This window comes from Lissotriton vulgaris, chromosome 7 (genome assembly GCF_964263255.1).
Source record: "Lissotriton vulgaris chromosome 7, aLisVul1.2, whole genome shotgun sequence".
Classification (NCBI taxonomy): domain Eukaryota; kingdom Metazoa; phylum Chordata; class Amphibia; order Caudata; family Salamandridae; genus Lissotriton; species Lissotriton vulgaris.
Genome location: NC_141695.1, coordinates 1,720,960,842 through 1,721,032,930, shown reverse-complemented (window position 1 = coordinate 1,721,032,930; position 72,089 = coordinate 1,720,960,842). Strand labels below are relative to the sequence as shown.

Sequence of the window (72,089 nt, the reverse complement as noted above, 5' to 3'; positions counted from 1 at the left end):
TTTGAAAGTTGTTAGAAAAACAGAACCGATGCCAAAGCAGTACAATCAGGTCATCTTCAATTTAATGTGACTAAAGAGCACACAATGGCTGCCACAGTGCCACCATAGTTTTGTGGGCCCCGCTGCTTCCATCTTTCCCGTAGCCTGTAAGACTACACTGCTTCAGAGTTGGCCTTGCTACAATATTTATGGTTTTGCGGTTTTGCTGGTGGGATGTGCTAACTTTTGGGGTACATCTAAGATGGAAACAAAGACGGACTGTAAAAACTGGCTGCAAGTACTTAGGCCTCAAACAGCCTGACAGCAAACTCCCTGCAGGAACACAATCTGCATGAGTGTGTGTGTCTGTGTGTGTGTGAGTGTGTGTGTCTGTGTGTGTATGCTAGATCCTTTATTTGCCTTTTCGAAAGAATAGGCATGTGTGGTAGCGTGCTGGTACCTCATGTAGTGACTGTAGAGAGTGGAATCTATTTAGATATGTGTGTGTGAGTGTGTGTGTCTGTGTGAGTGTGTGTGTGGATTGATGTGTGGGTGTGTGTGAGTCTGTATGTGAAAGCGTGTCTCTGTGTGGGCGTGTGTTTGTAATGTAAAAACTGCACTTTCACAATTGCTTTATTAACCTTCCTGCTTTCTCAAATTTGCTTGAAAATGCACGATTTTGCTTCTCTTTTTTCAAAATTTTCCGAACCCCCCTTATGGACAGAAAGGCACAAAAAACGAGTGGGACAGAGGGCAGAAAGGCACAAAAACGAGTGGGACAGAGGGCAGAAGGGCACAAAAACGAGTGGAACAGGGGGCAGAAAGGTACAAAAAACGAGTGGGACAGAGGGCTTTGTAAAGGCTGTCTCCCAACTGCTGTGCAACTTCTTCTACTCTTAACGCTGAGATTTTTCTTCTTTTTTTTCAAAATTTTTTTGGGGGGGGGGTTATCCGCCCAAACCCCCCTTGAGGGGTTCGGGCTCGCTCGCTGCGCTCGCTCGCTACGGTGCTATATGCAAATCACTTTGCGCCCCAACACTTTCAAATGTCACCCACCGCCCCTGTCCATCAGGACTGCTTGGTGTCAGACAATTCTTTCTTGGGCCTGATATAATACCCAATAGTATCAGGGATCGGGTCAGTTCTGGAACCCTTATCCACTTTTTGTGACCATTACTTGAAACCACTAGTACAGAACTCCAGAACCTACTTAAAAGATACGAAGAGCTTACTCAAATTACTGAACGATACCACTCTACCAGAAGACTCAGTAATATTAGTAACAATGGACATAGAGAGTCTGTACACTAGTATCCCGCAGGAAGACACACTACGGGTACTAGGGGAAGCATTGGACAAAGAAAATTGGGAATACACCACCCCCAAAGAATTCATCCTGAAATGTGCACGAATGGCACTCAAAGAAAATTATTTTGAGTATAAGGGCCAATTGTATCTACAATGCACAGGGACCTCTATGGGGAGTACCTTCGCTCCTAGCGTAGCGGGGTTGTATGTTTATGATTTCGAAACAAAACATATCCTACCATCGACCAACCCCTTTGCCTCCTCCATAGGACTATGGAGGAGGTATATTGATGATATTCTTTTACTATGGACAGGTACTGAAGCCAGTCTTTTGCAGTTCCTAGAGTGGGTCAACACTCTGGATCCCTTCTTGAGGTTTACTAATAACTTCAGTAGGGAATCGGTCATTTTCCTGGATGTGGTAATTAAAATAGAGGGCACCTCTCTCACTACTGTGACTCACCACAAACCAACGGCGAAAAACAACCTCCTCGACTTCAGAAGTTTCCATCCAAGACCTTTAAGGGAAAACTTGCCCTACGGCCAATTCCTACGGCTGAGAAGGAATTGTAGTAATATCAACCACTACAAGGAACAGGCCAAGGAGCTAACAGACAAACTTACACAAAGAGGTTACCCCAAAGGGGTACTGAATAAAGGCCAAACCAGAGCACGAAATCAACCCCGAGAGGCATTACTAGAGGACAATGTAAGGCCAACCACGGAAACACCACTTACGTGTGTAACCACTTACAGCACCCTTTCTGACACTGTGAAAAAATCCATTAACAAAAATTGGAGAACTATCAGCAGCAATTTCAGTAACTGGGAAAAACCCCTTTTTTCGTTTAAGAAAGGGAGGAGTATTAAAGATGCTTTGGTGCATACCAGACCACTCACAGCCCCCAGTGCAAACACAGCAATCAGGTCAATCACTGATGCTTGGCACCTACCCCCAGTTACAGGCCATTTTCCATGCACAGACTGCAGCGTCTGTCATCTGACCAGTCATTCGAAAGAACTCAACTTGGAACCAGGAAAAGTGTGGACACACAAAATCCCACACAAACTGCAACTCAACAAACGTGATCTACTTGATTACCTGCCCCTGCGCGAAACGTTACGTGGGGATGACCACCAGGAAAGTTAAAACACGCATCGGGGAACACCGCAGCAACATACGATGCAAAAAAATCACTACTAAACTGAGCGAGCACTTCCTGCAAGCAAATCATACTCCGAATGACATGACCTGGACAGTGATCGAACAGGTCAACTGTGTAAAAAACAAAGAAAACATATTGTTTGAAAAAGAACAGCGCTGGGTCTATCGACTCAGCACACATATTAACGGACTAAATGACCAAATTCCGTGGACCAGCGTCCTCAAATACTAAAAGTATCCTTAGTCCTCTTATGCCTTTGCACATTATATGAAAATTCCACAATCATGCGTGTTGAGTGAAACCAACGCAACTACCAAGATTCATTCATTAACAGGTTCCCATGTTAACATCCTGTATCAGTTTTCCTGATCAGGGTTCCCATACTTATGCTGTGCATTTATGTACCCCAACCTTGCTGAGCAATATATGCTGGATATAGCGCTTTCCTGCATAATGCCACCCACTCCACTATCTAGGCTTGCGTGTCATTACAGCTTGTGTTTCAAGCCTCGTTATCATCACAGGCTATTTCTCACGCTATCACGTGAGCACCTAGTCAACTTCCCGGGGAGGAATATACAAGGGCGGACCCCGCCCATCCCAAGAGCTAGGCTTGCGTCTCAATGCAAGCCTCGCTCTCACGCCCTCTCGCGAGACCACGCGAGCATTTCTCTCCGCCTCTCATAGGCTTAACAGCCTTGAGTTCCAAGCCTCGCTTTCATCCAAGGCGCCCAATTGGCCCGCGCGCAGCCACCGCCCCATAAACACCTCTTCCGCCCGTCGCAATGGATCCACGAGATCCAGCGAGGGTACAGCTAGGTGCCGAGCGGGTGCTGAGCGTTGCGGGCGTAAGAGACTTTACCTTGGAGACTTCATTCTAACCAGATAAGTTGTATGAATGGGATTCTGCCTCTTCTAAAAACCTCCTTTGTGTGTCTCTCTCCCCCTTATTTACAGGGTGTGCCATTGTCGCTCCCACCCCCCTCCTGTGTTCTATGGGGCGTGGATCTATTTTCTTACAAGTGAGGACATTTTTCCTATATCTTGTATTTAGTGTTGTGTGCTTGGGTAATTTACATACCACGGCCAGCAGTGTCACGGCGCGTCGCACCGGAACACTGCTCCAACGTAGTTTTCCATCGGGGTTCATTCCCTGACACCCCACCATAGGTAGTAGGTTATTTCTTGTACTTCCTCATAAATAGACTCAGACGTGACAAGTCTGCCTGTTTAGCCACTGTTGCTATACTGCACATATGCAACAGTCCGCGCTGAATAGATTTAATCAGCGTTAGTTGAGGCCCCTCCACTCCGGGTTTCGGCATGACCTCAACGACGCAACCCAGGCATACCGGCCACGGCCCTTGATAGGTATGCAAGCACGTGTCATGCCACAAAGTCACTCTTTATGGCCACTGTACATATGCACAAATCATTGATCTAATATCTATGTGTCTATGTTTGTTTTTGTCTGTTTGTCATTTTCCTTCCTACAGACTCCTAGGTTCCTCGCAAAAGAGGTAAAACCCCACTACTTATGAGTTTGTTTCTCTTTCTTTTGCACCATTTTTACACATAGTGCTATTTTTAACTTTTACGACCATTGGCAGGGCGGGCCTTAGCGCGCCCCTCCTGTCATTGGCACACTCGCTTACCGGTCCTGATGAAAGCCCAGTAAAGTAACACATAAAACGGGCAGAAACATGTTGACCTTCTCCACAGGGTAAACACCAGTATAAAGTAATTGGCTAGTTTCCCTTCACATATCTTGTTTTAACATGTCAGGTTGACCAGCGAATAAAGTTTTTTTTTTGGTACAACCTCTGACATTTTTAAACCTCAGTATTTTTTTCACACTTCATCTTCACACAAAAACCTGCTCCGCAGTCTCCTGGCGTCGCAGCACACCGGGGAGGTATTCGATCTCTCCCGGTGGACCCGATGATGAAGCATGTCACCACTAGGGTGAGTGAGGGTTTCCTGAAAAAACAGTGTATTTTTTCTTGAATATTGGTCCTACCACCGGACCACTTACAACTGGCCTCAGACTTCACGTGCGACACCCACTTCCTTTATATACTTTACTTTTATGGTCACTCTTCCTTTGATTACCTGTATATTATTTGGGGACTAAGAGTGTCCTAGATCCCTCTCTCTCCTTTTGTTGATATACTGATATAATACCCACCACCTAAATTGGAGACAAGCCCACTTCAGTCACTGCGATGATCCATCACAGGTAAAGAAAAACCACTGATGTGGAATGCAGTCCCATTGCAGGGCCCATCTTTTCTATGCATTTTGGGTTTCTTTGAGTGTGGCTGCCAACATTACATCAAGATTCTTTGGGATGACACGCAGTCGCCGGCATCAAACCTTTATGAAAGGGGAAAGAGACCTTGAAGATGCCAACTCTATGCGTGCCAAGCTGTTGCAGGTGCTTCAGCTTTAGGGCATGCTGCAAAGTCCATGGAGTCCCCAGACATCATCACGTCTCCAGGCAGTATCGATCCTTACCCATGTTGTAGCAGCACACCTCCTGCTTCAGCTCCTAGAAGTTCTTTACATGGCAGCTTCTTCTTCATGCAAGGGAACCTCCAGCACTGGTCATCACCAGTCAATAAGCTCCTTCCCCAGGCAGCTCTTCATCTGGAACGTAGAAAACCTTGGCAGGATTCTGGTGATCCACCTTGCAAAGGAGAAATGGAAGTCAGCAATCACAAACCTGGCACATAAAACATGTTCTCAGTCTTCACTGGACCTCCGATTTTGATAAAGAAAGATTGCCACAATGGCTTAAAATCTCTGTGCCTTATTTATACTAAGGTTGTAAACAGTTTATATATTACAGGGGTACAGGTCTGGGACCGGGTTCAGTCAGTCCTTTCCCTTATTCCTCCCGGACATGTCTGTCATAATCTTTATGTTCAGGTGTTTACAGGAAGGTGAGGTGAAATTTGGAATTGCAAAGACACCAAACATTAACTGTTTGCCCACTCCCATTTGGAAACTGCAGCTAAATAAATGTAAGAAGATAATTCCAATGTTATCCTATGGAAGATGTAGGTCTTGCAATAGTGAAAAAAAGTAAAAGTTTTTCCCTATCAGGACATGAAAAAAATAAGATCACGTGTCCTACTTTTCAAATGCACTGTACCCTGCCCTCAGGACTGTTCAGGCTGACTTATATGTATTAAAAAGGAAGGGTTGGGCCTGGCAAAAGGTTTCTGTAGCATCCCTTGTGCCATTCACTACAGAGGCCTCTCCTTGACGATGACGCAAGACCTTGCATCGCAAGCCCAGCAGTCTCTTTGGAATCAACCAGTGCACAATGCATTCTCGATGCAGGACTTCACATCACAAGCTTCCTTCAGCAACGGCCTCCTCAACTATGACACAGGACCTCGCATTGTAGCCTCAGAGCTCACTGGAACAAACGCTGCATGACGGATTTGTGACGGGACCTTGCAACTCCTCAGCTGCATGACTCATCTTCGATGAGGGACCATGCAATGGTCCGCAACTAGGATTTAAGGTACTCTTGTTAGGTGGACCCAACCAGGTCCCTGTAGCCGGCCCCATCTCCATCGCATTCAGCCTGAACCTGTGACTTTGTCCTGGTCTGGCAAGACCAGATAACCACATTTGGCACTTTTGTACCTTTGGGAGCTATTTTCATTGAAATCTTCAAACTTGCATATCCCCATTTCCACAGATGTAATTTTTATCATTTTGGTCTTGTTTCGTTTATTAAAATCTACTCTGTATTTCTAATTTGATCCTTTTTGTGTAGTGTTTTCGTTTTATTAATGCTTGAAGTATTACACAAATACTTTACACATTGCCTCTAAGTAAAGCATGACTCCTCTGTGCCGAGCTACCCGAGGGTAGAGCACAGGTTAATTTTGAGGTTGCTTGTGACTTCACCCTGACAACAAATGTGGTTCCTGCTTTAGTAGGGCTTCACAACCCTCAATGAGTACTCCAATTTCTTATACTATGCAATTCATATTGCTGTCTAAGCCCTCTACAAACTCCATCTTATTTACCACCTTGGTTCAGGAAATCAAAATGGGTCCTGTATAGCCACAGCCACATGCAACAGAGAAACATCACAGACAGCCTTCACACACTGAATTTACACATGCACATGCTGCATGTATGTCCCACATGCATGGAGTGAAGGACCTGGTTGCAGGGTTCTAGAAGATCAATTAAAAAAGATTAAAATGTATGAACTGCAAGCAATAAAATGATATTTGTGCAAATATCAGTAACCCACTTAGCTATCTTTATAAAATAAAAGTCTGTCATCTTCATGTCACATGATGTGCTAAGCAGGAGACACATTAACCCTATATGCTTATTGTAGTTAAAACTGGGACTAGACAAATCACAGATCTCTCCAGCAAATGCATTATCCTCCAGATTTATTTTACCATTATTATTAATCCCTGAGATTTACAGGGAAGATAAAGATCACAGAGCAGGTGCCTTAACACCAAAACATATTTTAAAACGCAGACTTTACAACCAATTGAGCAGAACAGATTTACAGCCACATTTCTTCTTTTTGCCATTTTATTTCTGGCAGAGTTTAAAATAAATAAATGCAGTTGACGCCTAGATTATGCGCAGATTGTGTCACTTTTTTGGACACACTCCCATGCAAAATCTCATTGAGTAAATCCCGTAGTGTGCTTAAATGTACTCATGATCGACCTGCTAAACATGTGTGTGAGGTCTTAAGATCTGATGTCATTTCTTGTAATGTCATTTCCTATGAAGTCATGGGTTGTGATACAACTTCATGTGGTGCCACTTGCGATATCACGTGCCGTGATGTCATGTGCCATGATGTCATGCACTGTGATGTCACATGCATGCTGCCTAACTTGCTAAGTCCCCCCACTTCTTTTTAGGTCTCACATAGACAGCGCATGAGCTGTCTCTTCGAGACATGCTGTATGCAGAATATGGACGTTAAGCTCCGCCCATCTTCCGCCCATGTATGTGTCTTGCCTAGGCAGAGTTTGCGCTGTCTCTTCGAGACATGCTGTTTTCAGGTATGAACTTGAAGCTCCGCCCATTTTTCACCCATCTTTTCAATTGGCTCCTAATACTGTCCTTTGTAAATGGAGGTTTTGGATTCATGAATTGGCTTAGTATTCCCTCCTTACAGTGGCGGCTCCTCTATGGGGGCGTTTGGGCGCCGCCCCCTGCTTTCTCGCCGTGCGAGAAGGCAGAAACAAATGGTAGTTATTGCCGTAATAACTACCATTTGTTTCTGCCTTCTCGCACGGCGAGAAAGGAGCAGAAGTTCCTGGTTGGGGGTGGGCGGAGTTGCTCGAGGGCAGGGGGAAGTGGCTTGCCCACTGTTCTTCATACTGACTGCTTGGGCAGCCTGAGGCCGCCCAAATAGACAGTATTAACAACAGTGGGAAAGCCGCTCTCCCCTGCCCTCGAGCAACTCCCCCCACTCTCCCTGTTCTCTCTGTATGCTGCAGCATACAGAGAGAAAATGACGCAGGTGGGGCAGCGGCCGCACCAATCAACAATGCAGCAGCGGACGGAGGCTGCCTGCGCCTTCCTGATGACGTGCACAGTGCTGCAGGAATTCGAAACTAGGACGGGAGTCGGGAGTCTCGGCAGGGACGGTAAGTAAAGTTTACTTTATTTTATATATATTTCCATTTCCATTAAACCCCTCCCGCATCCCCACCATCCCTTCCGCAGCACATAATACCCAACCCGCCCGTAATGCCAGCCGCGACTGCTCTGCTCCATAAATATACACATGAACGCAGCTTTGGGGCCAGGAGACCTGAGCTCTGAATTCAGTCTCCCCTACCACTGTTCAACACATTCTGTGTAACACAGATATTACTCCCAGCCCTACCCGCCTTTCAGACGGACAAGTGTGTTTTATGTATGACTGACTCTGCCTAGCCCGATCAGCCTTTCAACTTACACTGGCCTGACGTCAATTTACAAAGCGCACAGATGTCCCTGAAGAGTCCTAGCGCTTGGCCAGCACCAGTCCTATGCTGATGCCACATTCTCGCGAGCTGGTAAACTTCCAGATTTCTCTGGCCAGTCCGCCAATGCCTTCTGGTAATATCAGTTTTTTCGGAGTGTGGGCAAGGCAGCATACTTTTTCAAATGTGGGCATTATAGTGGAAAACTGCTGGGTGTTGCAGGAAACCCGAGCTTCTCTGCTGCCTTTGGCCAAAGTAAACACTGCCAGGAAAACCCAAAATGGCCGAAAGGAGATTATTGTGTAAATATGCCCCGCGTGATTGATATCTGCCGCGCCCAGCCAGCCTCGGCGTGGGAGGTGGACATTTCACACCACCTAAACGGGAAAGAAGGGATCTGTGGGAGATTAGGGTGCTCTCCACGTGCTTGTAATGAAGCATCGTGGCTTCACAAGCCTGGTGCAGAGGCCTGTTTTGAATGCACCCTGAGGACTGGGTGTTAAACCCCGTAAAATAGCTCAGTGGGTTAATGCATCTATTGTGTAGATCCGTGTACAACCACCTAGTCACAGGGCAACACCCTGGCTAAATACCTCAGGGGAGTAAATGCAGGTCAGAGTGCTGGTAACACAAAACACAGGTCAGAGAGGTAACGCACTTGCTGCAGAGATGAGGATGCAGGGATCTGTGTGGGTCCCGGGCTCAATAGTGATAATATAGCTCAGGGGTAAAGCGCCGGCTGCAGAATGATCCTAAGGGCAATGACTCATTGGTTCATCATTCATAGAGCGATAAACTAACTGAATATACGCAAACACCTCCCAAAAAAACCTTCTGATTAACTGCAACTAACAACGCACCCTCCCAAAACTCCCCCAGCGTGGGACTTTAGGTGGAGAGCAGTGGCAGGATACAGCACATGCATGATATATCTGTGATTCCGGGCAGTACCATCTCTCTGTGCTCAGTTCTTATTTTTTTGCAAAGCCGAGGAGTTAGGTCCATGTAAGGGGTGGGGTAGGCTGGACACTTATCATATAATAACAAACACAAATTGCCTGCCCCACCTTTTCTTCAACTATTTCTTTTGAGCAAAAGGGCAAACACAAAATTTCAAGTTTGACCTGGTATTTTATTTATACCTTTTTACTTCAATATTTTTCAATTACTTTCATATGATTTATACAGAAAAGGAAAAAATACATTCAATATATTTCAATTTTACCTATACAACACTATTTACAAAACAACAATATATACATTTCTTATATACAATTATCATTCATTCTACAAATAATACACAACACAAAACAAGAAATGATTGAAATGTTTGAATAGAGCTAATCTGTATCCATAAACAAAAAGAAAAGCGCAAATGGTGCGAATCGCAAAAATCGGCCGTTTGCGCCCGCAAAAATGGCATTTGGAATTTATCAATGGGTCATAAACTCGCAATTTGAAAAATCGCAAATAGTTGCGATATCTCAAATTGCGATCGCATTTAAGGAATCTCATTTAAAGGTTCCTTAAATGCTATTCATGAACCTCTAAAAAATTGCGAATTCGCTATTTTTTACCGCTATTTACCGCGAAGTCTGACTTCGTGGTAAATAGCGACATGTGTGTGCGCAACATCAGTCTACATTGACATTTCAGGGGTGCTACAGGGTGTCCTTTGGACACCCCTGGCACCCTTGAAATCGCAAAATCAAAATGCGAATCGCTAATAGCGATTCGCACATTGATATGTCTTCCCATTCATTCCTATGGGCCTTTAGGCCCATAGGAATGAATGGGGAGTTATTCCTTCTTTGCGATTAGCAATTAGCTAATCGCAAATAAGGAAGCTGTAGGAATCGCAATAAATATTGCGATTTCTACATGAATCTCGTTTTGCGAGTCTGTAATAGCAATTCCTTAATAATCGCAATTACAGACTCGCAAAACATGCCGATGATGAATCTACCTGAAAGTCAAAAAAGAAAGAGCAACACTGATAAGTTGTGAAACAACTTAACAACTGGCCGCAGCCAGTTGAAACGCCTGATGTTATTAATAGCTCCTTCAGATGTGCCGACGCGTTTCTAGTCCAAGGAAACCAGTTCCTGGACTTTCATCAGGGCTTTGTCACTTGTCTGTATCAACTGCAGAAAAACAATAAAGTTTTCATTATTTAACTGCATTCCTCATTCTTTCCTTTTATTCACGTTGCACTACCAAAGCTTTTTTATTAAAAAGTACCTGTTAGTATCTGAGACCTGGCCCTTTGCGGTGTCTTCAGGCCTAGGTACACACTATTCCGTATCCAGTTGTATTATTCTATTCGGGACGTTGCAACCTACAAAGGGAAATGAAGGCTACATTGTAGCATTGTTTGCTATGCGTGTTGGAAACTTATTAGAGTGAGGAAAGCAATTGTATCCTTCCTCATGTGTCGGAGTTTCAAACAGTCTCAGTCACGGTTGTTACTCCACTTGTAATCAATTTAAGAAGTGGAATCTAGTGAGGTAAAACGGCCATATTAGGGTCTTTATTTTCAAGAGTATGCTCAACTACGTAACCCAGAGCTTTCAAGGAGCACGTACCTTGTATTCATGAAAACGGGATGAATATCGTTAATCAATCCTCGCTACGTCCCCTATCCAAGCGCTTTCAGCGTGGATATTGCTGAAATGTGTAAGTCCTCTCGTTACTCCTTTTAGCAAAAAAAGCGCATTTCATCACTCTTTCATCTAGAGATACAAATACAAGGATCTTTAGTGAAGCGGACACGCATTATCCGCACATGCAGCGCGATTATTGCTTACGCACAACTACGGACCAAGTACCTGTTAAAAGGACCTCCACTGCGTCTAGTCTGGTGTAGCAGGGTCCATCTTAGACCGCCCATATTGACTCCCTCGTGAATCTCATCGGGGATTGTGGGACTCGTAGTTTCTACTAGTTAAAGAGGCTATCTTAAATCTTTATTGTACCTCCCATCTCCCACTGTTCTTATTTTTGGCAAATCTGTATTATGCACTTAGATTCAGAAGTAGGCTGAATATCAGCATTAACTAACACATCTGACATCCACAGCCCAGAGAATAAGGTACGGCGACATACAAGTGAACAGGGCTAGAACACGTACAGATCTCCACCGGCGACGTCAGACTCGGCTGCGACCGTCAGACAGGTGGAAAGTCACTGGCAGAACTGCGCAACACAAATGCCTATAACATTATTAATATGCGCGCTGAACATGTCCTTTTATATGCATGCCAAATCCCCGATGCATGTGCCCTCTGTGTCAGCATGCAGGGCCTAGTGCTTGAAACAGAGGCCAATACAGATCTATAGGTTGTGGCTTGCCCTATATTCTTTTCCTCTCACGTCAAACTCTCTCTCGAAAAAAAAAGTAGTGCTGGTAGGGCAGGCCCTGTCCCGTGGCTGATCTGTGATAGCTTTGCCCTTCCATTTATTCTCCATTTCCAATTTCTGGCCGGCTGATAGGTTTATCTGAGATGCGTTATGGGAGGTGGGTGGGCGTGGAGAGTGAGGCTGAAAGACGCAGTGAAACATGGTGCAGCGAATGCCTCTGCGCTAGGGTCGAGCTCGCTAAATTGCGTTGCCGTGACTTTTACGCCCCACCTCTTTCAAATGTCATCAGCCGCCACGCCTCCTTAGTGCCTCCTTTATGCCCTTTGTAACCTCCAATGAGGACTGCCCCTGTAACTTGTGTTGTTACTCAGTATGTCTTATTTACAGTCTGGGAGAACTATTTTATTACTTATTTTCTCCTAGCTGCTGTTGCAGGCACAACAAGCTCTCCCACTTCCACTGCACTGGGGTCTAACTGCACCATGACATGGCACACAAAATAATTTTAAGCAGCGAGGCATGCCACCATGATCTTTAACAATGGCGGCTGTGCCTTTCTTTTCTTCGGTGCGGCTCGCCATGCTCTATTTTTTTAATACTGTATGTTTTTGGTAAGCAGAGTGGCACGCTGCTGTTGTGTTCCCCGTCAGCTGCCTTCATCTCTAACAATGGCGGCCGCACCTTTTTTTTCTTTGACGTGGCTTGCCAAACACTTTTTTCAATATTGTATGTTTTTGGTAAGCAGTGCAGCACACCGCTGTCGTATCCCCTATAAGCCGCCTTCATCTTTAATAATGGCGACTGTGCCTTTCTTTTCCGTAGTGCGGGTTGTCAAACTCTATATTTTTCAACTTTGTATGTTTTTGGAAGGCAGCGCAGCATGCTGCCTTCATCTTTAACAATGGTGGCTGCGCCTTTCTTTCCTTCGGCGTGGCTCAAACAAATTCCTTCTCTCCCTTCTCGCGCTGAGCAGCGAGGGTGAAAATGTACTTCTGGGTCTCATAAATGTTGGCAGACCTCACCCAATCCTTTGTGGTCCAGATCATCTCCTCTCTGGGTAAGTTCTTTCGAATGGCTCCACCCCTACCCCCAGGGTCGCATTGGGATCACAATTTGGCCCGAGCACTGACGAAAAAAGTGGCCCACATTCAAGGGGCGTGGCTCACAATTAAGGGGCGTGGCCCACATTCAAGGGGCGTGCCCTTTCATGAAACGCCATTTGGTTACACACGTCAATGTCCTTGAATATTAGATGTAAATACATTAGGAATTTGGACAAGTATGGTAGTGCACTGTCCAGTGACCAGCTGAAAGAGGGCATCAAAGATCAGACATTGGATTATAAATTCAAATCTGTTCCGAACAGGGGCCCAAATATATGTTAGGCCCAGGGCCCCCAAAATCCTTAAGATGTTTGGCACAGAAATGAATTAAAGTGAGGGGATACTGTTCTTGCACAGGACACAGGGCAAAGGTGACAATGGCGCCATGCTGAGCAACTAAAAAAACAGCAAGGCCCCTTTCTGTCACAAAATTATTCGAGCCCTCCATGGAAGGAGCACCTAATAAGCAGCGAAGCCCCTGCTATTACTAACCTACTCAGCCCTCCCAGACCTTCAGCTCAGGAGCACATGAATAGCAGTAAGGCCCCTGCAATTAGTAAATTAATCAGCTCTCCCCAGCCCTCCAGGGCTCAGAACAATGTCCTGGCAGGGGAGCACAAAACACAGCTGCTGGGTCATCCATGGTAGCCAGGGGGAGGCTGAGATGAAGATGGTGCAAGTTGCAAAGATCACCTGGCCCCCACAGCGAGACCCATGCTTCCTCGCCCACTATGCCCTAGGTCGTTTTTCTCTGGACCCCGACCCACCATCTTGTCCATTCCCTCGTCTTGTACCCTTCTCCCTCGTTTCCCCCTTGACGATTCTCAAATGTTTCTTCCCTTTTCTGTTTTGCCTTTTCTCCATACCCTTGTATCTCTCCCACCCTCCCTTGGTGCTGTGACTGCATCCCCCCTCCGACCCCACTTAATGGAACTCTGCCTGAGAAAATCTACTATGTGTGTATATATATGTATATAGAGATAACTCTAATCACTAGTATATGAAGTAGACCTTTGTACTATCTACCATTCCTATGTGACTCCTAGAGTATATCCATTCGTATCCCTTCCTTATGTATATAGAGATAACTCTAATCACTAGTATATGAAGTAGACCTTTGTACTATCTACCATTCCTATGTGACTCCTAGAGTATATCCATTCGTATCCCTTCCTTATGTATATAGAGATAACTCTAATCACTAGTATATGAAGTAGACCTTTGTACTATCTACCATTCCTATGTGACTCCTAGAGTATATCCATTCGTATCCCTTCCTTATGTATATAGAGATAACTCTAATCACTAGTATATGAAGTAGACCTTTGTACTCTCTACCATTCCTGTGACTCTTAGAGTATATCCATTTGTTTCTCTTCCTTGAGTGACTTTACTACATGTACATTTGCAATTTTTCTTTCTGTTTGTATCTCTTCCTGTGAGACTTTACATCTTGTACATTTGCAATTTTTTCTGCTTGTATCTTTTATGTAACGCATGTAATCCTAAATCCTTATGTTTCGCAACTGACTCTTATGTAAAGCACTCTGACACATTCTGGTAAAGTTTGTGCTATATAAAATCGCATTAAATTAAAAACAAACAAACAAAAAAAAAACTAACACTGTTTATGTGCTGCGTGGGCCCCAGGGGGGTCGAGGTGAAAATGGCTCAAAGGCCTGAGCAACACCTGGCCCCCAGGGAGGCCGATTTTTGCAAACAATCACCCCCTCCCCAGCCACCCTCAGCGTGATTGCTTTGCAGGGCAGAGGGTGAAGGCGAGGCGACAGCGGTTAATCACTTTACAGTGAAGCTGCATTCATTTCTCTGTCTCTGTCTCCATGCCCTCTGTGGGCCGTTTTTTTTCTCCCCTTTCCTAGTCCACAGAGAGCATGGAGACAGAGACAGAGAAATAAAAGCAGCTTCACTGTGCGGCTGGGAAAGGGGAGGAAAAAAAACGGCCCACAGAGGGCACGGAGATGCCGGCCCTTCGGCCGATGCCAGAATGCCCGCATTGCCAATCCGCCCCTGCCTACCCCTAACTGGCTGTCTACCTGCCTCCTCTTCCTATCTTTGTTCCCTCCACCTCCCAACTCTTTAATGCCCCAACTAATTCACACTTTCAATTCTAATGTACCTTATTGGTCGTGTTGTCGGCGCTTTGCTTGCAGCAGTTTTCCTAACTACAGGCAGCAGAGGCTGGGTTGCTAACGGGCAGCCTGGATGTGCTTGGTTATTTGTAGAGGTCATAGTTCTTGATTCCGGGTTGCTGCACATCTACATTGGCAAATTAAAATACCAGGTCCGGGAGAAGGTTATCCAACGATTCTTCAGTAGCTATGGCAGGCATCTAGAGGTAAACATGAAGAACGGGTATGTTACGGGTAATAAAATGAGATGCATTTATTTGCATACTCTGTGGTTAAAAAGTGATTAAAAAGTGAAGTGTATATGCTGACTTGTAAGCAATATACATTGCGCACGGATGCTGTGAGCTATTTCTGTTAACTCTTGAACTGTAGGTGACTCTTGGAAAAGCTATTTATTTATATCGCTTGCAGGTTTTGGTATTGTACAAATGTGTGTCTGGTATCTTAGTCGGTGTGTGCCCATAGTAGAAAGTGGTTTATTTTAACAGGTTTTGCTCTTGTTGTTGGGTGCTAATTCAAAAAGCTAAAAGTAAAGCATCTTCATTTTATCATGTTTTATCCCTGTGTAGTAATTGTATAGCTATTCAATCCCTGGCAGCACAGCACCTTGGATAATGTACTACATGGCTAAATAAGCATGGGCGAATTTTGCGGATCTCGCGTTCGCGAATTTTGCGGATTTGCAATCCGCAAAATCCGCGAATTCCCGCGAATTTTTTTTTTTTTGTGTTCGCCCGTGTTTCTGCCAGTTCGCGAGGGTTTTTACAATTTCGCAATTTGCGAACTTACCTGTCGGGTCGCAAGTTTTGCGAACTTGTTGTTTCTACGTGTCCAGCCTGTTTGGGACACTCTTCTTCATCACTGCCACTCTCTATCACCACTGCCACTCTCTGACTACTCATGCCACCCTCTGGCCCACCCATGCCACCCTCTGTTTCATCACCACACCCTCTGGTTGTCCAGTGTACATTATTTTCGGCAAAGCAAAGCACACCTTCCCTGCCTCAAGTGACCTGAATTAATTTGGGGCTGATTAATGTGTCACAGAATATTTTTTTAGCTGGCACCTGCTTCCTTAGTGCGCCCTGATTAGTGATCTTTTGCACTTGCTAAGTGCTTTCATTGTTGCAAAATTAGTTACAACACCTGCCCTGCCCCAACTGACAATAATGAATTATGGGCTGCTTAATGGATTTTAACTTCCAGCCTGGCTCCTGCTTGTCTCCCTTAGCTGTAATTCAGGACCTTTGTGGCATATGTGTAACTATTCTGAGGTTCAGAGCAGGGTCACATAATAGTTGCAACTGGCAACTGAACTCTGGAGGGGCCCCTCAGGAAGCACTACAGGAAATGGCTACTAATGATGATCCTGAACTTTTGAACCTGGCAAGTAGTTTCAGTTTTGCTAAGATCGTATTTCTGCAATTTAGCACTTATTCGCGGGGCGCGAAGTTGTACTGGGAAGCCGCGAACTCACGCAAACAGTGCGAGCAGTGCGAGCAAAATCCGCTGCTCGCGGATTTGCGGATTTTGCGGGAGATTCGCGAATCTCGCGGATTGCGGATTTCCCGAAAATCCGCAAAATCCGCGAGCGAAACGGATTTTCCGCCCATACCTATGGCTAAACACTTATAAGGTCCCAAAGGTGAGACCTATTGGCTATGTCACCTCTGCTGAGACTCCGTGTAAAGGATGCGGACTGCAGCTCCAAGGTAAGGCGCCTACATCTGCAACTATAGGGCTGTGCTGGGAACCTCAGGGGACTGGACCAGTTTAGATGTGAGCACTGTCCAGCGGATCTGCTCGCCTCGGAGCAAGGTAGCACGCACATTTTTCCTTGCATATGCTGCATGCACCGTGCCATGTAGGTTTGCATTGGCATGCATATTATTCCTTGTATGTGCTGTGCCTACTAATTTTGCATTGCCATACACACGTTATCTAATAAACAGAGCAGTTACTATGCCTTAATGGTTTTCATGTGTATGTTTTCTAGTCAACGTTGTATTTATTCTGTCCATATTGTTTTAAAATTAAAAACACATCTTTTCTAGTCCACAACATGTGTACTTTGCCCAGTTAGTTTATGTTAATATAGCCACAGCTTTACTGTATAGATGCTGTGAAAACTTGTCATATGGTATAGCATACACTTTTTTAATTTAAATAATCACTCCACTGCAAACAAAAAACCAAAGTAAAAAACATTGTCAATTTGTTTAGTAGTCTATCCTTTTATTTTGTTGTAACCTCCCATGAGGATTGACCCTGCTTCATGTGACCTTATTCAGTAAGTTTTATTTGCAGTTTCTGAGCACTCTTTTGTTAATTACTTATTCATTATAGCCGGCGTTGCAGGCACGACAGCTACACGCTTCCCTGACCACACTTCCCGACACGTTCTTAATGTCATTTGAGTTCTGTTTTTATTTTGTTTCAGAAGCTCAGTGTGCACTGCTCAGTAAAAGTGTGTGCAAGCCAACATTCTATGTTTTATTTTAGCAGTACGGCACACTGGGTTTTACCTTTAACATGGCAGCCGCACACCTTTTTTTTGTTCAATGCGGGTCGCCCAACTCAACTTTAAAACCTTTTTCTTGGGTAGTTTTTGCAATGCACCGTGCCGAGCTTTATCTTTAACAATGGTGGCAGCGCGCCTTTCTTTTCTTCCGCGCGTTTCGCTTAACTCAACTTTCAAAACATCTGGGGTTTTATTGCAGAGCGCCATGCCGCGCTTTATCTTTAACAATGGTGGCTGCATGCCTGTCTTTTTTTCTGTGCAGCTCACCCAACTCAACTTTTAAAACATTCAATTTTTTTCTTTGCAGTAATTCCTTAATTTAAATTCTACGTCCATCAACCCCTTCTACCGCCACACCATTCACTAGATCGTCATTATCTGGCTTTCCGATTGTCACCTGCTCACTGTCCCTTTAACTTGTGTGTTGTCCTCCCTACCCACCCCTCCGATTGGCTGATGCCTGCACCTTGAAATCCTGACTTCAGCACTCCGGCGTTGCGACGTGACATCCTCTTTCACCATGACGTCCTGCTGTCAGAGCGATTGCTTATGGGGTTTTATAGTGTGGCAATTGGGTCAGCCATGTGCTATATGCTAACCCTGTCACCACCACCACAGGGTAGAGTCTTCTTACTGGGAAACTGACTGTACTTAGCGAGCTGCAAAATATAAATATTTTAAGTAATTCATTAATTTCATCTCTGCATCCATCGACCCCTTCTCCCGTCCACCTATTCACTAGATTTTCAGTCTCTGGCTGGATTTCTATTTCTGTCTCTCTTACACTATTCATGCATGTCTGTCTTCAGCCAAATGCTTCCCTCTTTTGTTCATTCCCTTCTCCTCTCTCCGTCATTCGCTCGCCTTATTCCTCCCTTAAACCTTGCTCTCACTCTTCCTGTCACTCCTTTTACTCCGTTGTTATTCCCTCCCCTCTGCTCCTCTATTGCTCCTATATTCATCGCTCCTTTCTTCCCTCGTCCTCCTTGACGCCTCCTTCCTGTCACTTCTCCTTTCTTCCCTTTTTATTTCCCTTGTTCTCATTTCGTTCTTGCACTCACCTGCTTCATTCATTTCTCATTCTTTTCCTTTCTCATACCTTCTCGCCCGTGAACCCTTTCCCCTCTGTCAGCTGGGTCATATCCCCATTTTCTGCAGTGAGCAGTGCGCTGACAAACAGTCCCTATGTTGCTCTGCTCCAAGCTCCGTAGCACAATATATTTTATGTCAATATATGTAAATTCACAACTGGCAAACACAGACTGTTTATGTTAAACAGCCAAGCAAAGTGGCACTACCCTGAGAACTGAAAAGTGAACAGGGTTATCTTATGTCAGGTTTCTAAACTTTGAAGTAATCAGATCCTATGTAACATGTTTCAGGATCTCAGTACTTTAACTACAGGTACATCAGAAGTGAGCCACATCTCCTCTTCCCTCGCTTTCACTGACTAAGCGGACTGAACCCTCCTTACTCCCTTCCCTCCCTCTGGATCATTGAGGGCATGCTCTGCTCTACTTTCTCTGTGTCCTTGACTGAGCTTTCCTTTTCCAATTCCCTCAGTGTCCCTCCATTCCTTCATTGCCCATTAATGCATCCTCTTCCTTCCCTTGCTTCAGTGTTCTGAGCGCACCTTGGTGCCCGAGTGCATCAACTCTACGACCTTTCAGTGGTATTGGGTTCCCCAGGCCTACATGCTCCACAGAAATACCCACTTACACCAAAAGAACTGTTGGCACGGAAACTGAAAAGTACAAAAGACAAGTTTATTAAGACCCCATGGGGTGGTGGTACATTCCTACAGCACCCTTCGGCAATGCAAGAAGTATCACCCCGAACGTTGGTGTGAGTCCTTCTTTTATACATTATACAGGTAATAAAAAAATAGGCGGTACAAGGTTTACAGAGTTTATGTACATATATGGTCATTTTTGGAACACAGCCAACTCATGGGAGGGGTTACAACTCCACTGGTCAGTTCGGAAGGACATTCCTGAGGGATGACTGGTCAGCGGGAACTGTGCATGTACAGGCTTGACTGTTACTAAAAATAGCCTGTTGCTGGGCAAACTCGAGTGGTCAGCGGTACGGACAAAGGGCATGCTGACCACAAGGCCGCTCGTTACCTAAAATGGCCGCCGTACATACAAAATGGCGTTTTCGAGTAAAGCCAATTTAAGGGAAATAACGTGTAGCAAAGCTAAGCGCTAACCCGGCCATTGTCAAATTACGACATTTCCTAAGGGTTCCTGAGTGAACACTTCTCGATCCGTTCCCTCACTAAGAGCTAATACAAACCAAAGCTGCTTTACTGTACAGTTGCTGTGTAAGCTTATAATATGGTATAGCGTGCACTTTTATCTCTAAATGATCACTCCACTGCAAAAAAAAAACATAAGTAAAAAACATTGAAGCATATTACCAACAACTAGCGATAATTATCGCTATGTTGGCTTAGCGGGAATATTCCTATTGCCGCCCTTCACCTGTTTTTTTATCGCTGAGATACCTTGCTATTATCAAGGTTTATCTCAGAAGCGATAAAAAACGTGCGCAATGCGTGAATATCGCTGTCAATACAGCGATATTCAGGCATTACCGTGACAATGCTCTTAGCCATGTTATCCACCTCTCATTGGATAACATGGCTAAGAACTGGTCAGGGCAGGCGTTAGCTTTTGAAGATATTCGCGCTTAGCGCGAATATTTCCAAAACTAAGCCATTGTTGGTAATAGGAGATAGCGATATTAGCGACTGTTTCCAGTCGCTAACATCTTGGCACGCCCACTTTGCATGTCATTAGCGATAATTATCGGTGACATGTAAATCGGGCCACAAGATGATCGCTATCTCCTACTAGCTGTCGCTAACTGGTGTTAGCGACAGCTAGGTAGTAGGGCGATAAAATTATCGCCACTGTAGCGGGAAAAAGTCCAGCTAAAGCGGCGATAATGGCCCTTGGTAATATGCCCCATTGTTATTTACAATGCCAGTAGCTCTCATTTTCACAAATGCGAGACCGATGACATTGCAAACGCTTGTTTTAGGACTTGTGCTCTGCCTACATGTAATCAAGTCATAGTTGACATTTGAAAAGAATGGCTAGTGACACTTTGCAGCACAGCTATCAATTACTTACTTGAAAATGTACCACACTCAGTGCCCCAAAGCCTGCCCACTCAGCCCAACCCACATAATTTAATGTTCACTTTTGGATCTTGTGATAACAAGCTTAAGAAAAGTACAGCAAGATGTTTATAACATTTCAAAACAAATTCAGGAGTGCCATCTGCTGGATTCCGGATGAAAACACTCCATCAGAGGTTTTGGATACACACAGGACAGATCTCGCGTTTTAATTTAACATATTAAATAAAAGTGAGCAATCTGCAGATCGTGCAGTCAGAGCTAAGTGATTCGCCAATTATTCTCCAACACAGGCATATTGAGACTGTCCCGGGGGAGTAAATTACCCGGGACAACCTCTAATTTACCGATACTGTCCCGGCAACAACTGGACAGTTGGCATCAGAGTCAAGTGAACGTGTTTCTGAGAAAAAAAAATCACACAACCAATTAAGCCACGTTTTCTCCCACTGTAATGACATTAGAAACTTCCGGACAGTACTATTAGAGATAAATGGCTATGCAGATAAACTCTACCAAAAAGTATTACAGGATGTGGCTTAACAACTAGAGCGGCAGACTTTGAAGCTGGGGAACGAGGTTAGAGTCAGAGCAAATCACTGCAAACCTCTGCAAGCCTGATAAGGAACGCGTTCGTCTCTAATGCAACTGGTGCTGATGTAAAGCGCTCCGATACCTTCAAGTCGAGTTCGCGGTACATAAAGCTGCAAAAAATATCAAAAAGTGTCACGCGAAATAAAATATATCACAATAAAAGCTTATTGCCATATTCCAGAGTAAAAAAAGTATCCTTGCCTTTTTTCACAAATGATTTAAGGCTTTCAAACAGAAACCCCTTTGAAATATTTTATTTCAAAGACGTTCATCAACAAATACTACTCTAGACTCTTATACAATGGACGGCCTCTGGGAGTTGCGCATGCGTGTTAAAAACCGCCGTAGTACGTCAGTGCGCAAAAGGGCGCGTGTTACTAATTGCCGCTGTGGTGACGTAAGCGGCCGTGGTTGCCTTGCCAACCGTCAAACAATCAAGATCCTGCTGGGAGTGAGAGAGAGAGGGTGCTCAGGTTGGTGCTCAATTATGCCGTTTCTATATATTATTTATGGGTGTTGTGTCCCTGATTTACAGCTAATGCAGTAAATACAAAAAATATATATTAAAATAAAACGCTGAAAACGTGTAAACATATTTAAATCAGCACTCGGGTTAAAAAACAGTGCACTGTAGCATACCGTCTGGGTTGTTATACGCCTTATTTTTACCCAGCTCTTCACCTGACACCCTTCAAATTATAGCAGTGGTTAAAATACAAATACTTTACGTTTCGAGTAACGCCGTTTAGCGGCCAGATATTTGGTTTCTCACATGGGAAAACGTAGCGAAAAGGGATGGATTTCTGTATGAAATGCATATAGGAGGAAAAGAACTTAATGTGATAAACGGTGTCATGACTGACTTGTCATTTGAAATGTAAAATAATCCATCATACCTTCCCATGGAAGCACTTCCCAGGATTGATCAAACAGCCAATAGCATGATGTGAGAAAGACAAAGTCCTCAGGTTGGGGCCAAAGTCCATATGTATGTGTAAATAAAGAATCAATGGGTTTAGGTCCATTAGACAGATGCAATGTGAAGCCAGATCTAATAACAACAAATCTCAAACTTCTGTTTATACTTTGACTTTGAACTTATTGTGTTTTCTGTCAAACCTATCTGTACATTTGTTTAACAATAGCAGATTGTATTGTTTACTAGTTGTGAAATAAATCACATATTGTGAATCACAGTGTTATCTACCTATAGATGCTAACTCAGACACTGCATTACAACATTTCCCAATCTCTCCTCCCCCCAAACTAGGACAGTGAATCAGTATCTTCTGTGGTCGACACTGGTTACTCCAGATAAGTGTTTGAGGAACATCCATAGTTGTAGGTACTTGAAAAGGGTACACGGGGCTGGGTTGATATTTTGATTGCATGTCCCTTGACAATTGATGTTCAAGGGCAGTTTTTTACCCTGTTGAAATTGCAAGGCTGAAGAGAAACTGATGCACTATAAAGTTTCTTTCGCTAAAGGCCCAGGCTCAGTATCCGGTTCTCTAACAATAAATTAATGGAAGGTTATGAATCAGTAAAGGCCCGATGCATTGACAGACTGCTCTAAAAAGTGATCACAAACCACACACTGACCTTTTGCGACCACTATGTATTTTTGGAATGTGAACGTTGTATTTAGAGGTGATGTTGCAAAATCTTCAGTAGCAGGGATTTGTAGAAAGACCTGCCAGTCACAGGAAGTGTAATGATGCGTACAAGACTCCAATAAATATAATTAACGTTTCTTTAATTCCAATAATAACTGCACCCACGACCGGACGCTCACGCCGCATACCAGGATCTCCGACAACTGACTAACGTTGGAATCCTGGCATGCCGCGTTCAGCACTGGATCGTGGAACAGAGTACAAAAGATGCTAAAAGTTGGTGGGCATCCTCGTACAAGGTTTACAGCATGAGGATGCTAACTTTCAGAATATTACAACTTCTCCCTCCTTACAATAAAGTAAATACAAATTGCAATAAGTAAACCGAATAACAAATAAAAAAAAATTAAGAATGATGCAAAATAGGAAAACACTTTTACAGAAAGAAAATGTTCCATATGTTAAGACATAACATAGTCATTATATTTTGAAGGTAACTTTCTACAGCGAGTTTTCAGTTCAGATGATGAAACAACTGCATCATTATTTGTTGCCACAGAATTGGTGTCAGAAACACTTTCTGGACTGGAATGTAAATTGCGAACCCATTTAGGAGATTAATTTTCACAATCAGCAATAGAATCATGAATAAAATGAATCCAATCAGCATCATCTAAATCCTGCCTGTAAAGCTTAATCAAAGAATCAGCTTGGGAGTCAGAAAGGTGAACAAGCGATTTTTGATTCCACCACCCCTTTTTACCAAGGAAAGCTGAACCTTTGCTGACACCAGTGACCTGAACAGGTGGAGAAAATTTTGAAGACCCCTTTGGGTTTTTTTTAGGGTTTTTTTATGAGAACCCAACTACCAACCTTGAGCTGTGTCGAACTAAAGTGTTTGCCTGCATCATGAAGAGGTTTCATAAGAGTTTGTTTATTAACAACTCTTGATGCTACTTCCTTGTTGCATTGATGATTATTAATATGCTTGTTAACTAACCAATTTGGAAACAAATTGGTGTGAGCAGTTCTACCTCTCAAAAGAGAAAATTGGGAAACACCTGTGGTCCAATGGGGAGAGATATTGTAAGGCCATAGTTTCGAGTCCAGAAAACCCTGGGCATCATGTTGAGAGGACATAGCAGTTTGAATGGCATCTTTAACTAATCTATTGCTCTCTCAACCAGGCCGTTAGAGGTTGGTGAGTGAAGAGCAACTTTAAAGTGTTTCACATCGCAATCATTGAGAAATGAAGTACATTTTTGAGAAATGAAATGGGTTCCATTATCTGAAACCAACACAGAAGGAGATCCTTCCACAGAAAAAAAAGATGTTTACATTTTTTTATGGCATTAGTAGAATTAGGAGCATCACAAACCATGTGATAAATCCACTTAGAGTGATAATCAATCAACAAAATTATATACCTGATGTCATGAGGTAACAGATCATAGGGTCCAGAGAAATCCAGACCAACTTTGTCCCAAGGTTTTGTAGCAAAAGGAACAGGATGTAAAGGGGTGTTGATGACTTTCCATTTTTTGTCTGATAATAAGCATTCAGGACAAGAGTCAACATGACATTTTAGTTGAGAGTCTAAGGATGTCCAGACTTAATGAGTTGAGAAGTTTTGGATATTCCTAAATGGCCTTGATGAGCAAATTTAATGATATCATTCCTGATATCAGAAGGTGGCACAAACAAATCATGTCTCATAACCATATCATTGACTAGGGATAACTCGGAAGCAACCATGGCAACTGCTTTCAACTCATTAGAAAGTTTCCTATTTTCTGGCCAACCTTTAAGAATATAATCCGAGACCAATTTAAGATTCTAATCTTTTTCTCACGCTTTTAACCAGGATTTTTCTATGATGCTAGAAAAGAATTCAATAGCATCAAGAGTTGCAATTACATATTCTGTGTCTTCCGAACTTTCAATTTCTGAAAGATCATGCAAAGCCATGCAAGAAAGGCAATCAGCCCTGAAATTTCTCCCTCCAGAAATATGTTTTATAACGAAATGAAATTCTTGAAGTTTAGACAGAAGTCTAACCAACCTAGATGATGCTTTTCCAAGACCATTACCAGTTAATAGCTGTGTAAGAGGTTTATGATCCGTGAAAAGTTCAAATTCACGTCCCCAAATGTAATTTTTGAACTTTTCTATGGCCCAAATACAGGCAAGAGCATCACACTCAACAGTGCTGTAGTCAGTTTCAGAAGGTTTTAACATTCTTGAGGAAAAAGCTATGGTGTGTTTCTTGCCTGAGACTTCCAGTAAGACTAGCGTCCACCAATATGAAACATTTTGAGGAGTCATGAAAAGGGTGAAGAGCAGGGGCATCAACAATGAGTTTCTTTACCTGAGGAAAAAAAGAAGAAACTTCCTCAGACCAGGCAAATTTTGCACCTTTACGCAAAAGAGCACGCAATGGCTCAACTGTCTGGGAATACCCTTTCACAAAACGTGCATAGTATTCTGCAAGCCCTAGGAAAGATCTAAGAGCATCTTTGTCTTTCGGAGGAGTGGCATGGCTAACAGCCTTAATGAGGGAAGTTTTTGGCTTGATACCCTCGGAAGAAAGTGTATGACCCAAATATTCTAGTTGTTGTGTGGCAAATTTGCATTTCTCAACCCTGATTGTCATTCCTGCCTCATCTAGTTTGCTTAGGACAGAATTTAAGTTGCTTAAATGTGTCTCCCAATCATCAGCATATACCAAGATACCCTCTTGGTAGGCCTGAACTCCTGGAATATTTTTGAAAAGATTGACCATGATTTTCTGAAAAACGCTGGCTGCTGAAGCCGGGCCAAAGGGTAATTTAAGATACTCAAAGACACCAAAAGGTATAACAAAAGTAGTAAACTCCTGAGAATCAACTGTCAGAGGCACTTGATGGTAAGCTGACCGAAGGTCAATGAGTGAAAAAATTGTTGCCCCTCCCAAATTGGCTAGAAGTTCGTGGATTTCAGGAAGGGGGTGGCAGTCAACAAGTATAATATGTCCTCACCAGATTTTTTGCGGACAATAACAATGGGAGAAACCCACTCAGAGGAATCACATGGATCAATTACATGCTCATCACACAATGTTTTCAGGACAGATTTTAGTTTATGTTTGGCACTAAGGGGTACAGGACGTACCTTATGAACAACAGGTTGGGCATCAGATTTCAACCTAATTTGATGTTGGAAACCTTTGACAGTTCCTAATCGTTTTGAGAATAAATTTGTAAATGTATCTAAAACCTTTTTAATGTCAGATGTGTGGTCTGTGAGAGATAAACAGTCTATTTTGGGATGACAATCATTTCTGGAACCAGCAGGATTGTAGCCTTGAGGAGGATCGCCTAAAGAAATGGGATTGTCAAAACCTGGAATAAGGCACAAACCCATTTTCCCCAAATCTTGCCAACCGATGATGTTACGTCCTTTAACTGTAACGTACACCTTTGTAAAAATGGATCTTCCTAAACATTGAAGTCTATAATTAAAATAACCTAACATATCTATATCGAACTCACCGAAAGCCTTTGGATTGACATCCGTTGGAGATAAAGAAATAGACCCTTCCCATTTTTTTGTGGAACATTACATCTGAAAGAATGGTTATGGGGTAACCAGAATCAGCCATGACAGGAATTTCAATATTACCAAAGAATGCAGTTCCTAATGGACCTTTGACATATTGTGGAGTGAACATAGAATTACATTCAATAGAAACTACCATGTCTTGAAAGTGATCAAAGCAATCATCAATCACCTCAGAGTAGTCAACACTATTGATTCTGGTAGTTTTCTTTGATGACCTGCATAGACCTTGAAAATGACCAATCTTCTTGCAAAGAATAAATTTTTTTCCCAATGGCAGGGTACATGGGATAATTACGTAAATGTGATTTGGATCCACATCTAAAACAAAACGTATTACTTTTTTAAAAAAAACGTTTATTTGGTCTATGTGCAGAAACAGCATTAACAGAGTTAGTAACATCCTGTGTGGAAGCCTTGAAAGAATTGATAGACTGTTCTTGTTGAAAAACTTTAGATGTGACAGTAGATCTCTTGATACTCTGGCAAAATCAATTGTTTCTTGAAGAGATGGTTTCCTACAACTAAGAAGTTGTTCCTGAATCTTCTTTGAGAAACAAGCAAACACAAATTGATCACGAATGTAAATTTCGGGATCAGCTCGCAGGTTGATGCTAAAACTCGCAATTCCGCGATATATTCTTCCACAGACTCATCTTCACATTGTTTTGTCCTAAAAACAATTGTGTCTTTCCAGCATAATATTTGGTTCTTGGTCATAATGTTTAGCAAGACGTGATAAGGCTTCTTTATAAGAGTTCCAATGATCAGCGTCACCAGCTTCACAGGAAGGAGTAGGAAATTTAGGCACATTTTCAAAAACATGTTGTGCAGCAAGGCCTAAAGACCCATAGAGAATTGCTACCTAGCGTTCCGTTGAAAATTTAACAGCATCAATAGCTACAATGTGATTTACAAATGCTTTTACCCATTGCCATCATGGAATGCTGGGCTTTCCAGGATTTTGCAAAAAAGGAGGCGGTTGTGCAAATTGTTGAGAAGAAGCCATTCTTAAATTAAAAGTTATTATAGAATTGAATAAACTTGTGTAAAGTGACGCACGGCAAAAATAAACTAAATGGTACTAGAAGTTTATGACCAACTTAAGATGAAATATATTTCTGAGTAATAAATGAATGTAACAATATGATTGCAAGAAAATATTAATCACAAATATATCCGTAAACATTAAGCACACACAAAATTTCTAACAAGTATATGAATAAAACTAACAATACAGTTCATCGGTTGTGAAATCACATATTAATAAAATATATAAGGTGTGCCTGTCACCGTAGAAAAGTGCAGGCTGAATTCCCAAAAATTAAAAAATGTCACAGTTTTATAATGTAAATGGTGTGCCTGTCACTGTAGAAGCGTGCAGGCTGAATCATACCTTTATAATAGTGAAGCGATGAACAGCGCGATCAGCTGCTTTAAAGAACATTTTCCGGCGCAGCTTTGAATGGCTTGGTTACCTTGGTAACCCAAACGCTATTGAAAAGATGGCGGCCGAGGGGGGAGCGTATGTGCGTTACGTCAAAGCGCAAGCATTCAACAGAGGACGTCAGATAGCAACACTGTTGCTATGGAGTAAGTGAGGAAGCGTGGATGTCAGTTGGCAGCGCCGGCTGCTAGGAGAGTAGCCGGCAGAACGTAGGCAGTGATGTCACAACGACCTCCTCAAAGAGAAATTAAACGAAACACCACCAAATTGCCCGGAACTGGCAACCACAACACGGTGGGAAGATGATAAGGATAAAACCCAAAAACGTGGGTCTTCCGCTCTGGGCAGGAGGGTGAAGGTAAAGACTCTGTAAAAGCTCTGCAAAGTCTTCTAAAATTAAGTTGGTGGGTGCAGTCTGTGGGATAACCTTTTCGCCAAACATAATGATGCGTACAAGACTCCTATAAATATAATTAAAGTTTCTTTAATTCCAATAATAACTGCACTCACGACCAATCATACAAGACTTCGGCTGTTCATTCATCAGTCTTGACAATTTTGAAGTGGATTTCTTCATCCGTGGCCCATTCCAGAACATCTTTATTTGAAGCATCCAATGCTGTAAGCCTCAGTCGAGTCCACTGGATGGAGATTTTGCAAACACCAGAGTGAGTGATGCAAATTTATGTCGTAGTCTAGAGTTTCAAGGTTTCAGAATTCAATTTCAGAGACAAGGGCATACAGTTCTCTCAATGCGTAGCTTCGCAACATCACACGTTTTATCTAGAACCCCCTGCCAGTATTTCCTAAGCAGGACACAGCCCCAGACCGCATGGAGGAAGTTAGCCCCCCCCCACATCTCAGACACTTTGAGGGCCTGTCCAGAAAGTTTCTATGTAGCCGTGCAGGTGTCAGGTATGTGCGGTGTATAATAAAATGCACAAGCTTGAACCCAGCATTGTAGGAGATATTATGAACCTGCCCAAGCCTGTTCCCATTCCTTATCTGGTAACGGGGGCATCAGTTCACTATCCCACACTCTTTGTTCCCTATAGGGCTGCATGCACCTGTAATGTTTCAGTACGTGGTATAACACCGACAAGCCATGTGCAGCATGACCCAGCTGGAGTAAGGCATCCAACATGGCTGTCGACTGGGGCAGTTTGGGGAACCCTGTCCAGATCTCTCTGGTTATACAGTCTGCCGTGGTATAGTGTAGAAAATGACCTGGTCTGATTCCAAGGTTAGTTTGATCTGCTTCAAATGTCAGAAAGGTCTCCCCCGGGTACAGATTCCCCCATAGTAATGCATTCCCGTCCATCCAACGGGCCATTAAAATAACCTTACATATTTTTATGAATCGCTGTAGCCACCATATTTCCAAGGCTCTGGAAAAAGGAGGTCGTCTTTGTATCCATTTAACTGTAATATTTCATGCCATCGCTACCTCTTGAAACACTATTGGACCGTGAGCGACAGTCTTACATCCTCTCAATAATGTGACAGGCATCTATCTGTTCCTCCACCCAGGTGCGTGCCAACAATCTATTTTCCCCATTGTCCTCGGAATCACACCATCAAGCTGCACGTTGGTGCTGTGCCGCTAAATAATATAATTCTAGATCAGGGAGCCCCAGGGCTCCCATGCTTTGATCTGGTATAAGCGCTTCCAGTTTCACTCTTGACCTTTTATTCGCCCAGCCCAGAGAGATTAGTAAGGAGTCTAGGTCCTGAATAGTGACTGGGGAAGGACACTCAGGGTGTTTTGTAAATGATACAGGCTCTGGGAAAAGAAGTCCCTTTTAGCACGGGCTATGTGACCCACAACCAAGAGCAGAAGCTTTCTCCAAAACTCTACTGATTAGCACAACCCCATCAACACTCTACCCATGTTCAGGTCATATTGCTGTGTCGATGTGTGTCCTATCTGTATACCCACATATCAAGACTGGGCCGTCTTCCATCTAAAATTAATATCAGGTAGCCTATCCTGCTCAGTTCCGATCAATGAACCCAGTGGGGACGCAACTGTTATATCCCTGTCCACTCCTAGCCCTGTTGCATCCCCAAACTTGTTCAATACAGTAGATAACTTGGGCAGCGAGATGTGCAGCTCCTGAACATACACCAGGGTGTCATCTGGATATATGGATACTACATGTATCACATGTCCCACTTTGATTCCGTAAGCTGCCAGGGCCTCTCAGAGGTGTATCGCTAGCGGGCCCATTAACAGAGCGAACAATAAAGGTGAAAGGGAGCATCCCTCTCAGGAGCCCCTCTCATTTTAATAAGTTGCCGACAACCACCAACTTAGTCGTACACTAGCCATGGGAGCTTTATACAACAACTGGACCTATCCTACAAACTGTGGCCCAAAGCCCTTCATTTTCAACACTGCAAACAAATAATCCCGATTGACACTGTCGAAAGCCTTATCAATTTCCAAGGACATTAAAGCTCCAGCCACGTCCCTTTGTTGCATGAAGAAGAGAACATGGGACAATCTCCTTATATTTAACATTGTACTGTGTCCCTGTATAAAACCGCACTGGTCCTCATGCACCCTCTTTAGTTGGTTAGCAAGAACCTTAGCGAGCACCTTGCTATCGGTGTTAATCATAGACAGTGGCCTAAATTACCCTGACAGGTTTGGGTATCATAAAATCAATGCCTTCTTCAAGAATACCTACAGCAGTTTACCTACTAGCAAAGGGGTAACGTTTGATAAAATTCAGGAAGGAAACCGTCAAATCCTGGTGTTTTGAATCACAGGAGCTCTTTTAAACGCCCACAAGCTCCTCTCGTGTAATCTAAAGAGTTGTTCTGCCCACCCGTCAACCACTGGAGCCTAGGGTGCCCATATAATCCTTGACAATTGTCCATGACACTACAGGTAACTGATGAGATAACCGCTGTAGATGGTTCTAGAGTTCATTTAATATGTCCAGTGCCTTGAGATCCTTACGGGTGAGTAGTCGTGCTTTACAAGTCACCGATTGATTGAATGGCTCAGTTGAGTGGAGACCGAGCCACCCTCCAATGTATGTAGTGTCCAGATCTGTGGTGGGAGCATCCAGCTAGTCCCATTTCTCCATTAATGTTTTCTTGACCAACAATGACTCTTCCCACATGGCTGAGTCCAACGGGTCTAAGGACTGCATGCTGGCAACCCTCGGCTCTAAGCTACGTATCTGCGCCCTCAACTGGTGCTGAATGCCTGCCTGTTTGCTAAAGTATACTAAAAAGTGTTGGATGGAATGCTTGAATTAACCTCAGCTAGGGCTGGACTGGCCATAGCGGGCTACGGGCATTTCCCCGGTGGGTCGGAAGATTGCAGCCCGGTTTTGTTACAGGGGGCCATTTTTGCAGTGGTGCTGCAATATCAAAAGCAGGAGCAGTCCACCACCCCCCTCTGCACCAGGGTCGGATGGGCAGCCATCGCCATGGCTGGTTACTGTTCCCAATTCGGCCCTCACCTCAGCCACTGGTTATTAGTTGGGACACATCCCAACCCATGGTTATTTTGCACACCATGGCCCCTCGGTTTGGACCCAGCTATATGCAAAACAGACTTGACCCTGCTTCAGTCGGAACAGCCCACCCAAACTCCCATGCCAGGTCCTCCTTGAACTGGAACACAAGCAACCCAGCACCTTCGAACACCCCTTGCATTCATCCCATTTTATTGTTCTTGTAAGGGACTCCCAGTTGAGATTAAACGATCCCTCTATAATATCCTGTATTTCACCTCAAAGAATGTTATTCTGCAATGCATCGAGCTGCAGTGTCCACAGAGGGACATGCAAAACCGTACTCGCTATGGTGTACTCAATTATCAATGGTGCGTGATCAGATAAAACTCTACAGTGGTAATCTGAAACCACCATCTCATCAGATATGCCTCTCGTCAGCATTATATGATCGAAGCGGCTACATATATAATGTAGCAAGAATATACTCTTGTCGAGGGGTGAAGCTCCCTCCAGATATCAATGCATTCCAATCTCTCCATAATCTCAGTGAAACCTTGCGTCATAGCCGGCTTAGTAAGCAATCACGCAGGATGTCTATCCAGTGTCCCATTTAAGACACAGTTAAAGTCACCTCCCCATCCAAGTGGAACCTGTACATATGGGGATAGTTTGTTCAACATTTTCCAAGAGAAAGCACCCTCGTCTATGTTCGGATCATAAACATTTAGGAAACATATCTCCCTACCATTTAGTGACACATAATGCAGTATATATCGGCCCTCCACATCTGCTTTAGGGTATCTGTGCTGAAAAGGAACCCCCTAGAGCCACCCAGATTGTCACACCTCCAGCATAAGATGAGTATGTGGACCCATTCAGCTGCCCCCTCCACTTTTTTGTGAGTCTTTTCCGCCTCCAACCCAAGATGGCCGACAAGAAGTACAAGAGCTGAGCTCCGCCAGCCCCAAATCAATATCCTGCAACATCCTGGGTCACTGGGGCACATTCAAAAGAGAACTTTAGCTCTTGTGTGCTCTCTGTACTGTCCTACCTGAAGGCTGTGAGGGGAGGCTCCCTGGCGACTGTGGCGAGGGCTGGAGCTGCCGACTGGAGCGGAGGCCTGTGCACAACATGGCGTCGCCAGTACGGCGTGGGCCCTCGCCTGCTTCAGGCTGATGACGAACGCATGAGGCGAGGCTGGGGAGCGGGTTCGGCCTGTGGGGGTTGCCTCTTCGGCTTTGGCATAGTTCTTTAATTATTTACCAATAACATCATTCATCAGATTTCCCTTTAGTTTAATAAAGCCTGGTTAACGATATTGGGAAATGCTTTATTAAGGTTTGTTAGTGTGGAAGACAGATTTTGAAAATGTTTGTTTTTAGTTCTTTTCTGAAGGCTATTAGGTAATTAGACTTAAATCATGACACAAACCATACAGGCTCTTGGATCACAGTGAGAGGTGCTGTCTTATGGGTTTTGATTCCTTATCTTTAAGAATGTTGAATGCGAGGTCAGAGATACATTTTATGAATTAGGTGCCTATGGCAATTAAAATAATCTCTAGGCTAGGAACGCAGTCCCAGATTACTAGGTTTGCGGATAAGTCAGCTGGTTCTGCAAGTGACTGTTGCTTCTAGGGGTAGTCACTGAAGTTTAGATAGAAGAAGTATGACATAGGCAGACTTTTGTGCTCCTGTGACCACCGCTGCTCCTGAGTATGTGCTGCTTTTGAATGGCCTTCTCATATGAGACAGCCCCTCCAGATATGAGAGAGCCGCATCCGCACGGCTTACGTTATTAAAATGAAGTCTTTTTGAGGTGTAAGTAGAATCTGTATTCGTAGCGTGTTTAACAGGGGATTTTATCTTTAGTAATTATGTCAGGGAGTGGCTAGACAGTCAGATGAGTAGTCAAGAATGAAATCTAGACATTTGGCCTGTCCGTCTACAGTGAGTGAGATAGTAATTGCTGCTAGTTTTGAAAGGCACGCTTGATCAGGCGTTAGGGTGTTCATTGCAGAAATTGTGGAACTGTTATAAATGCGTTTAATTTGATTAAGAAAGATGTCACCCAATGTTCCAAGTATTGAAGAAATTTTAGGTTGATGTGTTCCAGAGCAGCAAATATTTAATAAACCAGAGTACCATCTGCATACTAGAGTGAGGCAATATCCACTGTCGCCACTACGGTCCCAAGGGCATGCACCCTTATATTGAACAGTGTGCGTGAGAAGATAGATCCTTGGTGCTCGCCATAGTGAAGGGATGCCCACGAGATGCCCATGTAGAAGAGATGTCCAGGAGATGCCCATATTGAAGAGATGACCAGGAGATGTCCATATTTCTTCATGAATTGCAATATGTCAGCATGGAATGAAGTGTATCCCCCTAGGACCTACCCATCAGTGCCCATCCCTGTGGAGAGGACCTTATAGAGACAACACAATCAAGGTTCTATGATCTCTAAGAAATGCTACTGGCCAGTCGTTCATGGTTGACACTACGGCCCTTGTGGAGCCCATCTGAGCAAAACTGGAAAATCCTAGCTGACTTGCAAGAATTACCCTTAAACCCCAGAATGAGTACAGCGATTGGAAGGCAAGCACCTGCCAGACATATGCTCCAGGAGTAGAGGGCAGCCTACATTACTACACAGATAAAGCCACCCTGATGCACAAGCACAGTTGTTCCAGCTCTCTAAACTGAGAGCTGAAGCTGAGCAGAAGAGGGGAGGCATGGAGATACCCCTAGAATCCTACCCATGGCTGCTGTCTTCTATCTAATAAGTAGAACCATAACACAGGAATCCAGCATGAATTCCGTTCTCTCTTTCCTGATCTTTGAGATCACCTTTGGGGATCATTGGGAACAAGGAAACAATAAAGCCAAACCCACGATCCATGAAAAGAAAAGTGCATCTGCTCTCCATGCTAAAGTATATGAATACCTTGGAAATCATATACTACCTAAAGCATTCCTTCAGGGATAGATGTTCGCATTGTCCGAAGATTTCACAAACCATATATTTGGACAGCCAGTATTTTTTTGAGGGCAGGAACTAAAGAGCTGGAGCATCCCTCTTTTCTTTACTCTCTGCTTTGCTTTATAGCATAAAGTATGGCTAGTAAGATGGCTGAAGGTGCTTCACACAGTTCTTTTGTGCCCCCCTTCCCATAGCATAGCTCCAAGCCACACCACCGGCGGATGTGTTACGCAGTTTGAAGACTATTGGGGATAACACCATCACCTGACCACCCACATAACAGTGGAAACTGATTTTAAGTCTTAATCCAGATTGCATCAGCTATCCCTATTATATTTTCAAGACATATGCGGTGGCCAAGCTGTGGTTAATGCTATCAGAACCACGCCTGAATTCTACCTATACAGCTCTATGCTTATCAATTTATGCCTAGTGTGTCAAACAAGATCCATGGGACTTTTGGTTTATTCCAACAATATAAATCATTCTAGATCTTGCAGGTGACATCCCAAGTCCAATGTGTGTCCATCTGCTCTGAGCCGGTCAACAGTGTACGAGGACAGTTTTCTGAACAGTAGGTCTATCATGGGCTTTCCAGTCCCGAGGGTACGGTTTTCCACGGACAATGCAATCAAATGGACCCCTTTTCCCTGCTTGAATACGGTAAACATACTTTGTAAAAGAAGTGCTCAGATTTGTTTATCCCTGAAATAATGTATTCCCTGAGGAGGTTTGTTTTTCAAGGATCTGCAGCTTTTGCGCCTTGATGCCCCTTGGGGCTAAGTTTTGCGCGTTATAAAACGCCCTTCATTCATTCATTGATTCATTGTACAGTGAATTTATGGCCCCATTCCACTGATACACCACATCTCCGTTCCTGGGATTTCCTTTGCAGATGATAAATCCCAATATAAAGCCACATTACAACTTCCAGGATGCAGCAGGGGTTCTAAATGCAATCCCATAACAGACAGTGAGGTGTCTGGCTGATTGAAGTCAGTTGGTGACATTGTTGCCCAACCAGAAATCAAAGAGAGAAGCCACTTTTGTGCAGAACCTTGCAACTCGGTCTCCGCTGTTTACTGCGGAGATCCTGAGTCGCAGCTATTCTTCACAATCAAGGTGACTAAAGTCCACTTTTCCCTGACAGAGAGAGAAGAAACGGGTAAAAGATATGTTGGCACAAGGGAACAGCATCGGCCAAAGGAGGTTACTTGGTACGTGGGCACTCTCTCTTCCTAGCAACACTTTCTGAAGAAAAATGCCTTTAGCCATGTTGATGTTGCCAGCTGTCTAGTCAAGGTGAGTACAAAGCACTGGCTGTGGCCAGAAAGTCCTTTATGATAAACTGGGGCGCTGGCTGAACACCTGGGCTCAATCAGAAGACATGCCACAGGCAAAATCAATAATCACAGTCAGCCAGAGCATTTAGCAAATTCTTGTTGTTCTGCAGTCCTGTCTTCCTACACTGAAGGTGGAGGGAACTGCAAACAGCTATTAGGATGTGATTGATATATCACAGGCTGGACACCTCAAGTGGGGATGAACTCCTCCTGGGCAGACCAGGAAGCTGGACTGCTTAGGCAACCAAACTGATTTCAACAAGTGCATTCTTCTAGAAAGGACACGTGTCTTTTTGGGAATTGTATGCCAAAAAAATAAGCAATGCTGAAACCTGTAGTAGGTCTCAGAGGTGCATCTGTAGGCACTGCTTCTAGATGGCGGCGAGGAAAGGGCCTCAAACCAGACACAGGGAATCAGAAGTTTGTGTGGATCGCAGCATGTCTTGGCAAAGCTCTTCAGTCAGTCAGCACTGTCTGAATGAAAGTCAAGTAAGAACAGACACATCGTTTTCACCTAATCAAGAACAAAACATGATGAGGGAATGGATAGAATTGCAATGGGTGTGTGGCAGTGGCTAGTAGACCCACTCCAGAGGAGCACGCAACAACGCCTTTTCCCTGAACATTCTGATCCTCTACCACCAACGATTAGTGGGCCTTTGCCTAGTGAAGTCTTGTTAGCTACCTATCCCTCATGGTAGTGTACACCGCTTGCACTCCCAGTCCAGAGCTTTGTGCTGCTTGACAACAGGAAAACACATTGAGCATTTCCAGTAGAATTGAAGACATGAAACAATTGTGGTGGAGAGAACAGGATCCATCACAAAAAGTAAGAGGACCAGGATGGTACAGCTTCCCTCACACTTCACCACTAAAAGGCACTCAAAATGAAACTTATCAAGAAAAATCATACCAATTAAGTACAAAGCACAATGGACACTACACATAACACAAGGTTTTCTAAGGGGCGCTGTGGATAATTTTATGTCTCTTTTTGTACTTAAAAATAAATCTTAATAGATACAGTGCTTTCAGGTTGTAAAGACTGTATGCTACCAGGAAATAGGGGGACATCAGCACAAGCTTTAATAATGTATCCTAGAAGATGAAAAATGTTACGAACATATGGGCAAATTATTGTTTGTTAGTTTTCAATCAGTTTCATGGTTTAGGGCCATATGTACAACCCGAAAATGAGGCTTGCGACTCACTATTAGGAATTGCATCCCTTCCTAATAGCGACTCGCATCTGTATGTATGAATGTTTTCCAGCCGCAAAACATTTGTAATTTACCACCTACTTTAAGTATGTGGTAAACCATTCGCAAACTGGAAGGGGTCCAGAGGGGACCCCTTACCCTTTGTGAATGGGTCTAAAAATATTTTTTAAGGGTAGGCAGGGGTCCCAGGGACCTTTGCCTGCTCTTAAAAAATGAAACTGATAAGTTGCATTTTTCTTTTTTTTTAATGCATCCCGTTTTCCTTTAAGGAAAACAGGCTGCATTTAGAATAAAAACTGCTTTATTTAAAAGCAGTCACAGACATAGTGGTCTACTGACCCCAGCAGGCCACCATCCCTGTGAGTGCTAGCCATTCCTAATGGGGTCACAAATTGCGCCTGCCCCATTATTATTAATGAGGCATGCAATTTGCGACCCCGTTAGGAATCGCAAACAGTGTCTGAGACACTGTTGTAAATCCGAATTTGTGAGTCGCAAATGCAACGCATTTTGCAAGTCGCAAATTGGTGGGTCATACATCTGGCCCTAAGTCTACCATAAGGAAACTTGAATGTATCATATCTTTGTTTCACCAGATTTAGCCATTCAAAATGTCAGATTTGGATGATAGCCCCGATGATGACCAGGATACTGCTGATGATGATGATGATGAGCCAGCAGAGCCAGGACAAGCCGATGATGAGCCTACTGAGGAACATGCAGGGGATGAGGAAGAAGCTCCAGAGGAGGAGGAAGAGCAAAAAGAGGAAGAAGAGGAAGAGGAGGAGGTGAGATCTGGGAGACCTGCTCAGCCACTCTGTAGGGAAAGAAGGGCCCAGAGAGAGAGATGAGATGAGGAGAACAACAAAGGAGAGGCCTTTGGGACAGGGAGGGAAACATGAACAAGGTGTTGAGAAGAAGATTGAGGAAGGCCAAGATAGAGACAGAATACTAGATATGAAGGAAGTGCTAGAGTTGAAGGCTGGAGAAGAGAGAATAAATAGAAGGAGGAGTGGTGAGAAAAGGTACAAATAAACAAAATAGGAGAAGAAGAGGGCAATACAAATGGTGCTTTGGAGAATGTGAGAAAGATATGGGGATAGGCTGAGGAGGAGAGCATTGGAAAGGTGGAAGAGCAAGACTTGGGGAAGGTAGGATTGACCAATAAACAAAGATAGATGGAGATAAGGACAGAAGGGAGAACGACAGATATAGAACCCTCTGTTTGACAAAGTGAGTGATGTGAGAAAGAGCCCAAAAGAGTTAGGGTGAGATTGAGAGAGCAGTAGAACTCCAGGTGAGTGCATTATACATGTTGGCTGAAGAGAGAAGGGAAAGCACAGATTTATAAACCTTATTTTTTATTTTAGCTTGTCTCATTTCTGCCTTAAGTTCAGAAAGAGGGTATAGGAGGTTAGAACCATCATCATCATTTTATATTACGTTTCTTGTGGTACTGCAAACGTTTCTGCTGCTCGGAGGTCCTGCATCCAAAATCTACTAAAGACTGTAAGGGCTGGTAAACAAGAACCCTCCAGGGCAAAGCCTGGTAGCAAACAACCACACACCTAAAGTGAATGCACAGGAGGGGGTGTAGGTGGCAGGAGGGGCTTCCAATCACACGAGGGACAGGGAGATAGCAGGGAGGAACACATAGGACCTCACTCATTTAGTGTGAGTCTTGCACCTTGAATACAGCCCCACTCATGGGTGTGATTCATATTCGTGGACCTCATCTTTATGATAATAAAGCTATGGTCAAAGAAGTGAGACCCACACCTATGTGCCTGTCCCATAAGCTGGTGCACAGTGTTCCTCATTGCATGTATATATGTGCGTTTATATAGCTTGAACATGTGAGTTCAAGCAGTTAACAAAGGCCATTGCTAAATGTTTCTCACCCGCCAGACGACATACATATTGTCGGTGTACCGACATCACACGCCATTGATGTACCAATGCCAGAGTCAATGTTGTTCATTATACGGCTGGTTTGCCCAAATCGTATGCATTTTGATTTGCTCAGCTCAGCATAAGAGAGCTACCAATATTGTGTTCTGTTGTAGATAGAGTGCGCCCTCAACTTCAAAACTATCTTTGATTAATGACAGTTCAACTAGGGTCATTATGAAGTTTATATGTGTTCTGAATACCAAATCACAATTGTGTCGTAGTCCCTCAGTTACTCTGATACATTCCTCCTGCGGCATGTTTGTGTAAAGAGCCTCAACATATAGACCTCTCATTATTTCCAATTCAGGGTCATTAGGAATGTCCTTAAGCGCCGATTGTGCGCCGAAGGCGCCCCAAAGGTAAGCCCGTCTGTGCCCGTCCGCGCCTGGACCGCGCCCAGTGCCAGGACCCCTGGCCTCCGCAGACACCAGCCCACCCGCCGGACCTACAGCGCCACCGAACTCAACGCACTCAACGCCGGCCGATTCCCGGATTGCTACCGAGCCACCCCGAGACGCACCCACGGACCCTTCTGCTGCAACTCCTGCAAGTTCACCTGCATCCGGACCTGCACCACTCCAGCAGTGCCCAAGACCTCGACGAGCAACAGCAGCAGCCACCTGAAGTGCATCCTGCTCAACACCCGCTCCGTCCACAGACACGCCGTCGAGCTCTGGAACCTGCTCGACACCACAGCCCCAGACGTCGCCTTCTTCACGGAAACCTGGATGAACGCCTCCTCAGCGCCCGACATCGCCATCGCCATCCCGGACGGCTACAAGATCAACCGGAGGGACCGCGTCAACCAGACAGGAGGAGACATCGCCATCATCCACAGGAACTCCATCCGCATCACGACCAACACCGAGGACACCCTCGCACCCGCCGAGCACCTGCACTTCCAGATCCACATCAACCCCAAGACCACCCTCAGAGGCACCCTCATCTACAGACCCCCGGGACCACGCACACAATTCAGCGAGGACATCGCCGACTTCGTCAGCCCGCAGGCCCTCCCCTCCGCTGACTACATCCTCCTCGGGGACCTCAACTTCCACCTGGAGAACGACAACGACCGCAACACCACCACCCTGCGGGACAACCTCGCTAACCTCGGACTCAAGCAACTGGTGACCACCCCCACCCACTACGCCGGACACACACTCAACCCCGTCTTCTCATCCAGCAAGGACATCGCCTTCAGCCACGCCACCGGACTCCACTGGACGGACCACAGCTGCATCCACTTCAGCTTCAAAAGGACCACGATCCACCACCAACAGCAACAGGTTGCACGCAGAAGCTGGAACAAGATCACAGCCGACCAGCTTGCGACTTCCCTGAGCAAGAACCCACCCACCAGCGCAACGAACCCCAGCCAAGCGGCCACCAGCCTCACGAAGTGGATCAGCGACTGCGCAGACGACCTCGCCCCTCTGAGGACCCCGCCTAGCAGACCCGGCAGCAAGAAAGCCCCATGGTTCACCGACGAACTCAAGAGCTCCAAGAAGGACTGCAGAGCCCTTGAGAAAGCCTGGCGAGAAACCCAACACCGAACAACATGACTGCCCTCAAGCTCGCCACCCGAAAACACCACCAACTGATCCACACCACCAAGAAAACCGCATTCAAGGAACGACTGGACAACAACGCACACAACAGCAAGGAACTCTTCAACATCGTTAAACAGCTCTCCAACCCCAACGCCGGAAACAACGACATCACCCCTTCGCAAGACCTCTGCAACTCCCTCGCCTCCTACTTCCACAACAAGATCGCGGACATACACAACAGCTTCAGCACTCAACCGATGCACGCCACGACCGAACCACCGCCCCCCACCACCACCCTCCGCGCCTGGACCCCGATCAGCACCAAAGACACCATCCGCACGATGAACTCCATCCACTCCGGATCTCCGACAGACCCTTGCCCTCACCACGTCTTCAACAAGGCCGACACTGTCATCGCACCCCACCTGCGGGACATCATCAACACCTCCTTCAACACCGCTACTTTCCCGGAGAGCTGGAAGCACGCCGAACTCAGTGCCCTACTAAAGAAGCCATCAGCTGACCCCACCGACCTCAAGAACTATTGACCCATCTCGCTGCTCCCGTTTCCCGCAAAAGTCATCGAGAAGACCGTCAACAAGCAGCTGGCCGCCTTCCTCGAGACGAACGGATCCCTCGACCTCTCGCAGTCTGGCTTCTGGGCCAACCACAGCACCGAGACCGCCCTGATCGCAGCAACCGATGACATCCGAGCCCTGCTCGACAACGGAGAAACAGCGGCCCTCATCCTCCTAGACCTCTCCGCGGCCTTCGACACTGTCTGCCACCGTACCCTAGTACAGCGCCTCAGCAACGTCGGAATCCAGGAGAAGGCACTGGAGTGGATCACCTCCTTCCTCGCCGGAAGGACACAGAGAGTCCGCCTCCCCCCGTTCAGATCAGAAGCCACCGAAGTCATCTGCGGCGTTCCTCAAGGCTCCTCGCTCAGCCCAACCCTCTTCAACGTCTACATGAGTCCCCTCGCAGCCATCGCACGCCAGCACAACCTCAACATCATCTCCTACGCTGACGACACCCAGCTGATCCTCTCCCTCACCAACGACTCCGCCACCGCCAGAGCCAACCTACACGAAGGGATGAAAGAGGTAGCCAAATGGATGAAGAGCAGCCGGCTGAAACTGAACTCGGACAAGACGGAAGTCCTCATCCTGGGATCCTCACCCTCCACCTGGGACGACTCCTGGTGGCCCCCCGCCCTAGGCAGCGCACCCAAACCAACAGACCAGGCACGCAACCTGGGCTTCATCCTGGACTCCTCCCTCTCCATGACCAGACAAGTCAACGCCGTCTCCTCGTCGTGCTTCAACATCCTACGCATGCTACGCAAGATCTTCCGGTGGATCCCCACCGAGACCAGGAAGACGGTCACCCAGGCCCTCGTCACCAGCCGACTGGACTACGGCAACTCCCTCTACGCCGGAACCACCGCCAAACTCCAGAAGAGACTCCAGCGGATCCAGAACGCCTCAGCACGACTCATCCTGGACATCCCCCGGCGCAACCACATCTCCGGACACCTGAGAGACCTGCACTGGCTCCCGGTCAACAAGAGAATCACCTTCCGTCTCCTCACCCACGCACACAAAGCCCTGCACAACCAAGGCCCAGGATACCTCAACAGCCGCCTCAACTTCTACGCTCCCAAACGCCAGCTTCGATCGACCGGCCACGCCCTCGCCGCCGTCCCCCGCATCCGAAGAGCCACCACAGGGGGAAGGTCCTTCTCCTACCTCGCTGCCAAGACTTGGAACTCCCTCCCGACCCACCTCCGCCTGACCCAGGACCACCTCGCCTTCAGGAAGCAGCTCAAGACCTGGCTGTTCGAGCAGTAGCGGACCCCCCCCCTCCCCTAGTGCCTTGAGACCCTTCGGGTGAGTAGTGCGCTATACAAATGCTTTGATTGATTGATTGAAGTGTGTTGAGCATACAGTGTGTTACCATAGTACATAGAAAACGGTCCACAAAAACCAACCAAGGGTCCAATAGGGAGCCAATTATTGATGCATTGGGACGCCCCATTGGTGGGGGTCTCATTGCGTGTGTGTTTTTGGTAAAGTATAGAAGTATCAGTGCTTAATGTGAGCCGGTGCTTTCCGGTGCCCAGCACCAGCACCTAATCCTCTGCACAGGTGCTTATAGCACCAGTTAAGGACACACTTTATTAGAACTCACATGATTTTCCCCAGACTCACAGGATGTTGAGCCACCCCGAGACTCGAACTGGGTTCTCCAGCTCTGAAATCAGCACTTCTACCCATTAGGCCAAGTCCTCTCATGGTTAATAAGTGCCGGGGCTCTAGTCAGGAGGCAATTTGCACCAGCACATTTCTCCTGTTAGCGCTGCCTCCTGAGGAGAGCCCCAGCACTTTTTATTTTACAAATTAACCACTGCAAAGTATGGTACTTCTGGATTCTCTACTTCTAGGACATATATGCCTCATCTTTGATAATCTAATCATTACTTCTTGATTTCTCAACTAAACATCTTACTTCCATGAGGATTTGCTTCATGGCGTTGCCATTTAAGACTCACAAATTTTGACCGTCTGCGAGAAGTCTCATGCAGTAATACTTGAACACCTCTTTGGTTTGTAAAACAATTGCTCCCTCCCCTTGACCACTGGTTTTATGACTAAATCATTGTTGGTTTTTATTGACTTTTGAGGATCCGGTTCTTTTTTCAACATGTTATTGCTCACTTGAAACAAAATATTTTGAGAGGGATGGCAGTGATGAGAGGGTTAAAGAAGTATTTCTTTCTTAGACCTGTATTATTTGGGTCTAAGATGGTTTGCGACACAAACTTAAAGAATTCCTTTATCATAATGTTGCCAAGGAACTCATATCTCAATTTAAATGTATCAGTCCCTTTCGTTGGGACATCTCCTAATCCTTTGTTTAGAACATTCTTTTGGTCAGCTATCGCATCAGATGGAGTCAGGTTGACCACTAGATCAACGTGTTGCTTGTTCTTAGTCGGCTTTCATCGTTTAGCTCCTGTTGACCATCCCACCGTTGTTGTTCTTCGGTTCCAGGTTACCTTTGTGGACTCTATTAAAAAACTGAGGCACACAAACTGCAAAGGAATCATCACTACTGAAGGGTACACAGCCTACTGTATTTGTATGGGCAATAGAACAATTAACGAATAACGCAATATCAGCATTTGAAAAAGCAATCTATGACAAGAGACCAAGTGCATATAGCTGGCAGCCGTGAGGACGCTGAAACAGTCCGTACTCTAAACGCAATATTGCCCTATATCAGACCAGACGAGCGGAAGTTCCCTAATTGATGACTGCGATGCAATCCACTTTAGCAGGTCTCTCTATTTCTCACTCTATATTTCTCTTTTTTACAAACCCCCACACCCCATATATGGCTGTTTCCTACCTTCCTTCCTTAGAATAGTTAACCCATAACTTTAAGAAAGTGAAGTATTATGTGGTGTGGGGTTTAGACCACACCATGTAATACTATCACAATACCCCAAAGATGGTCCTTGGATTCACACTAATAAATCCTTAACTCAGTCCTGGTAGTGTGGCAAAGAGCAGTCAGGCTTTACTAGAGGACATGTGTTAAAGCATTTCAGTGTACTTTTCTTTTGTTTCAGCCCCCTCCTCCGGTCCCACTGACGGATGAAATGCTGAAAGAGGGACTGTCGCTGCTGTGTAAGACGGGCAACGGTCTAGCCCACGCATATGTTAAGTTGGACATCAAGGAGAAGTGAGTGCATTCAGGATCCAGGGCTCTTTAAATGCTGTATTGATGGCATGTGTGCATGTGTTCTGTTCCAGGGTGCTTGTGAAGCGCACTTTGAAATGAAGGCCCTCGTTGCTTGTCATGCGAAGCCACAGTAAAGTGTTTTTCGGTTTCCGTGTTTTCATCCCTCTTTCCTTTCACTCCTGTTCCCCTCTCTCCATCTTCCTCGCAGAATCACAATCACTAGCCTTAAAATCCCTCGAGTTCCAATGGTGGAAGCCATACATAAATGTAGACAGTACTTCTTTTGTTTCTATGATCTACATAGATTTCCAGCTCTGTTTATTGCTGAGCTCTTTTGGGTGTGGTTACTCTAGGTATGTGATTATATGTTAAATATGAAACATGACAACAATGGTCCAATCGGAAAGACCAGCGAAAGGGATAAAGGTAAATGAATGATCTTATCCTAATTTCATTTATTTAACCCCAACTCATCTGCTTCGAGGATAGAGGTGAGTATTAATTATGAAAATAGGGAAGAGTAGATTTAACATTATGTATTTCTAATCACACAGATAGAAATTACACCTACATGTATGAATGTGTCTATATTTTAAAATCAACCTTATAAATACATTATCTACATTTGTTCGCTCCAAGAGGATATGTGAAAAGGTGCTCAGAAAGAGTGCTCGTGCATGGAACTTAAACAAAGAAAGAGAAAGGAAATAGACCTATTACATATGTCATATTCTTTACAAAATATCCTGTTCGTTATGTGTGTGATTAAAAAATGTATAATGTTATATATCACTCTTCCCTATCCTCGAGTTTATGAGTTGGGGTTATAATAATGAAATTAGAATAATTGTCCTTTCGTTGGTCTTTCCCATGGGACCACTGCTGTTGTTACGTAGCGCAATTTACCCAGGTCCTTCGGGCTGTTTTGGGGTTATCTCATTGTTATGTAAAATATGTTTAATATGGCTCTGTTTATTCCTTGTTTTTGAGGGCCCCTTAGATTGTTATTTGTCATTTTTATAGAGCAAACGCTCACACCAAAATGAAACTGCATCTCTTTCTTAGCCCAGTGTCTTCCTTGACCTTCTTTTTGTGGTCCAGTTGTCAGGAAGGGAACATTCTTGATTTCGGTATTGGCAGCAGTCTGTCCAAGCTGGGGAGGGATTATGTGACTGAGTCTTGTCTAGGCTGCTGAGAGTTTGATGGAAGAGTTAGACAAATGTACTACTCTATGTGTCACCCCATGATGGAGCCAGAAAGAAGCATAGGTCGCTGTGTGGTTCAGCGTCACACAGTGGAGCGTGGGATACGTAGGCCTCTAGTTCATTAACACAAAGTTGCACCTTGAGTGGGCCTTAAGCTCAGCCCTGATGCTGACAAGATAAGACTCACTCAGATAGCCATTTAAACGCTCACTTGAAAATGGTGCTAGAGCAACACAATATTGAAAAAAAAGAAGACTGTGAGTAGCATTGCCAGCAGCCCCAGATTGAAGTTGTTACTCTCTACTGAAGAAAGGCAATCTCCTGAAACACATGTCTAGAGATGTTCAGCACTGGCTGCATTATCAATGGTGAACGCAAAACACCCTCAACTAAAGTGAGTGTTATCAGGCACTGCAATCACCATAGTGCATCCCTGAGATTTGTGTGCTGACATGCCAGGCAGTGTTCTCCCTCCCCCTTTTGCATTTTAGTTGTCTACAAACTGACCCAATTTACAAAATATTTTGCACAACTGAGTGGCAATCAGTTGTGTGAAAGAGAATTTGCCGTCAGAAAATCCAAATCTGTACAGATGTTTCTGACACACTGGGCTAACAAGATAACTTTGTAACTCTTCATTTAGTCCCCTAGTGGTGCCAGAGGAAAACAGGGTAAAAGGGGCACTCACACAATCATCTTTCTCCGCAGTCAATCGTGTTTGATTCTGGCCTCGAATTTTAGTGGGCTCCTGAGTCTGGGAGAACAAGGAAGCTGCGGAGCAAGGAACAACCATGCGCTATAAAAGTTGGAGCAGAGAGTGGCCCATATAACATTAAGAGCAATTTTGATCCATACGGACTGTACCATAGCATGGTGTAATCTATTCAAGCATGGAGAAATTCAATCCAGAATTCTATTGTGGGAGTGCAGAAGATCTCTGGCATGCATAATGGAATTTTAACATCACAGCAATCCCACCTACCAGCCCTTAAGAGGCAGACTAGCAAAGGTGTCATCTCCTATAATGAGCTCTGAACAACAAGGTGCTCAAAGACATCTTCTAGGGAAAAACAGATTTTAAAGGTTGCTATCACACCGGTTTTGCATGTTAGGAAACCTTCCCCTCCTCTGTATAGTTATACGCAAATCTACAGCCTCCCGTTGGGAGCCCATGCATAAATGAAACCTGCGGCATTCGTTTTAGAAGGCTGTTTTTAGTGGCATCACATCATCAAGGAAGGTGAATTAACCGCAAACTATATGTACACACTAGCCAAAAACAATGTTGAACTTTGTGTAGTAAGGACTCCTTTCCTACTCAAAGTAAATCCAGACATTTACCCTAACCAGACAATGTTTTGTCCTCATTCTTTCCAATTTTGACCTATCTAGTACAAGGTATCTGCTCACCCTATACATCATTACCACATTGTCTTGATGGGGCTACATTTAAAAGGAAATGAAACCTTTTTTTTTGTCAGTGTTGCTTCTATCTGCACTGGTTTTGTAGCACTAAGTACTCCACATCCAGATAGATGGTGTTCTACTATACTAATTGTTATTACAAAGCTAAAAGTTCTTTTCCTGCGAGAATCCATGGCTCGTTTCACGAGAAGAAATTCTGCTACAGCTGACCTTATGAGGAGGTTCTAGTAGCTCACATTTGGAGGCAGCCTCCTGCTGAGCAGCCTGCACTTTTGCCCAACATGATTACCTTAACTCTGGCTCAAGAGAGACTCTCTGCACACAGTTTGTGCATGTTTGCAGTCAGATTTTCTCTTGATTTAATAACCTGTGAAGTGAGGAACTCAGCCTGTTCTTGCTGTCTTATTTTTGAATTTCAAAGACAATCCTTTGATGGGTAAGCAAACGTTATTTACTTTTAATTTTGGTTCTGTATTGTAGGTACTTTCTTTGATTTAGTAAAGAAACCAACCTTCTTCGTCAAAAATTAACGACCTGACTAACTACTCATTTGTTGTGGTACAACTGGGTTTCTGGACTCCTAAAAGGGTGGTGTCAAAATTCCCATATGTGAATGCTAATGTCCCATAACTGGCTTTGTTTTTTTCGTTTTTATCTGCTTATAATGTACTCGCAGAATCTGCAAAATGCAGAGGTATTCTACTGTTTATGAAGTAAGGAGCAAATAAATGTCCCTTGATGTTGAACTATGATACTTTTCAAAGTAACATGGTTTATTTTCCATTTTTTTTGTGACTTAGTTATCTTGGGTTTTCTTCCTATCAAGTGTGCCTTCAAGAAACAGACCTCTGTATTCAGTCACCACTTATTTGACCTTAAATGGGTATTTAGGCGTTCCAGCCTTTTTCTACCTAGTGGTGGTGTTGTTAATGCAGACATAGTGGAAAATTGAAGATTAGTTTCATAACCTTAGCAATGCATCAAATGTCAGGCCTGAAGATTGATCATTTGAGGACTCTTTCTTATGAATATGACCAATCTTCTAAGGTACTGCTATAAAAACTATGTAATAGCGGCCTGTACGCAATGGCTGTCTATAGGGATCGCTTCCTTAACTATGACACTTACAACTGTTTTCTTACCCTTATGTGTGCTTTGAACATATCCTGGTTTATGAAATTCCCTTTCGGTCCACGCATTTCACAACCACTTCTGTGAGTCTTGCTTGAGCCTGTCTCTGCTTATGTTCCTGGCATTAGTTTTCGGAGTTATGTTTCTTCAAGTTTCATGTATAAAAATGCATATAGGTGATTATACAGCTGGTTGGATCCATTGAAGGTATTGCTTGCAAATCTTATTACCTGTGTGTTTTGTGCTTACATTGTCTTTAGAACAACTCTGAGGCGTTTCAAAGCTGTAAGGGGGAACAGAATGTGTAAGGATGGGTCGTGAATGGGAATGAAGGAGCAGTGAGGGACCAGGAAGGAGGGACTATGACATTATGTCAATGTGATGGTTTGTCTAGCATTTACACCATTCACTTGAAAGGGTTGAGTGGAATGATAAGGAGTGAGGAAATAGGGATAAACATGAGCGGGAAGAAGGAATATAGAACAGGAAGGAGCACTATGTTATGGCACGCTGGTTCCTGATACGGCATATAGGGCATTATAAGGCTTTTTCATAGCTCTATTGTTATTCTTACTTATGACCCAACTTTTCTCAGGGAACTGACTGACATCAACATCCTAAGGGGCTACATTCATCTGCGCTATGTGGACCTGTCTATAAATGCGTTGCGCGACATCTCTCCCTTGAACTGCCTGACCTACCTGTTGTGGCTAAAGGCTGATGAGAACCAGCTGACCAGCGCCCACATGGAGGACCTGCCATACCTGCAGATCGCCAGCTTTGCCCAGAATCAAATCCAGGATATGGAGGGCATTGCTCACCCCCGGCTCGAGAGGCTCAATCTTATGGGTGAGTGGCTGCATTCTGGATGAGTCTGTGCATTGCACTTCCCAATTTCCTTATTTCCCACCTTCTTAGCTCTGGTCTAGTGGCCCAGATCCATAGGCCTCTGTAATTAACTTCATCATTTCAGAAATACCAGCCCCGCCAAAAGCATTAACTCCTCCTGTTTCCTAGCCTATTCTGGTATAGTCTCAGCACCCACTGTTCTCTATTCTTACCATGACATGTCCCCTAGTCTCAGCTGTTACTATACTCGCGACTGAAGGATCATGATTATAACCTCAGAAAACTCAACCCCAAACCTCGACACTTCAAAGCCCTCGCCTAAGAATCTCTAGTCTCCTATTTTCAACGCTTCCGTTCCCTGACCTCAGCACCTCCAGTCCCACAGCCTCAGCACATCATGTCTCCTATCCTTAGCATCTCAGGCCTCCAAGCATCTCAAGTCTCCCTGCTTCAGCAACACCGGTACCCTTGTTTCAGCACCTACAGTCCTCTGCAACTTCACTCCTCTAATTTAAGCATCCCCAGGCCCCATTAAGCTTCTATGTTCAAATAACCATTACAAGCAAAGATGGAACAGAAAAATCATAACAAAAGTAAACAATGCAATAGAAATAACAGAAAAAAACTATTCTTTTTACTTTAAAATCACTCCTACCTTATTGCATTATGAATTACAAAGGGGACATTCTTTTATTTCCTTTGAAAATTGCATATATATTTACAGTACCCCATCGAATCCATATCCACAGTTTAACACATTTGTTTTGCCGGTCTCCACCCTTCTGCTACTTTTAACACATTTCCTTGAAAACACATGAGATTTAGATCTCTCATGCTTTCAAGCTGATTTCAAGTGAATATTTACTTTTTTAAGCTTGTTTATGTGGGCGCAGGTAGAAACCAATAGTCACTGAAATGTGCATGGTCACCACTACACACATGATTGTAAGCAGAAAATGCAAGTCATTCTTTTTAAAACATCTAAAGACAGTTCTTTTATTTAGTTAATTAGTTCTGAAAACGTTGTTGAAAGATTAATTTACAAGTTTATGATTTTCTTATAAATTATTGTATGTTTTTCAAGCACCCAAACATACCACAGTATAACGCAGTTACATTGCCTCTATTGTATCTCCCTATCACTACATTTCCTCCACTACATCCCCTGATCACTACATCACCTGACTATTCCATCACTTCACCATGATATTGGCCTAAGTAATTAACATAATTTATGTTGTGTTCTAGAACACTTTGGAGTTCAGAGTTTTTATGTGAAACTAAATTGAATTACTTTAATTATGATATATTAACCCCTTCGTTGCTGCCGTCGGCCGGCGGCCGGCACGAGCACTACCTTGGTAGAGCTGCGCACGTCCGTTGGCTGACGCGGCCCCGCCCGCGCAATAGAACGCCCGCAGCGCGGCAGATTTTAATAAAAGTAAAATTAAATTACAATAAATATAATGAATAATATAATATAAATAAAAAAATATGTAGTTTTTGTTGGGTATCCCACAGAAATCGACTAATTATAAATACGTATATTGAGCTTAAAATTAGAATGTAAAAAAAGTATATGTAAAGAGAACTTTAATACATAACTCTAAGAAGAATAAATATCTGAAATGCTTAGAAACGTAACAGTATGTTTATTCATGTAAAATAATTGTAAGTACATAAAAAGTCTATGCATATGTTAAATAGTAATTTAATTATAACATTTTAAATATAGAACAATTAGGGTTAGGTTATTAAATATTAAAATACATTGAAAATAACCACATATATTTACTTTGCATTAAATTAACATAGTGAAATATTAAACAAGCACTGGCGTTGCCAATAGATCTCGCAGTAGGAAAGTTGGAGCTATTGGTTTTGTAAATGACAAAGCCCTTTATGTTTTTAAAAGAAAACAAAAATAAAAGGCATTGTTATTTGCAATTGTAATAGCTCCAACTTTCCTACTGCGAGACCTATTGACAACGCCAGTGCTTGTTTTAAAAAGCTGGCTCCACTAAACAAGCAATGCGTGTAACTAAATAAATAATTAAAAGTGGGCACCATGCTAAATATAAAACTCGACAACTAAATAAATAATTAAAAGTGGACAGAAGTGAAAGTGGAGAAGAACCTGGCAGGGAAGGGGGGGTTGAATTTACAGATGCAGCAGTGAGGAGAGGGGATCTTGGGTGGCGCCTGAACACATAAAAAAATGTGTGACAATTGCATTGCAAATGATGGGTGATAAACGTATACAGTGTCTCTGCTGGGTCCCACCCCCAGTCCTGCACAAGCTGCAGCAAACCCAAGCCCTTTGGATGGAGCCCTACTTTTGTACTTGGACCCTGCCTTCCCTTTAAATGCACAGATCATTCAGTAGACAGGAGCACTCCTAGCCACGGACTTGCTCTGGAGATGCAGTCTGCTGATGAACAGTGCCCACGCCTCGGTTCCTAATGCCGAAGGTGGGCAGCATAAGGTTAATGGCCTCCACATCACACTGCAGCTTTGCAATGCTTTAAGACACACAGTGAATCCCACCGGCCGTTCGGCATTCGCTGAATCCACAACTTTTGAAAAAGAGGTGGACTCAATAAAAAAGTGAACCCTTGGCTCTCTTTTCCCAGAGTGCATGCAGCGCATGGTGGAGCTTTCAGCAGAACAGAACAATATAAAAAAAAAGCAAAAATGCAAAACACAGAAAGGCATTAGCAGAACAGAATAAAAAATGTAAAACACAGTAAGTCAGTATGCACTTTTTATATCAATGTATTACGAAGCAACAGTGTCTATTTTAGGTGATAAATAAAGTAACCTCGCTCATGACATGGAGGTTATTTGCAAGCTAACACCATTGTAAGGGTTGAATATGAGTGGGGAGCTCAACATAGTGGGTGCCAAACTATGCTTTCAGGGCCATGGGGGGGGTGTCGTTTTCGGGACAATGCTCTTGCCGTGGGGTGTGAAAACAGTGCGCAGGACCTCTAACATCAACTGCAGGCTAATTAAACTAGTTGTGTGAGCTGCGCAAAAGAAAACAAAGGCACCCTGCAGGAAACTCACCACAAAGTGGACACCGCGTGGGGAAACAAGCTTTAGGGCACACTCACCTCTCCGTCGGTATGCCGGCACGGGATGAGCCTTTGAACGGAGGGGAGTGTTTAGCAGGGAGCAGGCTTCTTTTGTAGTAAAAAACACCCGACTCAATTGGCTTCAGGTGACACCTAGGCAGTACCAGGCCTCGGTCTGCGCTGGTGCCAGTTCAAACCACTAATTACTCGCAAATGCGCACTGTGCCGGAATGTCAAGAAAGGTCCGAAAAAGACTCTCGCACTTAGTAGTTTGTTCAGCCAAGTATTTAATGGCGTGGGCCTAAACTATTTCTCTGTTCATGTGGTGCTGAAAAATAACTGGAAGATAGGAGAAATAAATAGCCTAAACGGCCGCCAAACTTGCGCTCTGATAGCGCGCAGTCGTCTAAATGAGACCCGAGCGTGCAGAAAAACCGCATGCGAGTAAGTGACATTACGACCATAGACACCAACAACTGTATAAGTACGTCTGAATGAAAGGCAGGCAAATAGAAACAAGCAGACCGCCAGTACATGTACACACATGGGGCATGCAAAAGAAGACGAAAACAACAAGCATTGATTAAAAAAAATTAACAAAAACAAGCGTTGGCAAAGCAGGCAAGTCTTCCGTGCTGAAAGTGAAACCAGCCCTCGGCATTGCTGTGGTGGGGGAGGGGGGGGGCGGGGGAGAGGCAAGCAGGGAACAAGTTAAACGAGGTCTGGCAGGGAACAGATGGCCTGGCCGTGAAGCAGGGGGCGGGGCAGCGCTGGGGAAGCCTGTGGGAGGGTGATTAATGACTTTGATGTGGGGAGGGAAGAGAGCCTTTTGCGAGCCTGCAGGAGAAATGCTGCCGATGCGCGTGCATGTTTAATCACGTGGTTCACGTGAACTGCATGAAAACCGCGGGGCTGAAAGCCCTTGGTTTGACGATGATTTTCGCCACTTGAATTCTCGCTCCGCTCGATGCACTTGCGCACATCGATAGGTCGCGAGACCTAAAAATTAGGGTTAATAATACAAATTAAAAGGCACAAGAGAGGACGTGGTTAGAGTTACAAGCATAGATAAATGATGAAGAATTAAAAAGGCTAAATGTAAAATATAGGTTAGGTTTAGGGTTGATGAAGTGGGGTTTATGTAGCAATAAAATACATATAAATTAACCTGGTCAGTGTAGTGGTTTGTGAACTTACCTGGGCTAAACAGTCAAGCTGGTGTAGTGGTGGAACAATGTAATCCATAAAACCCATATTATTGTATACGCAAGTAATGTTTTGACCAATTTGATGTCCTAACATTAGTTGTTATATAGTAGAAACCAACAATTCAGTGACCATAGTAGAAATTAACAATATGAGCCAATGGCCATGCTTCTTCACGACATCATCGATTGCTAATCTGAGACTTTACACTAGGTGTCACTGTTGCAGCATAGTCTGCCTTCTTCCCCCACTACTTCATCCCATGCCATCCTGTGACTAGCCACTAGTTGTCACTGCTGCACAGCTTATTATGATGCTGTATTCTGACTGACCACTGCTGCATTAGTTTCTGTCTGCTTCCTCTAGGAAATCCACCAGTACCGTAATATAACCACCACCTTTCAGAGGCATTAGCCTGTCAGGAAATCTGCAGATTACCCCAGTACAATTCAGTTCTACTCTCATTGGATGAGCCATGGTGATGGAATTGCTTCTTGCATTTTAACCTGATCACCTTCAAGTGAGAGGTTCTTGGCCTCTTATTGTTGCTTGCTCCATTCTGGACAGTCTGTTATCATGCTGAGCCCTGATAGAGCAACCACGATCAGATGTGTTTGTTTTTTGGAAAAATATATCAATGAAATTGTCCATCATTAGAGCACCCAGGTGTAGATTCAACTAGTGGTGATTTCTTCTCTGGGTATCTAATTCTTCCATCTATCCCCTGCTCCCTCTCTTTTTCTCTCTTCTTCCTGCTTGGACTTTCTGCTCCAGGTAACATGATCACCTCACTGCTGGGATTGGAGTTTCGGAAGCTGATGAGTTTGCACACGTTGGAGCTACGAGGGAACCAACTGGAGACCACTGCAGGACTGTACCTACCCAACCTTCGCACCCTCTACCTGGTACGTTGGATGAAGAGGGCAAGTGATGGGGAGAGACAGAGAAGCACGTTGCAGATAATGCATAGGGCAGGACAGCCACAGCTTGTTATGCCTGCACATGGGCATTTAGTTAGTAGCATCACCAAGAGGACTTAGTCCAGTTCTTCACCTACTGTGTACTTGGACATTTGACTCCTAGGAGAGCAGGGTGCAGCACAATCCTCCAAACAGCAGAGTGAAAACTGATGTCTGCATAGTAACGGAGACTGGCAGGAGTTTAGTGCAATGCCTGTAGAGTTGGCAGAGAGCTACACATGGGCATAGAGAAGAGGGAGGGGGAGTCTTCCTGTTTCCAGGCTCTGGCTATTTGCAGTTCTGGACTGGAGGCCTGGGGTAATGATGCCGTCTTGCCAGGATCACCCGGCGTGTTTTAGGGCCAAGCCACATCTCGGGATTGGCTAGATCCAAATGTTAGCTCCTCCGACTGAGACTGGATCTCTAGATTCTCTGAGCACCTATTCTCTAGATATAGCCACAATCGACCTATGTATTCTGAGGATGTCTTTGTAAGTTTGGACTCAATCAGTCACTAGAAGCAACAGTGATTAGCAGGTGGCAGATAGCTCACAACAGTAGCAGGAGTGTAGTGCTTTTTAGGAACTACAAAGGTGGAAATCGTGGAAATGGCAAATACATGATTTTATCCTTAAAATTGCTAACATTAAATGTCCATGGAACCTAATTAATGTAGGCGATAAACTTCTTGAAGTGAGTTCACAGGAATCTAAAATATACATTTCCTGGTCATTGGTGAAAAAATCCGATATGGTGCACAAGGAAAAACTGTGTAGTAAGTTCTTTAGGAGAGTATGCTTGTCTCCAGTACTTGAAATGGTACCCCCAGGCCCTATGCCTCTCAATGTCTGACTTCAGAGCCGGCTTTAGCACTGGTGGCGCCCGGTGTGACAATGTCTGTTGGCATCCCCCAGTAACCACCTCCGTCATGGATTCCCTCACTACCATCCTTTCACAGTGCACCTCAAGTCTCCATAACCACTCTCCCCCAGATGCATTTAATTTGTTTTATTGCGCAATTCATACCGGTATAAGGTGTCAGAGCACTTTACATCACACAGATTACCCAGAAACAATCAATCATACGCATGTTAATCAGCGTATAGGAAATGTAAGACAGTGGACTACAAAGTGTAGGAGTCACGTCATCCATACCGGTAAGAAGTAAAGTTTAAAAGTGCGTGGCCTGGAGAAGCACAAACTTAGAATTTAAAATGTGACACCGTGGTTGGAGGTTCTCTTTAATAATAAGAGTTGATTTCTACCCAAATTAACCCATTTTGATACATTAGGATGATGAAAGCCTGGGGGAAAATCAAAAAGGTCTAATCTATACCTTGCAGTTGGCATGCAGCTCTTTGATGACAGTTAATAGCTCACTGCTCTATAATTAGGATTTGTACTTATAAACTGCAAGTAACAAAAGGATCTCGCTGACAAAGGCAGTCACCCACTGACCTATTTACATCATATGCAGTTTGTGATCTGCATGGTACACGTTCTTCGCTGCAGGCATATTAACCAGAGGGTTACATTACGATGAGTCAAAACTTCCAGTAGACAAACCTCCGATCTCTCTCTCTGCACAAAGGACATTAATCACCTGAGTTAACTTGACATTTTTATTGTTGCCTGGAAGAGGCTGGAGGCAAAGAACGTAGCAACATGTGCTGTTAAAACCATAATATACTTTACAACCCCACCTGAAGTCTGGTGGGACCGGTCGTACCGCCCTAGAGCTGGCCCTGTCTGACTCTGTACAGCAACCCTGATATATCAGGGGAGTGTGCCTCAAGCCCTGAAAGAACCTCCCCCTCTAGGGTCCTTCGTCCCCAGCTTGGGACTCGGAAAGTTCAATTCCAGTTGTGCTTTTATATCTTGATGTCCACATCCCTTTTAAATGTACCCTTTCTTTTTGCAATTATTTTTAGTTTTGTATTATTGCCTATTATAGCTGACTTACAAACATGCAGGTACCTCAGTACTGAATTTCAGTGCTCAACACATTGTTGTCATTTCATGACACAACTCAAGAAAACGATGCCTCCAATACTCTGCCTCCTTCCTGTAGAGAGAACAGCAGATTTTCTTTTCCCACCTGTAAACATTATTATGACAGTTAAGGATTCAGGTCCCAAGGTGGGACCTCCTCCCCCATGCAGCCCTAGACATTCCACATCATCTCTTACTGACTTTCAGGTGGCTCTGAGATGTCTTGTCATCTTGAAAAGTCTCCATTACCTTTCTTTTCTCGCATACTGTTTATGTATGTTGGGAGGTCTTGTTTCCACTTTCAACCTGGATCTTAAAGATGTCACAACCCATTCCTGTTTCCTTTATTTCCAATGAGTTGTATTCCTTCCAGTTTTTGCTTTCATTAAAATGTTAACAGTTTAGCCCCAGGACAGCTTGTAAATCAATCCTTCTCTGTGTCAGGTTTTTGTATGCCCCATTTGATGTTCAAAGTACAATGCTCCTATTATCTGATACGTATTCAGGTTTATGGGGATTTAAAAAACTAACACATAAAGCTCTCAATTTAAATAATGCCTTTAGGTGCCACAGTGTCAAGTCTGTTAATCCAAACTGTCTTGCACTGTCTGAATCGTTTGTCCCTATTGCCTCAAGATGGAAGGGGCATGATGTATTCATTGAACTGAAAGTAAACTTGAGTAATAGTGTGACTGAACTCCTAAAGGTTCTGGCAGCTGGTTGTGTGATGTTCCTCAATATGCTATCAGATTTGTGTTTATTCCATGGGTTTTGGTATAATCCACAAGGACAGTTTATTGAGTAATAATACTATCACACATAATATCCCTTAATTGTGATACATTTTCTTTAATGTGGATGCCTAATTTGATGATATTGTTTCAGTTTGAACAATCCAAGTAGGACTAAGTTCCATTTTGTCCTTTTCCTCAGAACATTTGCATTTGTTTTTCTATTCTTTTTTCAATCAATCAATGAACCAAAGTCATTTCTAAAGCACACGGCTGCTTCATCAGAAGCATCCTGGCCCTCAAAGCTTAGGAAGACTGATATCAAGCAGAATCTATCAACATGAGCTAATCAATATCAAACACAAAAGTTTCTAATTCTCTTTTAACTCCTTGGCTTGCTGGGGTAATTCCCCCATGGTGCCGGGGGGAAAGGGGGGGATGTCCGCGGCACCGCTGTGCTCATGACGAGCTCAGCTCGGTATGACTCACAGTGGAGCTGTGCTCATGACGAGCTGAGCTCGTCATAGACCCTCCCACTGATGAATTCTCCCGCACAGGTGCGCGTGGGCGGGCCGCGGCCGTTATGACGAGCTCAGCTCGTCATGAGCACAGCTCCACTGTGACTCATGGCGAGCTGAGCTCGTCATGAGCACACAAGGGGTTAAAGACAGAGACTGAGGGTGCCTGCGGAGAGTGACAGGCAGAGCATTCCACAGTTTGTCAGTTAAGACCAAGAAGGAGGGGCTACTTGTCTAACTTTAGAAAATTTTAGGACCTGCATCAGACATAGATTGTTTGACCTGAGCGATCTGTGTTGCTTATACAGACGAACGTGCTTATTTACAAGCCCCTTGCGCCACTCGTACGTCACTTTTCCCATGTTAAAAATGACGCAAAAGTAGCGCAAGAGGCTTGTAAATAAGCCCTGTAGTTTGTCTCTTAGATAGGATGAACCTTCCTCTGCAAACGCTCAGAACTCTAGCGTAAGGGTTTTACATTTAATGTTCCTGATACCTGGCAGCTTCAAATGGGGAGTGATGGACTGTCGAAAAGGAACTCGCCGAATAAGTCTAGCTGCTGCATTTTGAATGAAATGGAGGCTTTTGGAATAGAAAAGCAGGAAGGCCCAAATAAAAACTGTTAGCGTAGTAAAGGTGGGAGTTTACCATTGTATGAGCCACTGGTTTTCTTGTATCCTCAGATACCAGGTGCAACAGCTTCCTTGGGGCTTTCGGTTTGCAGAAGCTAGCTGATGAACTCTGCTTACTTTGAGCAGATAAGGAAAGGGCTGAGTCAAAGATTATACCCACATTTCTGGAGAAGGCCTTAGGAGTCGGGGGAGGGTGGAGATCTCCACGCCTCCAAAGGTTTACGGGAGGGGGAGGCACCAGAACCAAAAAAAGAGAAATTCTGTTTTTATCAGAGATCAACTTTCTGCTTTTATCAAATGTTTCTCCTGCTTGTAAAAACATTTTTTTCAATAAATTGCTTACGTTCTATTTTGTCATAACTTAATTAGAGCCTAATATTTGAAAAACATTTGTAATGCTTTTCCAGACTATAGAATACTTGGCGGTGTGTGTTTTCTTTCTTTTCCTTCTTCTTTGGGACGATGGTTGTGTCATACCTAGTAGTTTCAGTATGTGCGCCACTTTTTCCTCATATCCTCTTTTATAGAAGTCAATCGCAATAAAGTAATACTACCTTTAACCAATTTTTTTAGATCAATTAAAATAATCAGTGACTGTATTGTAGTCCTAATGCTAACCTAGGTCTATAACTAAATCAGTGTAGATAATTGGAATAACGTCCGATTAACATATTCTATATTAAATTAAGTTTTACACTACCCTAAATAAAATAAAATACTTATAAACCTTTTTCTAACCCTAATTCTACCCCTATATTTATATTTTAATAAATACATTTAGTTTATTCCATTTGTTTACCTGTAACCCCAAATGTAAATCATATTGTTTTAAATAAGTAGTGGACACCTAACACTTACTTGACTGTTTATTAATATTTTTCTTAAATTATGTTTCAATTATTTACAGTAATTCTAACCCTAACCACAAAATTATACCAAATTGTACCAAAGTTTAGTGATATAAATTATGTTTAAATAACTCTGTGGCTTTTAACTCTTTTGCTAAATTATACCTACCTTGAAACATTTTTCTGATGCTTTGGATGAGGTGTTGGGATAGCTCCATAATACAGAAGCGATGCTGATATTATTTTCCAATTATTTACAGTAATAATATCTTAACCAAAACTTTTAAACCAAATATAACAATATAAAGTATGTACAAATAAATCAGTGTTTTAACCCTAAGGCCACGTTATATCTACCTCAAAAGAATTTTTCTGATGCTTTGGGTGGGGTTTTGGTAAAACTCCTTAATATAGAAAAAGTGCTGATAAAATAATGACAGGGAAGTAAAAGCCAAGCAAAGTAATAGGGGGAAAGTGAAGGGTGGACACTGGACTGAGATACAGGAGAGGGTGTGAGCATGACAGCAATGAGGTGAGTTTGTATCCTGGATGCTGACATGTAAATCTCTCTATTTACATATCTGCAGGCTCAGAACACTCTGCGTCGCCTGGAAGGTTTGGAGGTGCTGGTCAACCTGACAACACTTCACCTGCGAGACAATCAGCTGGAGGCCCTCGATGGCTTCTCTGAGCACATGAGGGCACTGCAGTATGTGAATCTCAGGTAAATGTCCGGTGCGAGGAAGGGGTGAACGCCACCATGACTCGTGAAGATGGTGTTATTGATAGACACAGTCGCACAGTGGTATAAACGGCACGGATACTGACTGTGCCATAAGCTAACATAGGCCTGATGATGACGTGGATTAACACCAAGACAGAGTGAAATAAACTGCCAGTAACACAGTGCTGTAACCTGAACCTGGACAGATAATGTCACTGATGGACACCATTGCACACAGTGGTTTCAACTGGGATGAAGAGAGGCTGTGCCGTAAACTGGCCTTGGACTTATGATGCTACAGATATATATCTGTATGTGCAGTGGTACAGACGATGCTATGAACTGACACTGGATTCATGGTGAAATAGACAGACTCTTGGTCTGTCACACAGACAATGAGATGAGGACTATGAAACAGCGCAATAAGCTGACCTTGGGTGCATCTTTCAATGGACCTTATTACACACAGTGGTATAATCCGCCACGAAAAGAGACCATGCCATAAACTGACCCTGGTCAAATGATGTCATAGATAGACGACAGTGCACACAGTAGTATAAACTGCCATCAAGGCAGATCTTGCCGTAATCCGATGCTATTTGTGCGAGTTACTATAGATATCCAACTATCCACAGGCTTCCAACACACATAGATAATCACTACCATAAACTTTCAGACATTGAAAACTCTTCCCTTCAGTATTTCTGTAAAGCATTCTTGATATCATAATAGCTAATGTGTTCTAAGTGCACTGACTAATTGTGTGTGGCTGCCACACATTACAGAAACGGGTTATTGTAAGACCCCCTGTAGAATAACACCTGCACTGGTAGACTTGGCCTGCCAGGGCACTCATGGGGGAGGGTGGTACGAATTACAAGAGGTGTTCCCCAATGCAAATCAAGGAAGGCTCACTGCCACCTGCTTACTTCTTCTAACATAAGTACATCAGCGAAAGTTAACCATCGTTTGATTTGAACTTCGAAGACCATCCCAGGGATGGCCTACAAAGTAGCATCCATATATCATTTCAGAGGGGTCCTGATTGAATAATCTATTGGGGTCCTCTGAAGGCAAACCTTCTTGAGGCAAGGTCCTGCTCCCTTAGCTCTGCCAAATGCAATCCACAGATGATACATACAAAAAACAATGGCTGAAGTTGAACACTGAACAGTGAATTTATTTTACTGCACTCTGGCCCCTCATCAGAAAATATGTTATGGGTAACTTCTTATTAGTGAAAGAAAAATCAGCCTGCCATTTTTTTTTAGTACATTTCCTCCATTTTCATCTCTTACATTTTTTCACCCTTTATTGACCGAGGGAAGAACGTTGGTGCTTGATATTGACTCCAGCCAATGTTACTGTAATCCTAATGTGGAGGGTTGAAACATGCTGGTTTGCATAACAGGTACCATCTTGTGGCTCTGTCTCTTCACAGGGGAAATCTGATTGCAGACGTGAAAGAGCTGGCGAAGTTGCAGTGCCTGCCCATGCTAAGAGCCCTCTTGTTGCTGGAGAACCCCTGTGCTGATGAAGACGACTACCGCTCCGAGGCCCTTATCGCGCTACCACAGTTGGAGCGGCTAGACAAGGAATTCTTCGAAGCGGAGGAGAAGCTGGAAGCTGAGGAGACACGCAAGGCTCGCCTGGAAGAAGCTGCCTTGGCTGCAGAAGACTTACAGGTGAGCAGACATTGAGGAAGATGGCCCTGAGCAGGGAGGATGAACTGTAGCAAAAAAGGACATGCTAGCTTGGAGAGGGGACACCTACCAACTGCATGATGGTGGCACTGGGAGGCAAGAAATCAAGACATAATGGCATTATTGACATGTTCCAGAAGTACTATATCTTTTTTTTCTCCACAGGAACCCGAAGGGGAATGATTTGTTCCCATGAGAGACATGACTCCTGATGAGATCAGAAGGCTTCAGTATTGAATCAGCCATTTCCCTTGGGGTCGTGACTATTTGCACAGTTGCATAGTCCAACTATGGCCCGAAAGTTGGAATATGGCAGTAGATCTGGTTGCTGGACCTTCCACCCAAAAATAAAGCAAGGATTCATCCAGCACATGTAGGAGCCTTTGCCAGAGGGATCTGGGACTCTCAAAACCAAGGAATGAGGAGCTTCTCTTCGGCAGTCTGAGAAATTCTTTGTCATCTCACTTCATCGTGTCTTATGCACCTATTATACATGTCTGCACTTGGAGAGGAATGTCTATACCAACTGCAAGCCTGTGAGATCTAACTTTATAAAGAGAGGCTTTTTATTGACATATCCCTGGGTGTTTCACTCTCTGCCTTTCAAACCAAGTTTATAAAGTCTTGTTTTTATTGAGCTTATCTCTGAGTGTTTTACTTTTGACCTTTAAAAACAAGTTTTCAAAGATATGCTTTTTATGGATATATGATTAAACAACCACTACTTAAACCACAAATTCTTAAACCACAAATGCTAAACCACGAGCAAAGCCAAACCACTACATTCTTAACAACGACTTCCTAAACCACAAAAATATTCAATTGGGTCATTACCCGAACATACCACTGTGTTCTACAAAAAACACATTTTTAAAACAAGGAAAAAAACAAATTAAACACGAGTAACTGCAGAGAAATAACTAGTTACATGCAGTTAAATGCTTTGTTCTACTCGCAGTGAAGTGTTACACACAAGAACACTCAAAACAAGGAAATCTCACACATAAGCTAACTCAAACCTTGGAAGCTACGAATCATTTCAACGCAATGGCTGCGAAAAGGGCACGTTGGTTGGACTGAAGAATAATGAATTCATATATGTATCTACCAGTAATGTGAGCAGTACACCAGGCGGGGCACTCAAAGGCACACTGAAAATAGTCCTCGCGCGCAATGACACAGACAGGTAATAGATTGGCAAGAGCAATTCAAGTTTCTCGCGCGCAGACGTAGGTATAATGAAAAGTTGGTAGTGGGACCTGAATAAGAGCAGTGAGGCTGAAGGCCTAAGTAGGTGAAGATATCAGAAGGCTGAAAAATGGATATACTGAGGGGCATATTTACATGTTCTGGCGCATCTCTGCAAATCAGCAGAGATGCGCCAGAACAGATGCGTCATGCAATCCCCTCCTTCCACCACCACAGATGCGCCGCATTTACAATGCGGTGCATCATGGTGCAAGGAAGGGAAGATGCGTGACGCATCTTGTAGCGTATGGGTGGCGCATTGCTGGAGTCGCGTCACAAGCGCGACGCAACTCTTGCAATGCACAGGGGCCACCCATACTCCACATGGTGCCTCACTCCTTACCTAACAAAAAGAACCGGGGGTCTATAACGGAGCTTCAAGTACTCCGAGCTGCTGCAAAACTCCTACATAAGTGAGTTAGGCGCTAATAGAGCTATATAAGTCTCTATATCAGAATGTGTGCCAGGACAAACCTGTCGAAGGACCTACTGAGATTGTTGGTAAGACCCGTACAGAGATGTGTTGGATTCCCATCAAATAGGTATGTAGATCAAGTGTTCTCATTTGGTCATCCAAAAATGGGGTGGTATGTCTCTTGATCAATGAGACCCATCCATCGCCCTTACTCAATTGGGTCGCACCATCAATCGCTAAGGTACCCATGAACAAATGATAAAGATGGGATCGAGTGCAGTGCAAAAATCAAAAGATGTGTAAGTTAAAAACAAGGGGTAAAAGGATCAATAGGCGAAAAACTCTAATGTAATTTGTCCTTTCCCTCAAACAAACAAGAACAATGCAGAGGAAGCAGTCTAAACATATAACTGCATTTACAAGGCCAACATGTTTCAGCCAGTAGGGACAAGATCCCATGGCTTTCTTCAGGGCCAGAGTTCTAAGCATTAGCTACTGCATACATAAAGTGAACGTAACGACAATCTGTAAAGGATATACATAAATAGTCCACAATTGTGTTCCTCTGTACCAAACGGTGTCTCTTACATCTGTTAACAAGAAACAAGAAATAAATTGTAGTAAGTCCTATCAAAACAGGAAAGACCTGGCACTGGCTTCTACTAAGTAAGCCAATTTATTTTACTAATGTTACTCACCTGAATAGTACAGGGAGTGTACCTCACCTCTCCTGGAACCCAGCTCAGGAAGAAGGAGGCCCCGCTCTGTGAAGGCAAGGAAGGGGTAATGAACGGAAGGGTGGACAGTACTACTCTATCTCTCCCTCCAATACATAATATAGCCCCTATACCAGTCAAGCTTCACAGAGCCACAAAAAATCCTAAGGGTGGAATAAGTCACAGAGCCCATAAAAGTCCCAGGTTCCCAAGATCCATCACTTAATGTAAAAAGCTTTCCTCTAAATATGAGTGTCCTCAATAGGATGGAGCTAAACTGTAGCAGGTTTAGATCTGGGCTAGCAAAAGTTTGACAGACCAAGCCTGGTCTCATATCCCAGAAACATAGGTGAACCAGTCTATGCCACCCCAAAAGACAAAAGGCCAAAAATAAATCCTAATGAGCCACTAACCTGTCCGGCGTTGTCTCCTTGCATGACCCGAGCTTCGTGGGAGGCAAAAATGGCTGCCCACAGGAAGCTTATAAAGGAGATAGGGGCGGAGTATCACGTACTCTCGCGGGATTCGATTGAACTACAGAGTGATGTCACAATCCACTGTGTTGTAGTTCACCCAAGAACTACAAGATGACATCATTACGGCCATCTTTGTAGTTTAAATTAGGTCAAAAATAAAGGTGCTTTATTTAACCATAGCGCAAGTGTTTGCAAGCGCGAAATAGTCGACCGAGCTGATGTCTATTTATAAAGATCCATCAAAGTGGTCTCTGATATTGATCCCCAAATGAACCCACAGAAAGGTAGCCAATGGTGGGAAGGGGGGAGGAAGAGGAGGGGGATGAATCATCCGCCCCTCACTTCAAAGACTGAAGTGGTAGAGGGCTGTCAAAACAGTACAATTTCGTGCTGTGCCTGCCATGTCAGAATAATGATGTTGCTTGTTAGTTCAAACTCACATATAGGCAAACAGTGTGCCAAGGGTACATCTGTAGAGAGCCCTAAAGGACCAAAGTGAAGGTGGGTGACCCTAGACTCAAAGGAAACTGAACCTAATACCTCCCCAGAAGATTCAGTGGTGCAGACTAGAGCACACAGTGTCCCTAGCGAAAGAACTACCTCCATAAAGTGTAGTCTAAGAGAAAGACCCGCAGCTGGCAGCTGCTCTAAACAGTAAAACACAAACAATTGAAGAAGGGTCTGAGGGAAATTTAAAGACCTGCCCAGTTCGTATCCCCCTAACTATAATCCTAACAACAAAAAGAACCGGGGGTCTATAACGGAGCTTCAAGTACTCCGAGCTGCTGCAAAACTCCTACATAAGTGAGTTAGGCGCTAATAGAGCTATATAAGTCTCTATATCAGAATGTGTGCCAGGACAAACCTGTCGAAGGACCTACTGAGATTGTTGGTAAGACCCGTACAGAGATGTGTTGGATTCCCATCAAATAGGTATGTAGATCAAGTGTTCTCATTTGGTCATCCAAAAATGGGGTGGTATGTCTCTTGATCAATGAGACCTATCCATCGCCCTTACTCAATTGGGTCGCACCATCAATCGCTAAGGTACCCATGAACAAATGATAAAGATGGGATCGAGTGCAGTGCAAAAATCAAAAGATGTGTAAGTTAAAAACAAGGGGTAAAAGGATCAATAGGCGAAAAACTCTAATGTAATTTGTCCTTTCCCTCAAACAAACAAGAACAATGCAGAGGAAGCAGTCTAAACATATAACTGCATTTACAAGGCCAACATGTTTCAGCCAGTAGGGACAAGATCCCATGGCTTTCTTCAGGGCCAGAGTTCTAAGCATTAGCTACTGCATACATAAAGTGAACGTAACGACAATCTGTAAAGGATATACATAAATAGTCCAAAATTGTGTTCCTCTGTACCAAACGGTGTCTCTTACATCTGTTAACAAGAAACAAGAAATAAATTGTAGTAAGTCCTATCAAAACAGGAAAGACCTGGCACTGGCTTCTACTAAGTAAGCCAATTTATTTTACTAATGTTACTCACCTGAATAGTACAGGGAGTGTACCTCACCTTTCCTGGAACCCAGCTCAGGAAAAAGGAGGCCCCGCTCTGTGAAGGCAAGGAAGGGGTAATGAACGGAAGGGTGGACAGTACTACTCTATCTCTCCCTCCAATGCATAATATAGCCCCTATAACAGTCAAGCTTCACAGAGCCACAAAAAATCCTAAGGGTGGAATAAGTCACAGAGCCCATAAAAGTCCCAGGTTCCCAAGATCCATCACTTAATGTAAAAAGCTTTCCTCTAAATATGAGTGTCCTCAATAGGATGGAGCTAAACTGTAGCAGGTTTAGATCTGGGCTAGCAAAAGTTTGACAGACCAAGCCTGGTCTCATATCCCAGAAACATAGGTGAACCAGTCTATGCCACCCCAAAAGACAAAAGGCCAAAAATAAATCCTAATGAGCCACTAACCTGTCCGGCGTTGTCTCCTTGCATGACCCGAGCTTCGTGGGAGGCAAAAATGGCTGCCCACAGGAAGCTTATAAAGGAGATAGGGGCGGAGTATCACGTACTCTCGCGGGATTCGATTGAACTACAGAGTGATGTCACAATCCACTGTGTTGTAGTTCACCCAAGAACTACAAGATGACATCATTACGGCCATCTTTGTAGTTTAAATTAGGTCAAAAATAAAGGTGCTTTATTTAACCATAGCGCAAGTGTTTGCAAGCGCGAAATAGTCGACCGAGCTGATGTCTATTTATAAAGATCCATCAAAGTGGTCTCTGATATTGATCCCCAAATGAACCCACAGAAAGGTAGCCAATGGTGGGAAGGGGGGAGGAAGAGGAGGGGGATGAATCATCCGCCCCTCACTTCAAAGACTGAAGTGGTAGAGGGCTGTCAAAACAGTACAATTTCGTGCTGTGCCTGCCATGTCAGAATAATGATGTTGCTTGTTAGTTCAAACTCACATATAGGCAAACAGTGTGCCAAGGGTACATCTGTAGAGAGCCCTAAAGGACCAAAGTGAAGGTGGGTGACCCTAGACTCAAAGGAAACTGAACCTAATACCTCCCCAGAAGATTCAGTGGTGCAGACTAGAGCACACAGTGTCCCTAGCGAAAGAACTACCTCCATAAAGTGTAGTCTAAGAGAAAGACCCGCAGCTGGCAGCTGCTCTAAACAGTAAAACACAAACAATTGAAGGGTCTGAGGGAAATTTAAAGACCTGCCCAGTTCGTATCCCCCTAACTATAATCCTAACAACAAAAAGAACCGGGGGTCTATAACGGAGCTTCAAGTACTCCGAGCTGCTGCAAAACTCCTACATAAGTGAGTTAGGCGCTAATAGAGCTATATAAGTCTCTATATCAGAATGTGTGCCAGGACAAACCTGTCGAAGGACCTACTGAGATTGTTGGTAAGACCCGTACAGAGATGTGTTGGATTCCCATCAAATAGGTATGTAGATCAAGTGTTCTCATTTGGTCATCCAAAAATGGGGTGGTATGTCTCTTGATCAATGAGACCCATCCATCGCCCTTACTCAATTGGGTCGCACCATCAATCGCTAAGGTACCCATGAACAAATGATAAAGATGGGATCGAGTGCAGTGCAAAAATCAAAAGATGTGTAAGTTAAAAACAAGGGGTAAAAGGATCAATAGGCGAAAAACTCTAATGTAATTTGTCCTTTCCCTCAAACAAACAAGAACAATGCAGAGGAAGCAGTCTAAACATATAACTGCATTTACAAGGCCAACATGTTTCAGCCAGTAGGGACAAGATCCCATGGCTTTCTTCAGGGCCAGAGTTCTAAGCATTAGCTACTGCATACATAAAGTGAACGTAACGACAATCTGTAAAGGATATACATAAATAGTCCACAATTGTGTTCCTCTGTACCAAACGGTGTCTCTTACATCTGTTAACAAGAAACAAGAAATAAATTGTAGTAAGTCCTATCAAAACAGGAAAGACCTGGCACTGGCTTCTACTAAGTAAGCCAATTTATTTTACTAATGTTACTCACCTGAATAGTACAGGGAGTGTACCTCACCTCTCCTGGAACCCAGCTCAGGAAGAAGGAGGCCCCGCTCTGTGAAGGCAAGGAAGGGGTAATGAACGGAAGGGTGAACAGTACTACTCTATCTCTCCCTCCAATACATAATATAGCCCCTATACCAGTCAAGCTTCACAGAGCCACAAAAAATCCTAAGGGTGGAATAAGTCACAGAGCCCATAAAAGTCCCAGGTTCCCAAGATCCATCACTTAATGTAAAAAGCTTTCCTCTAAATATGAGTGTCCTCAATAGGATGGAGCTAAACTGTAGCAGGTTTAGATCTGGGCTAGCAAAAGTTTGACAGACCAAGCCTGGTCTCATATCCCAGAAACATAGGTGAACCAGTCTATGCCACCCCAAAAGACAAAAGGCCAAAAATAAATCCTAATGAGCCACTAACCTGTCCGGCGTTGTCTCCTTGCAGGACCCGAGCTTCGTGGGAGGCAAAAATGGCTGCCCACAGGAAGCTTATAAAGGAGATAGGGGCGGAGTATCACGTACTCTCGCGGGATTCGATTGAACTACAGAGTGATGTCACAATCCACTGTGTTGTAGTTCACCCAAGAACTACAAGATGACATCATTACGGCCATCTTTGTAGTTTAAATTAGGTCAAAAATAAAGGTGCTTTATTTAACCATAGCGCAAGTGTTTGCAAGCGCGAAATAGTCGACCGAGCTGATGTCTATTTATAAAGATCCATCAAAGTGGTCTCTGATATTGATCCCCAAATGAACCCACAGAAAGGTAGCCAATGGTGGGAAGGGGGGAGGAAGAGGAGGGGGATGAATCATCCGCCCCTCACTTCAAAGACTGAAGTGGTAGAGGGCTGTCAAAACAGTACAATTTCGTGCTGTGCCTGCCATGTCAGAATAATGATGTTGCTTGTTAGTTCAAACTCACATATAGGCAAACAGTGTGCCAAGGGTACATCTGTAGAGAGCCCTAAAGGACCAAAGTGAAGGTGGGTGACCCTAGACTCAAAGGAAACTGAACCTAATACCTCCCCAGAAGATTCAGTGGTGCAGACTAGAGCACACAGTGTCCCTAGCGAAAGAACTACCTCCATAAAGTGTAGTCTAAGAGAAAGACCCGCAGCTGGCAGCTGCTCTAAACAGTAAAACACAAACAATTGAAGAAGGGTCTGAGGGAAATTTAAAGACCTGCCCAGTTCGTATCCCCCTAACTATAATCCTAACAACAAAAAGAACCGGGGGTCTATAACGGAGCTTCAAGTACTCCGAGCTGCTGCAAAACTCCTACATAAGTGAGTTAGGCGCTAATAGAGCTATATAAGTCTCTATATCAGAATGTGTGCCAGGACAAACCTGTCGAAGGACCTACTGAGATTGTTGGTAAGACCCGTACAGAGATGTGTTGGATTCCCATCAAATAGGTATGTAGATCAAGTGTTCTCATTTGGTCATCCAAAAATGGGGTGGTATGTCTCTTGATCAATGAGACCCATCCATCGCCCTTACTCAATTGGGTCGCACCATCAATCGCTAAGGTACCCATGAACAAATGATAAAGATGGGATCGAGTGCAGTGCAAAAATCAAAAGATGTGTGAGTTAAAAACAAGGGGTAAAAGGATCAATAGGCGAAAAACTCTAATGTAATTTGTCCTTTCCCTCAAACAAACAAGAACAATGCAGAGGAAGCAGTCTAAACATATAACTGCATTTACAAGGCCAACATGTTTCAGCCAGTAGGGACAAGATCCCATGGCTTTCTTCAGGGCCAGAGTTCTAAGCATTAGCTACTGCATACATAAAGTGAACGTAACGACAATCTGTAAAGGATATACATAAATAGTCCAAAATTGTGTTCCTCTGTACCAAACGGTGTCTCTTACATCTGTTAACAAGAAACAAGAAATAAATTGTAGTAAGTCCTATCAAAACAGGAAAGACCTGGCACTGGCTTCTACTAAGTAAGCCAATTTATTTTACTAATGTTACTCACCTGAATAGTACAGGGAGTGTACCTCACCTTTCCTGGAACCCAGCTCAGGAAAAAGGAGGCCCCGCTCTGTGAAGGCAAGGAAGGGGTAATGAACGGAAGGGTGGACAGTACTACTCTATCTCTCCCTCCAATGCATAATATAGCCCCTATAACAGTCAAGCTTCACAGAGCCACAAAAAATCCTAAGGGTGGAATAAGTCACAGAGCCCATAAAAGTCCCAGGTTCCCAAGATCCATCACTTAATGTAAAAAGCTTTCCTCTAAATATGAGTGTCCTCAATAGGATGGAGCTAAACTGTAGCAGGTTTAGATCTGGGCTAGCAAAAGTTTGACAGACCAAGCCTGGTCTCATATCCCAGAAACATAGGTGAACCAGTCTATGCCACCCCAAAAGACAAAAGGCCAAAAATAAATCCTAATGAGCCACTAACCTGTCCGGCGTTGTCTCCTTGCATGACCCGAGCTTCGTGGGAGGCAAAAATGGCTGCCCACAGGAAGCTTATAAAGGAGATAGGGGCGGAGTATCACGTACTCTCGCGGGATTCGATTGAACTACAGAGTGATGTCACAATCCACTGTGTTGTAGTTCACCCAAGAACTACAAGATGACATCATTACGGCCATCTTTGTAGTTTAAATTAGGTCAAAAATAAAGGTGCTTTATTTAACCATAGCGCAAGTGTTTGCAAGCGCGAAATAGTCGACCGAGCTGATGTCTATTTATAAAGATCCATCAAAGTGGTCTCTGATATTGATCCCCAAATGAACCCACAGAAAGGTAGCCAATGGTGGGAAGGGGGGAGGAAGAGGAGGGGGATGAATCATCCGCCCCTCACTTCAAAGACTGAAGTGGTAGAGGGCTGTCAAAACAGTACAATTTCGTGCTGTGCCTGCCATGTCAGAATAATGATGTTGCTTGTTAGTTCAAACTCACATATAGGCAAACAGTGTGCCAAGGGTACATCTGTAGAGAGCCCTAAAGGACCAAAGTGAAGGTGGGTGACCCTAGACTCAAAGGAAACTGAACCTAATACCTCCCCAGAAGATTCAGTGGTGCAGACTAGAGCACACAGTGTCCCTAGCGAAAGAACTACCTCCATAAAGTGTAGTCTAAGAGAAAGACCCGCAGCTGGCAGCTGCTCTAAACAGTAAAACACAAACAATTGAAGGGTCTGAGGGAAATTTAAAGACCTGCCCAGTTCGTATCCCCCTAACTATAATCCTAACAACCAAAAGAACCGGGGGTCTATAACGGAGCTTCAAGTACTCCGAGCTGCTGCAAAACTCCTACATAAGTGAGTTAGGCGCTAATAGAGCTATATAAGTCTCTATATCAGAATGTGTGCCAGGACAAACCTGTCGAAGGACCTACTGAGATTGTTGGTAAGACCCGTACAGAGATGTGTTGGATTCCCATCAAATAGGTATGTAGATCAAGTGTTCTCATTTGGTCATCCAAAAATGGGGTGGTATGTCTCTTGATCAATGAGACCCATCCATCGCCCTTACTCAATTGGGTCGCACCATCAATCGCTAAGGTACCCATGAACAAATGATAAAGATGGGATCGAGTGCAGTGCAAAAATCAAAAGATGTGTAAGTTAAAAACAAGGGGTAAAAGGATCAATAGGCGAAAAACTCTAATGTAATTTGTCCTTTCCCTCAAACAAACAAGAACAATGCAGAGGAAGCAGTCTAAACATATAACTGCATTTACAAGGCCAACATGTTTCAGCCAGTAGGGACAAGATCCCATGGCTTTCTTCAGGGCCAGAGTTCTAAGCATTAGCTACTGCATACATAAAGTGAACGTAACGACAATCTGTAAAGGATATACATAAATAGTCCACAATTGTGTTCCTCTGTACCAAACGGTGTCTCTTACATCTGTTAACAAGAAACAAGAAATAAATTGTAGTAAGTCCTATCAAAACAGGAAAGACCTGGCACTGGCTTCTACTAAGTAAGCCAATTTATTTTACTAATGTTACTCACCTGAATAGTACAGGGAGTGTACCTCACCTCTCCTGGAACCCAGCTCAGGAAGAAGGAGGCCCCGCTCTGTGAAGGCAAGGAAGGGGTAATGAACGGAAGGGTGGACAGTACTACTCTATCTCTCCCTCCAATACATAATATAGCCCCTATACCAGTCAAGCTTCACAGAGCCACAAAAAATCCTAAGGGTGGAATAAGTCACAGAGCCCATAAAAGTCCCAGGTTCCCAAGATCCATCACTTAATGTAAAAAGCTTTCCTCTAAATATGAGTGTCCTCAATAGGATGGAGCTAAACTGTAGCAGGTTTAGATCTGGGCTAGCAAAAGTTTGACAGACCAAGCCTGGTCTCATATCCCAGAAACATAGGTGAACCAGTCTATGCCACCCCAAAAGACAAAAGGCCAAAAATAAATCCTAATGAGCCACTAACCTGTCCGGCGTTGTCTCCTTGCAGGACCCGAGCTTCGTGGGAGGCAAAAATGGCTGCCCACAGGAAG

General features: G+C 44.0%; 1 protein-coding gene across 1 annotated transcript; it reads left to right on the top strand.

Annotated features, from left to right (window-relative positions):
- The first annotated feature begins 21,726 nt into the window (after positions 1-21,726).
- Positions 21,727-61,881, top strand: LRRC23 (leucine rich repeat containing 23). Its single transcript, XM_086932921.1, has 8 exons — positions 21,727-21,780; positions 37,585-37,776; positions 44,132-44,244; positions 48,601-48,854; positions 53,912-54,042; positions 59,405-59,541; positions 60,983-61,226; positions 61,410-61,881. Exons 2-8 carry the CDS (start codon positions 37,600-37,602, stop codon positions 61,425-61,427), a joined length of 1,074 nt encoding a protein of 357 aa, XP_086789047.1. The 5' UTR covers positions 21,727-21,780; positions 37,585-37,599; the 3' UTR covers positions 61,428-61,881.
- The last annotated feature ends 10,208 nt before the right edge of the window (positions 61,882-72,089 follow it).

What these genes read in the sequence shown, in the direction of transcription:
- LRRC23 (XM_086932921.1), top strand. Translation starts at nt 37,600, where the DNA reads ATGTCAGATTTGGATGATAGCCCCGATGATGACCAGGATACTGCTGAT. An exon ending in AAGAAGAGGAAGAGGAGGAG is followed by an intron (nt 37,777 to 44,131) that starts GTGAGATCTGGG and finishes CTTTTGTTTCAG; the next exon opens with CCCCCTCCTCCGGTCCCACT. An exon ending in CGAGAGGCTCAATCTTATGG is followed by an intron (nt 48,855 to 53,911) that starts GTGAGTGGCTGC and finishes TTTCTGCTCCAG; the next exon opens with GTAACATGATCACCTCACTG.